Source organism: Ambystoma mexicanum, chromosome 12 (genome assembly GCF_040938575.1).
Source record: "Ambystoma mexicanum isolate Mex_15411 chromosome 12, UKY_AmexF1_1, whole genome shotgun sequence".
Lineage (NCBI taxonomy): Eukaryota > Metazoa > Chordata > Amphibia > Caudata > Ambystomatidae > Ambystoma > Ambystoma mexicanum.
The window spans coordinates 342,946,773-343,018,861 of record NC_090936.1 but is presented as its reverse complement, the minus strand read 5'-3'; positions in this window follow the sequence as shown (position 1 = coordinate 343,018,861).

The following is a 72,089-nucleotide window of genomic DNA, read 5'->3' as shown; positions in this document are numbered from 1 at the left end:
GAGATGTGATATCCAACTCCTTGCCATTCACATCCTGAGACCCTTCCTATAGCATGAGGTGTGATATCTCTATGCTTCTAATACCAAACCTGAGACCCTTCCTATAACATGAGATGGGATATCCAACTCCTTCCCATTCCAATCCTGAGACCCTTCCGATAGCAGAGATGTGATATCTCAATGCTTATACCAAACCTGAGAACCTTCCTATTGCCTGAGATGTCATATACAACTCCTTCCCATTCCAATCCTGAGACCCTTCCTTTAGCATGAGATGTGATATCTCAATGCTTATACCAAATCTGAGACCCTTCCTATAGCATGAGATGTGATATCTCAATGCTTATACCAAACCTGAGACCCTTCCTATAACATGAGATGTGATATCCAACTCCTTCCCGTTCCAAACCTGAGACACTAACTATAGCATATGTGATATCCAACTCCTTCCCATTCCAAACATGAGACCCTTCCTATAGCAAGAAAGTAATATCCAACTCCTACCCATTCCAATCCTGAGACCCTTCCTATAGCAAGAGATGTGATATCCAAATCCTTCCCATTCCAATCCTGAGACCCTTTCTATAACATGAGATGTGATATCCAACTCCTTCCCATTCCAACCTGAGACACTTCCTATAGCATGAGAAGGGATATCCAACTCCTTCCCAATCCAATCCTGAGACCCTTCCGATAGCAGAGATGTGATATCTCAATGCTTATACCAAACCTGAGACCCTTCCTATGGCATGAGATGTGATATCCAACTCCTTCCCAATCCAATCCTGAGACCCTTCCGATAGCAGAGACGTGATATCTCAATGCTTCTACCAAACCTGAGACCCTTCCTTTAGCATGAGATGTGATATCCAAATCCTTCACATTCCAATCCTGAGACCCTTCCTATAGCATGAGATGTGATAGCTCAATGCTTCTAATACCAAACCTGAGATCCTTCCTATAACATGAGATGTGATATCCAATTCCTTCCCATTCCAAACCTGAGACCCTTCCTATTGGATGAGATGTGATATCCAACTCCTTCCCATTCCAACCCTGAGACCCTTCCTATAGCATGAGATGTGATGTCTCAATGCTTCTAATACCAAACCTGAGATCCTTCCTATAACATGAGATGTGATATCCAACTCCTTCCATTCCAATCCTGAGACCCGTCCTATAGCATTAGATGTGATATCTCAATGCTTATACCAAACCTGAGACCCTTCCTATAGCATGAGATGTGATATCCAACTGCTTCCCATTCCAATCCTGAGACCCTTCCTATAGCATGAGATGTGATATCTCAATGCTTCTAATACCAAACCTGAGATCCTTCCTCTAACATGAAATGTGATATCCAACTCCTTCCCTTTCCAAACCTAAGAGCCTATCTATAGCATGAGATCTGATATCCAAGTCCTTCCCATTCCAACCCTTAGACCCTTCCTACAGCATGCAATATGATATCTCAATGATTCTAATAACAAACCTGAGACCCGTCCTATAACATGAGATGGGATATCCAACTCCTTCCCATTCCAATCCTGAGACACTTCCGATAGCAGAGATGTGATATCTCAATGCTTATACCAAACCTGAGACCTTTCCTATAACATGAGATGTGATATCCAAATCCTTCCCGTTCCAAACCTGAGACCCTTCCTTTAGCATGAGATGTGATATCCAGCACCTTCCCATTCCAATCCTGAGACACTTCCTATAGCATGAGATGTGATATCTCAATGCTTCTAATATCAAAACTGAGACCCTCCCTATAGCATGATATGTGATATCTAAGTCCTTCCCATTCCAATCCTGAGACCCTCCCTATAGCATGAGATGTGATATCCAACTCCTTCCCATTCCAATCCTGAGACCCTTCCTATAGCATGAGATATGATATCTCAATACTTCTAATACCAAACGTGAGATCCTTCCGATAACATGAGATGTGATATCCAAATCCTTCCCCTTCAAATCCTGAGACCCTCCCTTTAGCATGAGATGTGATATCCAACTCCTTCCTATTCCAATCCTGAGACTCTTCTGATAGCATGAGATGTGATATCTCAATGCTTCTAATACCAAACCTGAGATCCTTCCTATAACATGAGATGTGATATCCAAATCCTTCCCCTTCCAAACCTGAGACCCTCCCTTTAGCATGAGATGTGATATCCAACTCCTTCCCATTCCATTCCTGAGACCCTTCTGATAGCATGAGATGTGATATCTCAATGCCTCTAATACCAAACCTGAGATCCTACCTCTAACATGAAAGGTGATATCCAACTCTTTCCCCTTCCAAACCTGAGAGCCTTCCTATAGCATGAGATGTGATATCCAAGTCCTTCCCATTCCAATCCTGAGACCCTTCCTTTATCATGAGATGTGATATCCAACTCCTTCCCATTCCAATCCTGAGACCCTTCCTATAGCATGAGATGTGATATCTCAATGCTTCTAATACCAAACCTGAGACCCTTCCTATAACATGAGATGGGAATATCCAACTCCTTCCCATTCCAATCCTGAGACCCTTCCGATAGCAGAGATGTGATATCTCAATGCTTATACCAAACCTGAGATCCTTCCTATAGCATGAGATGTGATATCCAACTCCTTCCCATTCCAATCCTCAGACCCTTCCTATAGCATGAGATGTGATATCTCAATGCTTCTAATATCAAACTTGAGACCCTACCTATAGCATGAGATGTGATATCCAAGTCCTTCCCATTACAATCCTGAGACACTTCCTATAGCATGAGATGTGATATCCAACTCCTTCCCATTCCAATCCTGAGACCCTTCCTATAGCATGAGGTATGATATCTCAATACTTCTAATACCAAACGTGAGATCCTTCTGATAACATGAGATGTGATATCCAAATCCTTCCCCTTCCAAACCTGAGACCCTCCCTTTAGCATGAGATGTGATATCCAACTCCTTCCCATTCCAATCCTGAGACCCTTCTGATAGCATGAGATGTGATATCTCAATGCTTCTAATACCAAACCTGAGATCCTTCCGATAGCATGAGATGTGATATCTCAATTCTTCTAATACCAAACCTGAGATCCTTCCTATAACATGAGATGTGATATCCAAATCCTTCCCCTTCCAAACCTGAGACCCTCCCTTTAGCATGAGATGTGATATCCAACTCCTTCCCATTCCATTCCTGAGACCCTTCTGATAGCATGAGATGTGATATCTCAATGCCTCTAATACCAAACCTGAGATCCTACCTCTAACATGAAATGTGATATCCAACTCTTTCCCCTTCCAAACCTGAGAGCCTTCCTATAGCATGAGATGTGATATCCAAGTCCTTCCCATTCCAATTCTGAGACCCTTCCTATAGCTTGAGATGTGATATCCAACTCCTTCCCATTCCAATTCTGAGACCCTTCCTATACTCTGAGACTTGATATCTCAATGCTTCTAATACCAAACCTGAGACCCGTAATATAACATGAGATGTGATATCCAAATCCTTCCCCTTCCAAACCTTAGACCCTTCCTTTATCATGAGATGTGATATCCAACTCCTTCCCATTCCAATCCTGAGACCCTTCCGATATCATGAGATGTGATATCTCAAAGCTTCTAATATCAAACTTGAGACCCTCCCTATAGCATGAGATGTGATATCCAAGTCCTTCCCATTCCAATCCTGAGACCCTTCCTATAGCATGAGATGTGATATCTCTATGCTTCTAATACCAAACCTGAGACCCTTCCTATAACATGAGATGGGAATATCCAACTCCTTCCCATTCCAATCCTGAGACCCTTCCGATAGCAGAGATGTGATATCTCAATGCTTATACCAAACCTGAGACCCTTCGTATGGCATGAGATGTGATATCCAACTCCTTGCCATTCAAATCCTGAGACCCTTCCTATAGCATGAGAAGGGATATCCAACTCCTTCCCAATCCAATCCTGAGACCCTTCCGATAGCAGAGATGTGATATCTCAATGCTTCTACCAAACCTGAGACCCTTCCTTTAGCATGAGATGTGATATCCAAATCCTTCACATTCCAATCCTGAAACCCTTCCTATAGCATGAGATGTGATATCTCAATGCTTCTAATACCAAACCTGAGATCCTTCCTATAACATGAGATGTGATATCCAATTCCTTCCCATTCCAAACCTGAGACCCTTCCTATTGGATGAGTTGTGATATCCAACTCCTTCCCATTCCAACCCTGAGACCCTTCCTATAGCATGAGATGTGATGTCTCAATGATTCTAATACCAAACCTGAGATCCTTCCTATAACATGAGATGTGATATCCAACTCCTTCCATTCCAATCCTGAGACCCGTCCTATAGCATGAGATGTGATATCTCAATGCTTATACCAAACCTGAGACCCTTCCTATAGCATGAGATGTGATATCCAACTACTTCCCATTCCAATCCTGAGACCCTTCCTATAGCATGAGATGTGATATCTCAATGCTTCTAATACCAAACCTGAGATCCTTCCTCTAACATGAAATGTGATATCCAACTCCTTCCCTTTCCAAACCTAAGAGCCTATCTATAGCATGAGATGTGATATCCAGGTCCTTCCTATTCCAATCCTTAGACCCTTCCTACAGCATGCAATATGATATCTCAATGATTCTAATAACAAACCTGAGACCCGTCCTATAGCATGAGATATGATATCCAAGTCCTTCCCATTCCAATCCTGAGACCCTTCCTATAACATGAAATGTGATATCCAACTCCTTCCCATTCCAACCTGAGACCCTTCCTATAGCATGAGATGGGATATCCATCTTCTTCAAAATCCAATACTGATACCCTTCCGATAGCATGAGATGTGATATCCCAATGCTTCTACCAAACCTGAGACCCATACTATGGCATGAGATGTGATATCAAACTCCTTCCCATTCCAATCCTGAGACCCTTCCTATAGCTTGAGGTGTGATATCCAACTCCTTCCCATTCCAATTCTGAGACCCTTCTTATACCATGAGACTTGATATCTCAATGCTTCTAATACCAAACCTGAGACCCGTCCTATAACATGAGATGTGATATCCAAATCCTTCCCCTTCCAAACCTTAGACCCTTCCTTTATCATGAGATGTGACATCCAAGTCCTTCCCATTCCAATCCTGAGACCCTTCCTATAGCATGAGATGTGATATCTCTATGCTTCTAATACCAAACCTGAGACCCTTCCTATAACATGAGATGGGATATCCAACTCCTTCCCATTCCAATCCTGAGACCTTTCCGATAGCAGAGATGTGATATCTCAATGCTTATACCAAACCTGAGAACCTTCCTATGGCCTGAGATGTCATATACAACTCCTTCCCATTCCAATCCTGAGACCCTTCCTTTAGCATGAGATGTGATATCTCAATGCTTATACCAAATCTGAGACCCTTCCTATAGCATGAGATGTGATATCCAATTCCTTCCCATTCCAATCCTGAGACCCTTCCTATAGCATGAGATGTGATATCTCAATGCTTATACCAAACCTGAGAGCCTACCTATAGCATGAGATGTTATATCCAAGTCCATCCCATTCCAATCCTTAGACCCTTCCTACAGCATGCGATGTGATATCTCAATGATTCTAATACCAAACCAGAGACTCTTCCTATAACATGAGATGGGATATCCAACTCCTTCCCATTCCAATCCTGAGCCGCTTCCGATAGCAGAGATGTGATATCTCAATGCTTATACCAAACCTGAGACCCTTCCTATAACATGAGATGTGATATCCAACTCCTTCCCGTTCCAAACCTGAGACACTAACTATAGCATATGTGATATCCAACTCCTTCCCATTCCAAACATGAGACCCTTCCTATAGCAAGAAAGTAATATCCAACTCCTACCCATTCCAATCCTGAGACCCTTCCTATAGCAAGAGATGTGATATCCAAATCCTTCCCATTCCAATCCTGAGACCCTTTCTATAACATGAGATGTGATATCCAACTCCTTCCCATTCCAACCTGAGACACTTCCTATAGCATGAGAAGGGATATCCAACTCCTTCCCAATCCAATCCTGAGACCCTTCCGATAGCAGAGATGTGATATCTCAATGCTTATACCAAACCTGAGACCCTTCCTATGGCATGAGATGTGATATCCAACTCCTTCCCAATCCAATCCTGAGACCCTTCCGATAGCAGAGACGTGATATCTCAATGCTTCTACCAAACCTGAGACCCTTCCTTTAGCATGAGATGTGATATCCAAATCCTTCACATTCCAATCCTGAGACCCTTCCTATAGCATGAGATGTTATAGCTCAATGCTTCTAATACCAAACCTGAGATCCTTCCTATAACATGAGATGTGATATCCAATTCCTTCCCATTCCAAACCTGAGACCCTTCCTATTGGATGAGATGTGATATCCAACTCCTTCCCATTCCAACCCTGAGACCCTTCCTATAGCATGAGATGTGATGTCTCAATGCTTCTAATACCAAACCTGAGATCCTTCCTATAACATGAGATGTGATATCCAACTCCTTCCATTCCAATCCTGAGACCCGTCCTATAGCATGAGATGTGATATCTCAATGCTTATACCAAACCTGAGACCCTTCCTATAGCATGAGATGTGATATCCAACTGCTTCCCATTCCAATCCTGAGACCCTTCCTATAGCATGAGATGTGATATCTCAATGCTTCTAATACCAAACCTGAGATCCTTCCTCTAACATGAAATGTGATATCCAACTCCTTCCCTTTCCAAACCTAAGAGCCTATCTATAGCATGAGATCTGATATCCAAGTCCTTCCCATCCCAACCCTTAGACCCTTCCTACAGCATGCAATATGATATCTCAATGATTCTAATAACAAACCTGAGACCCGTCCTATAACATGAGATGGGATATCCAACTCCTTCCCATTCCAATCCTGAGACACTTCCGATAGCAGAGATGTGATATCTCAATGCTTATACCAAACCTGAGACCCTTCCTATAACATGAGATGTGATATCCAAATCCTTCCCGTTCCAAACCTGAGACCCTTCCTTTAGCATGAGATGTGATATCCAGCACCTTCCCATTCCAATCCTGAGACACTTCCTATAGCATGAGATGTGATATCTCAATGCTTCTAATATCAAAACTGAGACCCTCCCTATAGCATGATATGTGATATCTAAGTCCTTCCCATTCCAATCCTGAGACCCTCCCTATAGCATGAGATGTGATATCCAACTCCTTCCCATTCCAATCCTGAGACCCTTCCTATAGCATGAGATATGATATCTCAATACTTCTAATACCAAACGTGAGATCCTTCCGATAACATGAGATGTGATATCCAAATCCTTCCCCTTCAAATCCTGAGACCCTCCCTTTAGCATGAGATGTGATATCCAACTCCTTCCTATTCCAATCCTGAGACTCTTCTGATAGCATGAGATGTGATATCTCAATGCTTCTAATACCAAACCTGAGATCCTTCCTATAACATGAGATGTGATATCCAAATCCTTCCCCTTCCAAACCTGAGACCCTCCCTTTAGCATGAGATGTGATATCCAACTCCTTCCCATTCCATTCCTGAGACCCTTCTGATAGCATGAGATGTGATATCTCAATGCCTCTAATACCAAACCTGAGATCCTACCTCTAACATGAAATGTGATATCCAACTCTTTCCCCTTCCAAACCTGAGAGCCTTCCTATAGCATGAGATGTGATATCCAAGTCCTTCCCATTCCAATCCTGAGACCCTTCCTTTATCATGAGATGTGATATCCAACTCCTTCCCATTCCAATCCTGAGACCCTTCCTATAGCATGAGATGTGATATCTCAATGCTTCTAATACCAAACCTGAGACCCTTCCTATAACATGAGATGGGAATATCCAACTCCTTCCCATTCCAATCCTGAGACCCTTCCGATAGCAGAGATGTGATATCTCAATGCTTATACCAAACCTGAGATCCTTCCTATAACATGAGATGTGATATCCAACTCCTTCCCATTCCAATCCTGAGACACTTACTATAGCATGAGATGTGATATCTCACTGCTTATACCAAACCTGAGACCCTTCCCATAGCATGAGATGTGATATCCAACTCCTTCCCATTCCAATCCTCAGACCCTTCCTATAGCATGAGATGTGATATCTCAATGCTTCTAATATCAAACTTGAGACCCTACCTATAGCATGAGATGTGATATCCAAGTCCTTCCCATTACAATCCTGAGACACTTCCTATAGCATGAGATGTGATATCCAACTCCTTCCCATTCCAATCCTGAGACCCTTCCTATAGCATGAGGTATGATATCTCAATACTTCTAATACCAAACGTGAGATCCTTCTGATAACATGAGATGTGATATCCAAATCCTTCCCCTTCCAAACCTGAGACCCTCCCTTTAGCATGAGATGTGATATCCAACTCCTTCCCATTCCAATCCTGAGACCCTTCTGATAGCATGAGATGTGATATCTCAATGCTTCTAATACCAAACCTGAGATCCTTCCGATAGCATGAGATGTGATATCTCAATGCTTCTAATACCAAACCTGAGATCCTTCCTATAACATGAGATGTGATATCCAAATCCTTCCCCTTCCAAACCTGAGACCCTCCCTTTAGCATGAGATGTGATATCCAACTCCTTCCCATTCCATTCCTGAGACCCTTCTGATAGCATGAGATGTGATATCTCAATGCCTCTAATACCAAACCTGAGATCCTACCTCTAACATGAAATGTGATATCCAACTATTTCCCCTTCCAAACCTGAGAGCCTTCCTATAGCATGTGATGTGATATCCAAGTCCTTCCCATTCCAATTCTGAGACCCTTCCTATAGCTTGAGATGTGATATCCAACTCCTTCCCATTCCAATTCTGAGACCCTTCCTATACTCTGAGACTTGATATCTCAATGCTTCTAATACCAAACCTGAGACCCGTAATATAACATGAGATGTGATATCCAAATCCTTCCCCTTCCAAACCTTAGACCCTTCCTTTATCATGAGATGTGATATCCAACTCCTTCCCATTCCAATCCTGAGACCCTTCCGATATCATGAGATGTGATATCTCAAAGCTTCTAATATCAAACTTGAGACCCTCCCTATAGCATGAGATGTGATATCCAAGTCCTTCCCATTCCAATCCTGAGACCCTTCCTATAGCATGAGATGTGATATCTCTATGCTTCTAATACCAAACCTGAGACCCTTCCTATAACATGAGATGGGAATATCCAACTCCTTCCCATTCCAATCCTGAGACCCTTCCGATAGCAGAGATGTGATATCTCAATGCTTATACCAAACCTGAGACCCTTCGTATGGCATGAGATGTGATATCCAACTCCTTGCCATTCAAATCCTGAGACCCTTCCTATAGCATGAGAAGGGATATCCAACTCCTTCCCAATCCAATCCTGAGACCCTTCCGATAGCAGAGATGTGATATCTCAATGCTTCTACCAAACCTGAGACCCTTCCTTTAGCATGAGATGTGATATCCAAATCCTTCACATTCCAATCCTGAAACCCTTCCTATAGCATGAGATGTGATATCTCAATGCTTCTAATACCAAACCTGAGATCCTTCCTATAACATGAGATGTGATATCCAATTCCTTCCCATTCCAAACCTGAGACCCTTCCTATTGGATGAGTTGTGATATCCAACTCCTTCCCATTCCAACCCTGAGACCCTTCCTATAGCATGAGATGTGATGTCTCAATGATTCTAATACCAAACCTGAGATCCTTCCTATAACATGAGATGTGATATCCAACTCCTTCCATTCCAATCCTGAGACCCGTCCTATAGCATGAGATGTGATATCTCAATGCTTATACCAAACCTGAGACCCTTCCTATAGCATGAGATGTGATATCCAACTACTTCCCATTCCAATCCTGAGACCCTTCCTATAGCATGAGATGTGATATCTCAATGCTTCTAATACCAAACCTGAGATCCTTCCTCTAACATGAAATGTGATATCCAACTCCTTCCCTTTCCAAACCTAAGAGCCTATCTATAGCATGAGATGTGATATCCAGGTCCTTCCTATTCCAATCCTTAGACCCTTCCTACAGCATGCAATATGATATCTCAATGATTCTAATAACAAACCTGAGACCCGTCCTATAGCATGAGATATGATATCCAAGTCCTTCCCATTCCAATCCTGAGACCCTTCCTATAACATGAAATGTGATATCCAACTCCTTCCCATTCCAACCTGAGACCCTTCCTATAGCATGAGATGGGATATCCATCTTCTTCAAAATCCAATACTGATACCCTTCCGATAGCATGAGATGTGATATCCCAATGCTTCTACCAAACCTGAGACCCATACTATGGCATGAGATGTGATATCAAACTCCTTCCCATTCCAATCCTGAGACCCTTCCTATAGCTTGAGGTGTGATATCCAACTCCTTCCCATTCCAATTCTGAGACCCTTCTTACACCATGAGACTTGATATCTCAATGCTTCTAATACCAAACCTGAGACCCGTCCTATAACATGAGATGTGATATCCAAATCCTTCCCCTTCCAAACCTTAGACCCTTCCTTTATCATGAGATGTGACATCCAAGTGCTTCCCATTCCAATCCTGAGACCCTTCCTATAGCATGAGATGTGATATCTCTATGCTTCTAATACCAAACCTGAGACCCTTCCTATAACATGAGATGGGATATCCAACTCCTTCCCATTCCAATCCTGAGACCTTTCCGATAGCAGAGATGTGATATCTCAATGCTTATACCAAACCTGAGAACCTTCCTATGGCCTGAGATGTCATATACAACTCCTTCCCATTCCAATCCTGAGACCCTTCCTTTAGCATGAGATGTGATATCTCAATGCTTATACCAAATCTGAGACCCTTCCTATAGCATGAGATGTGATATCCAATTCCTTCCCATTCCAATCCTGAGACCCTTCCTATAGCATGAGATGTGATATCTCAATGCTTATACCAAACCTGAGAGCCTACCTATAGCATGAGATGTGATATCCAAGTCCATCCCATTCCAATCCTTAGACCCTTCCTACAGCATGCGATGTGATATCTCAATGATTCTAATACCAAACCAGAGACTCTTCCTATAACATGAGATGGGATATCCAACTCCTTCCCATTCCAATCCTGAGCCGCTTCCGATAGCAGAGATGTGATATCTCAATGCTTATACCAAACCTGAGACCCTTCCAATAACATGAGATGTGATATCCAACTCCTTCCCGTTCCAAACCTGAGACACTAACTATAGCATATGTGATATCCAACTCCTTCCCATTCCAAACATGAGACCCTTCCTATAGCAAGAAAGTAATATCCAACTCCTACCCATTCCAATCCTGAGACCCTTCCTATAGCAAGAGATGTGATATCCAAATCCTTCCCATTCCAATCCTGAGACACTTCCTATAGCATGAGAAGGGATATCCAACTCCTTCCCAATCCAATCCTGAGACCCTTCCGATAGCAGAGATGTGATATCTCAATGCTTATACCAAACCTGAGACCCTTCCTATAGCATGAAAAGGGATATCCAACTCCTTCCCAATCCAATCCTGAGACCCTTCCGATAGCAGAGACGTGATATCTCAATGCTTCTACCAAACCTGAGACCCTTCCTTTAGCATGAGATGTGATATCCAAATCCTTCACATTCCAATCCTGAGACCCTTCCTATAGCATGAGATTTGATATCTCAATGCTTCTAATACCAAACCTGAGATCCTTCCTATAACATGAGATGTGATATCCAATTCCTTCCCATTCCAAACCTGAGACCCTTCCTATTGGATGAGATGTGATATCCAACTCCTTCCCATTTCAACCCTGAAACCCTTCCTATTGCATGAGATGTGATGTCTCAATGCTTCTAATACCAAACCTGAGATCCTTCCTATAACATGAGATGTGATATCCAACTCCTTCCATTCCAATCCTGAGACCCGTCCTATAGCATGAGATGTGATATCTCAATGCTTATACCAAACCTGAGACCCTTCCTATAGCATGAGATGTGATATCCAACTCCTTCCCATTCCAATCCTGAGACCCTTCCTATAGCATGAGATGTGATATCTCAATGCTTCTAATACCAAACCTGGGATCCTTCCTCTAACATGAAATGTGATATCCAACTCCTTCCCTTTCCAAACCTAAGAGCCTATCTATAGCATGAGATGTGATATCCAAGTCCTTCTCATTCCAACCCTTAGACCCTTCCTACAGCATGCAATATGATATCTCAATGATTCTAATAACAAACCTGAGACCCGTCCTATAACATGAGATGGGATATCCAACTCCTTCCCATTCCAATCCTGAGACACTTCCGATAGCAGAGATGTGATATCTCAATGTTTATACCAAACCTGAGACCCTTCCTATAACATGAGATGTGAAATTTAACTCCTTCCCGTTCCCAACCTGAGACCCTTCCTTTAGCATGAGATGTGATATCCAGCTCCTTCCCATTCCAATCCTGAGACACTTCCGATAGCATGAGATGTGATATCTCAATGCTTCTAATATCAAAACTGAGACCCTCCCTATAGCATGATATGTGATATCTAAGTCCTTCCCATTCCAATCCTGAGACCCTTCCTATAGCATGAGATGTGATATCTCAATGCTTCTACCAAACCTGAGACCCTTCCTTTAGCATGAGATGTGATATCCAACTCCTTCCCATTCCAATCCTGAGACCCTTCCTATAGCATGAGATGTGATATCTCAATACTTCTAATACCAAACCTGAGATCCTTCCGATAACATGAGATGTGATATCTCAATACTTCTAATACCAAACCTGAGATCCATCCTATAACATGAGATGTGATATCCAACTCCTTCCCTTTCCAAACCTAAGAGCCTATTTATAGCATGAGATGTGATATCCAGGTCCTTCCCATTCCAATCCTTAGACCCTTCCTACAGCATGCAATATGATATCTCAATGATTCTAATAACAAACCTGAGACCCGTCCTATAGCATGAGATATGATATCCAAGTCCTTCCCATTCCAATCCTGAGACCCTTCCTATAACATGAAATGTGATATCCAACTCCTTCCCATTCCACCCTGAGACCCTTCCTATAGCATGAGATGGGATATCCAACTTCTTCCAAATCCAATACTGATACCCTTCCGATAGCATGAGATGTGATATCCCAATGGTTCTACCAAACCTGAGACCCATACTATGGCATGAGATGTGATATCAAACTCCTTCCCATTCCAATCCTGAGACCCTTCCTATAGCTTGAGGTGTGATATCCAACTCCTTCCCATTCCAATTCTGAGACCCTTCTTATACCATGAGACTTGATATCTCAATGCTTCTAATACCAAACCTGAGACCCGTCCTATAACATGAGATGTGATAACCAAATCCTTCCCCTTCCAAACCTTAGACCCTTCCTTTATCATGAGATGTGATATCCAACTCCTTCCCATTCCAATCCTGAGACCCTTCCGATATCATGAGATTTGTTATCTCAATGCTTCTAATATCAAACTTGAGACCCTCCCTATAGCATGAGATGTGACATCCAAGTCCTTCCCATTCCAATCCTGAGACCCTTCCTATAGCATGAGATGTGATATCTCTATGCTTCTAATACCAAACCTGAGACCCTTCCTATAACATGAGATGGGATATCCAACTCCTTCCCATTCCAATCCTGAGACCTTTCCGATAGCAGAGATGTGATATCTCAATGCTTATACCAAACCTGAGAACCTTCCTATGGCCTGAGATGTCATATACAACTCCTTCCCATTCCAATCCTGAGACCCTTCCTTTACCATGAGATGTGATATCTCAATGCTTATACCAAATCTGAGACCCTTCCTATAGCATAAGATGTGATATCCAATTCCTTCCCATTCCAATCCTGAGACCCTTCCTATAGCATGAGATGTGATATCTCAATGCTTATACCAAACCTGAGAGCCTACCTATAGCATGAGATGTGATATCCAAGTCCACCCCATTCCAATCCTTAGACCCTTCCTACAGCATGCGATGTGATATCTCAATGATTCTAATACCAAACCAGAGACTCTTCCTATAACATGAGATGGGATATCCAACTCCTTCCCATTCCAATCCTGAGCCGCTTCCGATAGCAGAGATGTGATATCTCAATGCTTATACCAAACCTGAGACCCTTCCTATAACATGAGATGTGATATCCAACTCCTTCCCGTTCCAAACCTGAGACACTAACTATAGCATCTGTGATATCCAACTCCTTCCCATTCCAAACATGAGACCCTTCCTATAGCAAGAAAGTAATATCCAACTCCTACCCATTCCAATCCTGAGACCCTTCGTATAGCAAGAGATGTGATATCCAAATCCTTCCCATTCCAATCCTGAGACCCTTCCTATAACATGAGATGTGATATCCAACTCCTTCCCATTTCAACCTGAGACACTTCCTATAGCATGAGAAGGGATATCCAACTCCTTCCCAATCCAATCCTGAGACCCTTCCGATAGCAGAGATGTGATATCTCAATGCTTATACCAAACCTGAGACGCTTCCTATGGCATGAGATGTGATATCCAACTCCTTGCCATTCAAATCCTGAGACCCTTCCTATAGCATGAAAAGGGATATCCAACTCCTTCCCAATCCAATCCTGAGACCCTTCCGATAGCAGAGACGTGATATCTCAATGCTTCTACCAAACCTGAGACCCTTCCTTTAGCATGAGATGTGATATCCAAATCCTTCACATTCCAATCCTGAGACCCTTCCTATAGCATGAGATTTGATATCTCAATGCTTCTAATACCAAACCTGAGATCCTTCCTATAACATGAGATGTGATATCCAATTCCTTCCCATTCCAAACCTGAGACCCTTCCTATTGGATGAGATGTGATATCCAACTCCTTCCCATTCCAACCCTGAGACCCTTCCTATAGCATGAGATGTGATGTCTCAATGCTTCTAATGACAAACCTGAGATCCTTCCTATAACATGAGATGTGATATCCAACTCCTTCCATTCCAATCCTGAGACCCGTCCTATAGCATGAGATGTGATATCTCAATGCTTATACCAAACCTGAGACCCTTCCTATAGCATGAGATGTGATATCCAACTCCTTCCCATTCCAATCCTGAGACCCTTCCTATAGCATGAGATGTGATATCTCAATGCTTCTAATACCAAACCTGAGATCCTTCCTCTAACATGAAATGTGATATCCAACTCCTTCCCTTTCCAAACCTAAGAGCCTATCTATAGCATGAGATGTGATATCCAAGTCCTTCACATTCCAACCCTTAGACCCTTCCTACAGCATGCAATATGATATCTCAATGATTCTAATAACAAACCTGAGACCCGTCCTATAGCATGAGATATGATATCCAAGTCCTTCCCATTCCAATCCTGAGACCCTTCCTATAACATGAAATGTGATATCCAACTCCTTCCCATTCCAACCTGAGACCCTTCCTATAGCATGAGATGGGATATCCAACTTCTTCAAAATCCAATACTGATACCCTTCCGATAGCATGAGATGTGATATCCCAATGCTTCTACCAAACCTGAGGCCCATACTATGGCATGAGATGTGATATCAAACTCCTTCCCATTCCAATCCTGAGACCCTTCCTATAGCTTGAGGTGTGATATCCAACTCCTTCCCATTCCAATTCTGAGACCCTTCTTATACCATGAGACTTGATATCTCAATGCTTCTAATACCAAACCTGAGACCCGTCCTATAACATGAGATGTGATATCCAAATCCTTCCCCTTCCAAACCTTAGACCCTTCCTTTATCATGAGATGTGACATCCAAGTCCTTCCCATTCCAATCCTGAGACCCTTCCTATAGCATGAGATGTGATATCTCTATGCTTCTAATACCAAACCTGAGACCCTTCCTATAACATGAGATGGGATATCCAACTCCTTCCCATTCCAATCCTGAGACCTTTCCGATAGCAGAGATGTGATATCTCAATGCTTATACCAAACCTGAGAACCTTCCTATGGCCTGAGATGTCATATACAACTCCTTCCCATTCCAATCCTGAGACCCTTCCTTTAGCATGAGATGTGATATCTCAATGCTTATACCAAATCTGAGACCCTTCCTATAGCATGAGATGTGATATCCAATTCCTTCCCATTCCAATCCTGAGACCCTTCCTATAGCATGAGATGTGATATCTCAATGCTTATACCAAACCTGAGAGCCTACCTATAGCATGAGATGTGATATCCAAGTCCATCCCATTCCAATCCTTAGACCCTTCCTACAGCATGCGATGTGATATCTCAATGATTCTAATACCAAACCAGAGACTCTTCCTATAACATGAGATGGGATATCCAACTCCTTCCCATTCCAATCCTGAGCCGCTTCCGATAGCAGAGATGTGATATCTCAATGCTTATACCAAACCTGAGACCCTTCCTATAACATGAGATGTGATATCCAACTCCTTCCCGTTCCAAACCTGAGACACTAACTATAGCATATGTGATATCCAACTCCTTCCCATTCCAAACATGAGACCCTTCCTATAGCAAGAAAGTAATATCCAACTCCTACCCATTCCAATCCTGAGACCCTTCCTATAGCAAGAGATGTGATATCCAAATCCTTCCCATTCCAATCCTGAGACCCTTCCTATAACATGAGATGTGATATCCAACTCCTTCCCATTCCAACCTGAGACACTTCCTATAGCATGAGAAGGGATATCCAACTCCTTCCCAATCCAATCCTGAGACCCTTCCGATAGCAGAGATGTGATATCTCAATGCTTATACCAAACCTGAGACCCTTCCTATAGCATGAAAAGGGATATCCAACTCCTTCCCAATCCAATCCTGAGACCCTTCCGATAGCAGAGACGTGATATCTCAATGCTTCTACCAAACCTGAGACCCTTCCTTTAGCATGAGATGTGATATCCAAATCCTTCACATTCCAATCCTGAGACCCTTCCTATAGCATGAGATTTGATATCTCAATGCTTCTAATACCAAACCTGAGATCCTTCCTATAACATGAGATGTGATATCCAATTCCTTCCCATTCCAAACCTGAGACCCTTCCTATTGGATGAGATGTGATATCCAACTCCTTCCCATTTCAACCCTGAGACCCTTCCTATAGCATGAGATGTGATGTCTCAATGCTTCTAATACCAAACCTGAGATCCTTCCTATAACATGAGATGTGATATCCAACTCCTTCCATTCCAATCCTGAGACCTGTCCTATAGCATGAGATGTGATATCTCAATGCTTATACCAAACCTGAGACCCTTCCTATAGCATGAGATGTGATATCCAACTCCTTCCTATTCCAATCCTGAGACCCTTCCTATAACATGAGATGTGATATCTCAATGCTTCTAATACCAAACCTGAGATCCTTCCTCTAACATGAAATGTGATATCCAACTCCTTCCCTTTCCAAACATAAGAGCCTATCTATAGCATGAGATGTGATATCCAAGTCCTTCACATTCCAACCCTTAGACCCTTCCTACAGCATGCAATATGATATCTCAATGATTCTAATAACAAACCTGAGACCCGTCCTATAACATGAGATGGGATATCCAACTCCTTCCCATTCCAATCCTGAGACACTTCCGATAGAAGAGATGTGATATCTCAATGTTTATACCAAACCTGAGACCCTTCCTATAACATGAGATGTGAAATTTAACTCCTTCCCGTTCCCAACCTGAGACCCTTCCTTTAGCATGAGATGTGATATCCAGCTCCTTCCCATTCCAATCCTGAGACACTTCCGATAGCATGAGATGTGATATCTCAATGCTTCTAATATCAAAACTGAGACCCTCCCTATAGCATGATATGTGATATCTAAGTCCTTCCCATTCCAATCCTGAGACCCTTCCTATAGCATGAGATGTGATATCTCAATGCTTCTACCAAACCTGAGACCCTTCCTTTAGCATGAGATGTGATATCCAACTCCTTCCCATTCCAATCCTGAGACCCTTCCTATAGCATGAGATGTGATATCTCAATACTTCTAATACCAAACCTGAGATCCTTCCGATAACATGAGATGTGATATCTCAATACTTCTAATACCAAACCTGAGATCCATCCTATAACATGAGATGTGATATCCAACTCCTTCCCTTTCCAAACCTAAGAGCCTATCTATAGCATGAGATGTGATATCCAGGTCCTTCCCATTCCAATCCTTAGACCCTTCCTACAGCATGCAATATGATATCTCAATGATTCTAATAACAAACCTGAGACCCGTCCTATAGCATGAGATATGATATCCAAGTCCTTCCCATTCCAATCCTGAGACCCTTCCTATAACATGAAATGTGATATCCAACTCCTTCCCATTCCAACCTGAGACCCTTCCTATAGCATGAGATGGGATATCCAACTTCTTCCAAATCCAATACTGATACCCTTCCGATAGCATGAGATGTGATATCCCAATGCTTCTACCAAACCTGAGACCCATACTATGGCATGAGATGTGATATCAAACTCCTTCCCATTCCAATCCTGAGACCCTTCCTATAGCTTGAGGTGTGATATCCAATTCCTTCCCATTCCAATTCTGAGACCCTTCTTATACCATGAGACTTGATATCTCAATGCTTCTAATACCAAACCTGAGACCCGTCCTATAACATGAGATGTGATAACCAAATCCTTCCCCTTCCAAACCTTAGACCCTTCCTTTATCATGAGATGTGATATCCAACTCCTTCCCATTCCAATCCTGAGACCCTTCCGATATCATGAGATTTGTTATCTCAATGCTTCTAATATCAAACTTGAGACCCTCCCTATAGCATGAGATGTGACATCCAAGTCCTTCCCATTCCAATCCTGAGACCCTTCCTATAGCATGAGATGTGATATCTCTATGCTTCTAATACCAAACCTGAGACCCTTCCTATAACATGAGATGGGATATCCAACTCCTTCCCATTCCAATCCTGAGACCTTTCCGATAGCAGAGATGTGATATCTCAATGCTTATACCAAACCTGAGAACCTTCCTATGGCCTGAGATGTCATATACAACTCCTTCCCATTCCAATACTGAGACCCTTGCTTTACCATGAGATGTGATATCTCAATGCTTATACCAAATCTGAGACCCTTCCTATAGCATGAGATGTGATATCCAATTCCTTCCCATTCCAATCCTGAGACCCTTCCTATAGCATGAGATGTGATATCTCTATGCTTCTAATACCAAACCTGAGACCCTTCCTATAACATGAGATGGGATATCCAACTCCTTCCCATTCCAATCCTGAGACCTTTCCGATAGCAGAGATGTGATATCTCAATGCTTATACCAAACCTGAGAACCTTCCTATGGCCTGAGATGTCATATACAACTCCTTCCCATTCCAATCCTGAGACCCTTCCTTTAGCATGAGATGTGATATCTCAATGCTTATACCAAATCTGAGACCCTTCCTATAGCATGAGATGTGATATCCAATTCCTTCCCATTCCAATCCTGAGACCCTTCCTATAGCATGAGATGTGATATCTCAATGCTTATACCAAACCTGAGAGCCTACCTATAGCATGAGATGTGATATCCAAGTCCATCCCATTCCAATCCTTAGACCCTTCCTACAGCATGCGATGTGATATCTCAATGATTCTAATACCAAACCAGAGACTCTTCCTATAACATGAGATGGGATATCCAACTCCTTCCCATTCCAATCCTGAGCCGCTTCCGATAGCAGAGATGTGATATCTCAATGCTTATACCAAACCTGAGACCCTTCCAATAACATGAGATGTGATATCCAACTCCTTCCCGTTCCAAACCTGAGACACTAACTATAGCATATGTGATATCCAACTCCTTCCCATTCCAAACATGAGACCCTTCCTATAGCAAGAAAGTAATATCCAACTCCTACCCATTCCAATCCTGAGACCCTTCCTATAGCAAGAGATGTGATATCCAAATCCTTCCCATTCCAATCCTGAGACCCTTCCTATAACATGAGATGTGATATCCAACTCCTTCCCATTCCAACCTGAGACACTTCCTATAGCATGAGAAGGGATATCCAACTCCTTCCCAATCCAATCCTGAGACCCTTCCGATAGCAGAGATGTGATATCTCAATGCTTATACCAAACCTGAGACCCTTCCTATAGCATGAAAAGGGATATCCAACTCCTTCCCAATCCAATCCTGAGACCCTTCCGATAGCAGAGACGTGATATCTCAATGCTTCTACCAAACCTGAGACCCTTCCTTTAGCATGAGATGTGATATCCAAATCCTTCACATTCCAATCCTGAGACCCTTCCTATAGCATGAGATTTGATATCTCAATGCTTCTAATACCAAACCTGAGATCCTTCCTATAACATGAGATGTGATATCCAATTCCTTCCCATTCCAAACCTGAGACCCTTCCTATTGGATGAGATGTGATATCCAACTCCTTCCCATTTCAACCCTGAAACCCTTCCTATTGCATGAGATGTGATGTCTCAATGCTTCTAATACCAAACCTGAGATCCTTCCTATAACATGAGATGTGATATCCAACTCCTTCCATTCCAATCCTGAGACCCGTCCTATAGCATGAGATGTGATATCTCAATGCTTATACCAAACCTGAGACCCTTCCTATAGCATGAGATGTGATATCCAACTCCTTCCCATTCCAATCCTGAGACCCTTCCTATAGCATGAGATGTGATATCTCAATGCTTCTAATACCAAACCTGGGATCCTTCCTCTAACATGAAATGTGATATCCAACTCCTTCCCTTTCCAAACCTAAGAGCCTATCTATAGCATGAGATGTGATATCCAAGTCCTTCTCATTCCAACCCTTAGACCCTTCCTACAGCATGCAATATGATATCTCAATGATTCTAATAACAAACCTGAGACCCGTCCTATAACATGAGATGGGATATCCAACTCCTTCCCATTCCAATCCTGAGACACTTCCGATAGCAGAGATGTGATATCTCAATGTTTATACCAAACCTGAGACCCTTCCTATAACATGAGATGTGAAATTTAACTCCTTCCCGTTCCCAACCTGAGACCCTTCCTTTAGCATGAGATGTGATATCCAGCTCCTTCCCATTCCAATCCTGAGACACTTCCGATAGCATGAGATGTGATATCTCAATGCTTCTAATATCAAAACTGAGACCCTCCCTATAGCATGATATGTGATATCTAAGTCCTTCCCATTCCAATCCTGAGACCCTTCCTATAGCATGAGATGTGATATCTCAATGCTTCTACCAAACCTGAGACCCTTCCTTTAGCATGAGATGTGATATCCAACTCCTTCCCATTCCAATCCTGAGACCCTTCCTATAGCATGAGATGTGATATCTCAATACTTCTAATACCAAACCTGAGATCCTTCCGATAACATGAGATGTGATATCTCAATACTTCTAATACCAAACCTGAGATCCATCCTATAACATGAGATGTGATATCCAACTCCTTCCCTTTCCAAACCTAAGAGCCTATTTATAGCATGAGATGTGATATCCAGGTCCTTCCCATTCCAATCCTTAGACCCTTCCTACAGCATGCAATATGATATCTCAATGATTCTAATAACAAACCTGAGACCCGTCCTATAGCATGAGATATGATATCCAAGTCCTTCCCATTCCAATCCTGAGACCCTTCCTATAACATGAAATGTGATATCCAACTCCTTCCCATTCCACCCTGAGACCCTTCCTATAGCATGAGATGGGATATCCAACTTCTTCCAAATCCAATACTGATACCCTTCCGATAGCATGCGATGTGATATCCCAATGGTTCTACCAAACCTGAGACCCATACTATGGCATGAGATGTGATATCAAACTCCTTCCCATTCCAATCCTGAGACCCTTCCTATAGCTTGAGGTGTGATATCCAACTCCTTCCCATTCCAATTCTGAGACCCTTCTTATACCATGAGACTTGATATCTCAATGCTTCTAATACCAAACCTGAGACCCGTCCTATAACATGAGATGTGATAACCAAATCCTTCCCCTTCCAAACCTTAGACCCTTCCTTTATCATGAGATGTGATATCCAACTCCTTCCCATTCCAATCCTGAGACCCTTCCGATATCATGAGATTTGTTATCTCAATGCTTCTAATATCAAACTTGAGACCCTCCCTATAGCATGAGATGTGACATCCAAGTCCTTCCCATTCCAATCCTGAGACCCTTCCTATAGCATGAGATGTGATATCTCTATGCTTCTAATACCAAACCTGAGACCCTTCCTATAACATGAGATGGGATATCCAACTCCTTCCCATTCCAATCCTGAGACCTTTCCGATAGCAGAGATGTGATATCTCAATGCTTATACCAAACCTGAGAACCTTCCTATGGCCTGAGATGTCATATACAACTCCTTCCCATTCCAATCCTGAGACCCTTCCTTTACCATGAGATGTGATATCTCAATGCTTATACCAAATCTGAGACCCTTCCTATAGCATAAGATGTGATATCCAATTCCTTCCCATTCCAATCCTGAGACCCTTCCTATAGCATGAGATGTGATATCTCAATGCTTATACCAAACCTGAGAGCCTACCTATAGCATGAGATGTGATATCCAAGTCCACCCCATTCCAATCCTTAGACCCTTCCTACAGCATGCGATGTGATATCTCAATGATTCTAATACCAAACCAGAGACTCTTCCTATAACATGAGATGGGATATCCAACTCCTTCCCATTCCAATCCTGAGCCGCTTCCGATAGCAGAGATGTGATATCTCAATGCTTATACCAAACCTGAGACCCTTCCTATAACATGAGATGTGATATCCAACTCCTTCCCGTTCCAAACCTGAGACACTAACTATAGCATCTGTGATATCCAACTCCTTCCCATTCCAAACATGAGACCCTTCCTATAGCAAGAAAGTAATATCCAACTCCTACCCATTCCAATCCTGAGACCCTTCGTATAGCAAGAGATGTGATATCCAAATCCTTCCCATTCCAATCCTGAGACCCTTCCTATAACATGAGATGTGATATCCAACTCCTTCCCATTTCAACCTGAGACACTTCCTATAGCATGAGAAGGGATATCCAACTCCTTCCCAATCCAATCCTGAGACCCTTCCGATAGCAGAGATGTGATATCTCAATGCTTATACCAAACCTGAGACGCTTCCTATGGCATGAGATGTGATATCCAACTCCTTGCCATTCAAATCCTGAGACCCTTCCTATAGCATGAAAAGGGATATCCAACTCCTTCCCAATCCAATCCTGAGACCCTTCCGATAGCAGAGACGTGATATCTCAATGCTTCTACCAAACCTGAGACCCTTCCTTTAGCATGAGATGTGATATCCAAATCCTTCACATTCCAATCCTGAGACCCTTCCTATAGCATGAGATTTGATATCTCAATGCTTCTAATACCAAACCTGAGATCCTTCCTATAACATGAGATGTGATATCCAATTCCTTCCCATTCCAAACCTGAGACCCTTCCTATTGGATGAGATGTGATATCCAACTCCTTCCCATTCCAACCCTGAGACCCTTCCTATAGCATGAGATGTGATGTCTCAATGCTTCTAATGACAAACCTGAGATCCTTCCTATAACATGAGATGTGATATCCAACTCCTTCCATTCCAATCCTGAGACCCGTCCTATAGCATGAGATGTGATATCTCAATGCTTATACCAAACCTGAGACCCTTCCTATAGCATGAGATGTGATATCCAACTCCTTCCCATTCCAATCCTGAGACCCTTCCTATAGCATGAGATGTGATATCTCAATGCTTCTAATACCAAACCTGAGATCCTTCCTCTAACATGAAATGTGATATCCAACTCCTTCCCTTTCCAAACCTAAGAGCCTATCTATAGCATGAGATGTGATATCCAAGTCCTTCACATTCCAACCCTTAGACCCTTCCTACAGCATGCAATATGATATCTCAATGATTCTAATAACAAACCTGAGACCCGTCCTATAGCATGAGATATGATATCCAAGTCCTTCCCATTCCAATCCTGAGACCCTTCCTATAACATGAAATGTGATATCCAACTCCTTCCCATTCCAACCTGAGACCCTTCCTATAGCATGAGATGGGATATCCAACTTCTTCAAAATCCAATACTGATACCCTTCCGATAGCATGAGATGTGATATCCCAATGCTTCTACCAAACCTGAGGCCCATACTATGGCATGAGATGTGATATCAAACTCCTTCCCATTCCAATCCTGAGACCCTTCCTATAGCTTGAGGTGTGATATCCAACTCCTTCCCATTCCAATTCTGAGACCCTTCTTATACCATGAGACTTGATATCTCAATGCTTCTAATACCAAACCTGAGACCCGTCCTATAACATGAGATGTGATATCCAAATCCTTCCCCTTCCAAACCTTAGACCCTTCCTTTATCATGAGATGTGACATCCAAGTCCTTCCCATTCCAATCCTGAGACCCTTCCTATAGCATGAGATGTGATATCTCTATGCTTCTAATACCAAACCTGAGACCCTTCCTATAACATGAGATGGGATATCCAACTCCTTCCCATTCCAATCCTGAGACCTTTCCGATAGCAGAGATGTGATATCTCAATGCTTATACCAAACCTGAGAACCTTCCTATGGCCTGAGATGTCATATACAACTCCTTCCCATTCCAATCCTGAGACCCTTCCTTTAGCATGAGATGTGATATCTCAATGCTTATACCAAATCTGAGACCCTTCCTATAGCATGAGATGTGATATCCAATTCCTTCCCATTCCAATCCTGAGACCCTTCCTATAGCATGAGATGTGATATCTCAATGCTTATACCAAACCTGAGAGCCTACCTATAGCATGAGATGTGATATCCAAGTCCATCCCATTCCAATCCTTAGACCCTTCCTACAGCATGCGATGTGATATCTCAATGATTCTAATACCAAACCAGAGACTCTTCCTATAACATGAGATGGGATATCCAACTCCTTCCCATTCCAATCCTGAGCCGCTTCCGATAGCAGAGATGTGATATCTCAATGCTTATACCAAACCTGAGACCCTTCCTATAACATGAGATGTGATATCCAACTCCTTCCCGTTCCAAACCTGAGACACTAACTATAGCATATGTGATATCCAACTCCTTCCCATTCCAAACATGAGACCCTTCCTATAGCAAGAAAGTAATATCCAACTCCTACCCATTCCAATCCTGAGACCCTTCCTATAGCAAGAGATGTGATATCCAAATCCTTCCCATTCCAATCCTGAGACCCTTCCTATAACATGAGATGTGATATCCAACTCCTTCCCATTCCAACCTGAGACACTTCCTATAGCATGAGAAGGGATATCCAACTCCTTCCCAATCCAATCCTGAGACCCTTCCGATAGCAGAGATGTGATATCTCAATGCTTATACCAAACCTGAGACCCTTCCTATAGCATGAAAAGGGATATCCAACTCCTTCCCAATCCAATCCTGAGACCCTTCCGATAGCAGAGACGTGATATCTCAATGCTTCTACCAAACCTGAGACCCTTCCTTTAGCATGAGATGTGATATCCAAATCCTTCACATTCCAATCCTGAGACCCTTCCTATAGCATGAGATTTGATATCTCAATGCTTCTAATACCAAACCTGAGATCCTTCCTATAACATGAGATGTGATATCCAATTCCTTCCCATTCCAAACCTGAGACCCTTCCTATTGGATGAGATGTGATATCCAACTCCTTCCCATTTCAACCCTGAGACCCTTCCTATAGCATGAGATGTGATGTCTCAATGCTTCTAATACCAAACCTGAGATCCTTCCTATAACATGAGATGTGATATCCAACTCCTTCCATTCCAATCCTGAGACCTGTCCTATAGCATGAGATGTGATATCTCAATGCTTATACCAAACCTGAGACCCTTCCTATAGCATGAGATGTGATATCCAACTCCTTCCTATTCCAATCCTGAGACCCTTCCTATAACATGAGATGTGATATCTCAATGCTTCTAATACCAAACCTGAGATCCTTCCTCTAACATGAAATGTGATATCCAACTCCTTCCCTTTCCAAACATAAGAGCCTATCTATAGCATGAGATGTGATATCCAAGTCCTTCACATTCCAACCCTTAGACCCTTCCTACAGCATGCAATATGATATCTCAATGATTCTAATAACAAACCTGAGACCCGTCCTATAACATGAGATGGGATATCCAACTCCTTCCCATTCCAATCCTGAGACACTTCCGATAGAAGAGATGTGATATCTCAATGTTTATACCAAACCTGAGACCCTTCCTATAACATGAGATGTGAAATTTAACTCCTTCCCGTTCCCAACCTGAGACCCTTCCTTTAGCATGAGATGTGATATCCAGCTCCTTCCCATTCCAATCCTGAGACACTTCCGATAGCATGAGATGTGATATCTCAATGCTTCTAATATCAAAACTGAGACCCTCCCTATAGCATGATATGTGATATCTAAGTCCTTCCCATTCCAATCCTGAGACCCTTCCTATAGCATGAGATGTGATATCTCAATGCTTCTACCAAACCTGAGACCCTTCCTTTAGCATGAGATGTGATATCCAACTCCTTCCCATTCCAATCCTGAGACCCTTCCTATAGCATGAGATGTGATATCTCAATACTTCTAATACCAAACCTGAGATCCTTCCGATAACATGAGATGTGATATCTCAATACTTCTAATACCAAACCTGAGATCCATCCTATAACATGAGATGTGATATCCAACTCCTTCCCTTTCCAAACCTAAGAGCCTATCTATAGCATGAGATGTGATATCCAGGTCCTTCCCATTCCAATCCTTAGACCCTTCCTACAGCATGCAATATGATATCTCAATGATTCTAATAACAAACCTGAGACCCGTCCTATAGCATGAGATATGATATCCAAGTCCTTCCCATTCCAATCCTGAGACCCTTCCTATAACATGAAATGTGATATCCAACTCCTTCCCATTCCAACCTGAGACCCTTCCTATAGCATGAGATGGGATATCCAACTTCTTCCAAATCCAATACTGATACCCTTCCGATAGCATGAGATGTGATATCCCAATGCTTCTACCAAACCTGAGACCCATACTATGGCATGAGATGTGATATCAAACTCCTTCCCATTCCAATCCTGAGACCCTTCCTATAGCTTGAGGTGTGATATCCAATTCCTTCCCATTCCAATTCTGAGACCCTTCTTATACCATGAGACTTGATATCTCAATGCTTCTAATACCAAACCTGAGACCCGTCCTATAACATGAGATGTGATAACCAAATCCTTCCCCTTCCAAACCTTAGACCCTTCCTTTATCATGAGATGTGATATCCAACTCCTTCCCATTCCAATCCTGAGACCCTTCCGATATCATGAGATTTGTTATCTCAATGCTTCTAATATCAAACTTGAGACCCTCCCTATAGCATGAGATGTGACATCCAAGTCCTTCCCATTCCAATCCTGAGACCCTTCCTATAGCATGAGATGTGATATCTCTATGCTTCTAATACCAAACCTGAGACCCTTCCTATAACATGAGATGGCTTATCCAACTCCTTCCCATTCCAATCCTGAGACCTTTCCGATAGCAGAGATGTGATATCTCAATGCTTATACCAAACCTGAGAACCTTCCTATGGCCTGAGATGTCATATACAACTCCTTCCCATTCCAATACTGAGACCCTTGCTTTACCATGAGATGTGATATCTCAATGCTTATACCAAATCTGAGACCCTTCCTATAGCATGAGATGTGATATCCAATTCCTTCCCATTCCAATCCTGAGACCCTTCCTATAGCATGAGATGTGATATCTCAATGCTTATACCAAACCTGAGAGCCTACCTATAGCATGAGATGTGATATCCAACTCCTTCCCATTCCAATCCTGAGCCGCTTCCGATAGCAGAGATGTGATATCTCAATGCTTATACCAAACCTGAGACCCTTCCTATAACATGAGATGTGATATCCAACTCCTTCCCGTTCCAAACCTGAGACACTAACTATAGCATATGTGATATCCAACTCCTTCCCATTCCAAACATGAGACCCTTCCTATAGCAAGAAAGTAATATCCAACTCCTACCCATTCCAATCCTGAGACCCTTCGTGTAGCAAGAGATGTGATATCCAAATCCTTCCCATTCCAATCCTGAGACCCTTCCTATAACATGAGATGTGATATCCAACTCCTTCCCATTCCAACCTGAGACACTTCCTATAGCATGAGAAGGGATATCCAACTCCTTCCCAATCCAGTCCTGAGACCCTTCCGATAGCAGAGATGTGATATCTCAATGCTTATACCAAACCTGAGACCCTTCCTATGGCATGAGATGTGATATCCAACTCCTTGCCATTCAAATCCTGAGACCCTTCCTATAGCATGAAAAGGGATATCCAACTCCTTCCCAATCCAATCCTGAGACCCTTCCGATAGCAGAGACGTGATATCTCAATGCTTCTACCAAACCTGAGACCCTTCCTTTAGCATGAGATGTGATATCCAAATCCTTCACATTCCAATCCTGAGACCCTTCATATAGCATGAGATTTGATATCTCAATGCTTCTAATACCAAACCTGAGATCCTTCCTATAACATGAGATGTGATATCCAATTCCTTCCCATTCCAAACCTGAGACCCTTCCTATTGGATGAGATGTGATATCCAACTCCTTCCCATTCCAACCCTGAGACCCTTCCTATAGCATGAGATGTGATGTCTCAATGCTTCTAATACCAAACCTGAGATCCTTCCTATAACATGAGATGTGATATCCAACTCCTTCCATTCCAATCCTGAGACCCGTCCTATAGCATGAGATGTGATATCTCAATGCTTATACCAAACCTGAGACCCTTCCTATAGCATGAGATGTGATATCCAACTCCTTCCCATTCCAATCCTGAGACCCTTCCTATAGCATGAGATGTGATATCTCAATGCTTCTAATACCAACCCTGAGATCCTTCCTCTAACATGAAATGTGATATCCAACTCCTTCCCTTTCCAAACCTAAGAGCCTATCAATAGCATGAGATGTGATATCCAAGTCCTTCACATTCCAACCCTTAGACCCTTCCTACAGCATGCAATATGATATCTCAATGATTCTAATACCAAACCTGAGACCCTTCCTTTAGCATGAGATGTGATATCCAAATCCTTCACATTCCAATCCTGAGACCCTTCCTATAGCATGAGATTTGATATCTCAATGCTTCTAATACCAAACCTGAGATCCTTCCTATAACATGAGATGTGATATCCAATTCCTTCCCATTCCAAACCTGAGACCCTTCCTATTGGATAAGATGTGATATCCAACTCCTTCCCATTCCAACCCTGAGACCCTTCCTATAGCATGAGATGTGATATCTCAATGCTTATACCAAACCTGAGACCCTTCCTATAGCATGAGATGTGATATCCAACTCCTTCCCATTCCAATCCTGAGACCCTTCCTATAGCATGAGATGTGATATCTCAATGCTTCTAATACCAAACCTGAGATCCTTCCTCTAACATGAAATGTGATATCCAACTCCTTCCCTTTCCAAACCTAAGAGCCTATCTATAGCATGAGATGTGATATCCAAGTCCTTCACATTCCAACCCTTAGACCCTTCCTACAGCATGCAATATGATATCTCAATGATTCTAATAACAAACCTGAGACCCGTCCTATAACATGAGATGTGATATCCAACTCCTTCCCGTTCCAAACCTGAGACCCTTCCTTTAGCATGAGATGTGATATCCAGCTCCTTCCCATTCCAATCCTGAGACACTTCCGATAGCATGAGATGTGATATCTCAATGCTTCTAATATCAAAACTGAGACCCTCCCTATAGCATGATATGTGATATCTAAGTCCTTCCCATTCCAATCCTGAGACCCTTCCTATAGCATGAGATGTGATATCTCAATGCTTCTACCAAACCTGAGACCCTTCCTTTAGCATGAGATTTGATATCCAACTCCTTCCCATTCCAACCTGAGACCCTTCCTATAGCATGAGATGGGATATCCAACTTCTTCCAAATCCAATACTGATACCCTTACGATAGCATGAGATGTGATAACCCAATGCTTCTACCAAACCTGAGACCCATACTCTGGCATGAGATGTGATATCAAACTCCTTCCCATTCCAATCCTGAGACCCTTCCTAAAGCTTGAGGTGTGATATCCAACTCCTTCCCATTCCAATTCTGAGACCCTTCTTATACCATGAGACTTGATATCCAAATCCTTCCCCCTCCAAACTTTAGACCCTTCCTTTATCATGAGATGTGATATCCAACTCCTTCCCATTCCAATCCTGAGACCCTTCCGGTATCATGAGATTTGTTATCTCAATGCTTCTAATATCAAACTTGAGACCCTCCCTATAGCATGAGATGTGACATCCAAGTCCTTCCCATTCCAATCCTGAGACCCTTCCTATAGCATGAGATGTGATATCTCTATGCTTCTAATACCAAACCTGAGACCCTTCCTATAACATGAGATGGGATATCCAACTCCTTCCCATTCCAATCCTGAGACCTTTCCGATAGCAGAGATGTGATATCTCAATGCTTATACCAAACCTGAGAACCTTCCTATGGCCTGAGATGTCATATACAACTCCTTCCCATTCCAATCCTGAGACCCTTCCTTTAGCATGAGATGTGATATCTCAATGCTTATACCAAATCTTAGACCCTTCCTATAGCATGAGATGTGATATCTCAATGCTTCTAATACCAAACCTGAGAGCCTACCTATAACATGAGATGTGATATCCAATTCCTTCCCATTCCAAACCTGAGACCCTTCCTATTGGATGAGATGTGATATCCAACTCCTTCCCATTCCAACACTGAGACACTTCCTATAGCATGAGATGTGATGTCTCAATGATTCTAATACCAAACCTGAGATCCTTCCTATAACATGAGATGTGATATCCAACTCCTTCCCATTCCAATCCTGAGACCCTTCCGATAGCAGAGATGTGATATCTCAATGCTTATACCAAACCTGAGACCCTTCGTATGGCATGAGATGTGATATCCAACTCCTTGCCATTCAAATCCTGAGACCCTTCCTATAGCATGAGAAGGGATATCCAACTCCTTCCCAATCCAATCCTGAGACCCTTCCGATAGCAGAGACGTGATATCTCAATGCTTCTACCAAACCTGTGACCCTTCCTTTAGCATGAGATGTGATATCCAAATCCTTCACATTCCAATCCTGAAACCCTTCCTATAGCATGAGATGTGATATCTCAATGCTTCTAATACCAAACCTGAGATCCTTCCTATAACATGAGATGTGATATCCAATTCCTTCCCATTCCAAACCTGAGACCCTTCCTTTATCATGAGATGTGACATCCAAATCCTTCCCATTCCAATCCTGAGACCCTTCCTATAGCATGAGATGTGATATCTCTATGCTTCTAATACCAAACCTTTGACCCTTCCTATAACATGAGATGGGATATCCAACTCCTTCCCATTCCAATCCTGAGACCTTTCCGATAGCAGAGATGTGATATCTCAATGCTTATACCAAACCTGAGAACCTTCCTATGGCCTGAGATGTCATATACAACTCCTTCCCATTCCAATCCTGAGACCCTTCCTTTAGCATGAGATGTGATATCTCAATGCTTATACCAAATCTGAGACCCTTCCTATAGCATGAGATGTGATATCCAATTCCTTCCCATTCCAATCCTGAGACCCTTCCTATAGCATGAGATGTGATATCTCAATGCTTATACCAAACCTGAGACCCTTCCTATAGCAAGAGATGTGATATCCAACTACTTCCCATTCCAATCATGAGACCCTTTCTATAGCATGAGATGTGATATCTCAATGCTTCTAATACCAAACCTGAGATCCTTCCTCTAACATGAAATGTGATATCCAACTCCTTCCCTTTCCAAACCTAAGAGCATATCTATAGCATGAGATGTGATATCCAGGTCCTTCCTATTCCAATCCTTAGACCCTTCCTACAGCATGCAATATGATATCTCAATGATTCTAATAACAAACCTGAGACCCGTCCTATAGCATGAGATATGATATCCAAGTCCTTCCCATTCCAATCCTGAGACCCTTCCTATAACATGAAATGTGATATCCAACTCCTTCCCATTCCAACCTGAGACCCTTCCTCTAGCATGAGATGGGATATCCAACTTCTTCAAAATCCAATACTGATACCCTTCCGATAGCATGAGATTTGATATCCCAATGCTTCTACCAAACCTGAGACCCATACCATGGCATGAGATGTGATATCAAACTCCTTCCCATTCCAATCCTGAGACCCTTCCTATAGCTTGAGGTGTGATATCCAACTCCTTCCCATTCCAATTCTGAGACCCTTCTTATACCATGAGACTTGATATCTCAATGCTTCTAATACCAAACCTGAGACCCGTCCTATAACATGAGATGTGATATCCAAATCCTTCCCCTTCCAAACCTTAGACCCTTCCTTTATCATGAGATGTGACATCCAAGTCCTTCCCATTCCAATCCTGAGACCCTTTCCGATAGCAGAGATGTGATATCTCAATGCTTATACCAAACCTGAGAACCTTCCTATGGCCTGAGATGTCATATACAACTCCTTCCCATTCCAATCCTGAGACCCTTCCTTTAGCATGAGATGTGATATCTCAATGCTTATACCAAATCTGAGACCCTTCCTATAGCATGAGATGTGATATCTCTATGCTTCTAATACCAAACCTGAGACCCTTCCTATAACATGAGATGGGATATCCAACTCCTTCCCATTCCAATCCTGAGACCTTTCCGATAGCAGAGATGTGATATCTCAATGCTTATACCAAACCTGAGAACCTTCCTATGGCCTGAGATGTCATATACAACTCCTTCCCATTCCAATCCTGAGACCCTTCCTTTAGCATGAGATGTGATATCTCAATGCTTATACCAAATCTGAGACCCTTCCTATAGCATGAGATGTGATATCCAATTCCTTCCCATTCCAATCCTGAGACCCTTCCTATAGCATGAGATGTGATATCTCAATGCTTATACCAAACCTGAGAGCCTACCTATAGCATGAGATGTGATATCCAAGTCCATCCCATTCCAATCCTTAGACCCTTCCTACAGCATGCGATGTGATATCTCAATGATTCTAATACCAAACCAGAGACTCTTCCTATAACATGAGATGGGATATCCAACTCCTTCCAATTCCAATCCTGAGCCGCTTCCGATAGCAGAGATGTGATATCTCAATGCTTATACCAAACCTGAGACCCTTCCTATAACATGAGATGTGATATCCAACTCCTTCCCGTTCCAAACCTGAGACACTAACTATAGCATATGTGATATCCAACTCCTTCCCATTCCAAACATGAGACCCTTCCTATAGCAAGAAAGTAATATCCAACTCCTACCCATTCCAATCCTGAGACCCTTCCTATAGCAAGAGATGTGATATCCAAATCCTTCCCATTCCAATCCTGAGACCCTTCCTATAACATGAGATGTGATATCCAACTCCTTCCCATTCCAACCTGAGACACTTCCTATAGCATGAGAAGGGATATCCAACTCCTTCACAATCCAATCCTGAGACCCTTCCGATAGCAGAGATGTGATATCTCAATGCTTATACCAAACCTGAGACCCTTCCTATAGCATGAAAAGGGATATCCAACTCCTTCCCAATCCAATCCTGAGACCCTTCCGATAGCAGAGACGTGATATCTCAATGCTTCTACCAAACCTGAGACCCTTCCTTTAGCATGAGATGTGATATCCAAATCCTTCACATTCCAATCCTGAGACCCTTCCTATAGCATGAGATTTGATATCTCAATGCTTCTAATACCAAACCTGAGATCCTTCCTATAACATGAGATGTGATATCCAATTCCTTCCCATTCCAAACCTGAGACCCTTCCTATTGGATGAGATGTGATATCCAACTCCTTCCCATTTCAACCCTGAGACCCTTCCTATAGCATGAGATGTGATGTCTCAATGCTTCTAATACCAAACCTGAGATCCTTCCTATAACATGAGATGTGATATCCAACTCCTTCCATTCCAATCCTGAGACCCGTCCTATAGCATGAGATGTGATATCTCAATGCTTATACCAAACCTGAGACCCTTCCTATAGCATGAGATGTGATATCTCAATGCTTCTAATACCAAACCTGAGATCCTTCCTCTAACATGAAATGTGATATCCAACTCCTTCCCTTTCCAAACCTAAGAGCCTATCTATAGCATGAGATGTGATATCCAACTCCTTCCATTCCAATCCTGAGACCCGTCCTATAGCATGAGATGTGATATCTCAATGCTTATACCAAACCTGAGACCCTTCCTATAGCATGAGATGTGATATCCAACTACTTCCCATTCCAATCATGAGACCCTTCCTATAGCATGAGATGTGATATCTCAATGCTTCTAATACCAAACCTGAGATCCTTCCTCTAACATGAAATGTGATATCCAACTCCTTCCCTTTCCAAACCTAAGAGCCTATCTATAGCATGAGATGTGATATCCAGGTCCTTCCCATTCCAATCCTTAGAGCCTTCCTACAGCATGCAATATGATATCTCAATGATTCTAATAACAAACCTGAGACCCGTCCTATAGCATGAGATATGATATCCAAGTCCTTCCCATTCCAATCCTGAGACCCTTCCTATAACATGAAATGTGATATCCAACTCCTTCCCATTCCAACCTGAGACCCTTCCTATAGCATGAGATGGGATATCCAACTTCTTCCAAATCCAATACTGATACCCTTCCAATAGCATGAGATGTGATATCCCAATGCTTCTACCAAACCTGAGACCCATACTATGGCATGAGATGTGATATCAAACTCCTTCCCATTCCAATCCTGAGACCCTTCCTATAGCTTGAGGTGTGATATCCAACTCCTTCCCATTCCAATTCTGAGACCCTTCTTATACCATGAGACTTGATATCTCAATGCTTCTAATACCAAACCTGAGACCCGTCCTATAACATGAGATGTGATAACCAAATCCTTCCCCTTCCAAACCTTAGACCCTTCCTTTATCATGAGATGTGATATCCAACTCCTTCCCATTCCAATCCTGAGACCCTTCCGATATCATGAGATTTGTTATCTCAATGCTTCTAATATCAAACTTGAGACCCTCCCTATAGCATGAGATGTGACATCCAAGTCCTTCCCATTCCAATCCTGAGACCCTTCCTAAAGCATGAGATGTGATATCTCTATGCTTCTAATACCAAACCTGAGACCCTTCCTATAACATGAGATGGGATATCCAACTCCTTCCCATTCCAATCCTGAGACCTTTCCGATAGCAGAGATGTGATATCTCAATGCTTATACCAAACCTGAGAACCTTCCTATGGCCTGAGATGTCATATACAACTCCTTCCCATTCCAATCCTGAGACCCTTCCTTTACCATGAGATGTGATATCTCAATGCTTATACCAAATCTGAGACCCTTCCTATAGCATGAGATGTGATATCCAATTCCTTCCCATTCCAATCCTGAGACCCTTCCTATAGCATGAGATGTGATATCTCAATGCTTATACCAAACCTGAGACCCTTCCTATAGCATGAGATGTGATATCCAAGTCCACCCCATTCCAATCCTTAGACCCTTCCTACAGCATGCGATGTGATATCTCAATGATTCTAATACCAAACCAGAGACTCTTCCTATAACATGAGATGGGATATCCAACTCCTTCCCATTCCAATCCTGAGCCGCTTCCGATAGCAGAGATGTGATATCTCAATGCTTATACCAAACCTGAGACCCTTCCTATAACATGAGATGTGATATCCAACTCCTTCCCGTTCCAAACCTGAGACACTAACTATAGCATATGTGATATCCAACTCCTTCCCATTCCAAACATGAGACCCTTCCTATAGCAGGAAAGTAATATCCAACTCCTACCCATTCCAATCCTGAGACCCTTCGTATAGCAAGAGATGTGATATCCAAATCCTTCCCATTCCAATCCTGAGACCCTTCCTATAACATGAGATGTGATATCCAACTCCTTCCCATTCCAACCTGAGACACTTCCTATAGCATGAGAAGGGATATCCAACTCCTTCCCAATCCAATCCTGAGATCCTTCGATAGCAGAGATGTGATATCTCAATGCTTATACCAAACCTGAGACCCTTCCTATGGCATGAGATGTGATATCCAACTCCTTGCCATTCAAATCCTGAGACCCTTCCTATAGCATGAAAAGGGATATCCAACTCCTTCCCAATCCAATCCTGAGACCCTTCCGATAGCAGAGACGTGATATCTCAATGCTTCTACCAAACCTGAGACCCTTCCTTTAGCATGAGATGTGATATCCAAATCCTTCACATTCCAACCCTGAGACCCTTCCTATAGCATGAGATTTGATATCTCAATGCTTCTAATACCAAACCTGAGATCCTTCCTATAACATGAGATGTGATATCCAATTCCTTCCCATTCCAAACCTGAGACCCTTCCTATTGGATGAGATGTGATATCCAACTCCTTCCCATTCCAACCCTGAGACCCTTCCTATAGCATGAGATGTGATGTCTCAATGCTTCTAATACCAAACCTGAGATCCTTCCTATAACATGAGATGTGATATCCAACTCCTTCCATTCCAATCCTGAGACCCGTCCTATAGCATGAGATGTGATATCTCAATGCTTATACCAAACCTGAGACCCTTCCTATAGCATGAGATGTGATATCCAACTCCTTCCCATTCCAATCCTGAGACCCTTCCTATAGCATGAGATGTGATATCTCAATGCTTCTAATACCAAACCTGAGATCCTTCCTCTAACATGAAATGTGATATCCAACTCCTTCCCTTTCCAAACCTAAGAGCCTATCTATAGCATGAGATGTGATATCCAAGTCCTTCACATTCCAACCCTTAGACCCTTCCTACAGCATGCAATATGATATCTCAATGATTCTAATACCAAACCTGAGACCCGTCCTTTAGCATGAGATGTGATATCCAAATCCTTCACATTCCAATCCTGAGACCCTTCCTATAGCATGAGATTTGATATCTCAATGCTTCTAATACCAAACCTGAGATCCTTCCTATAACATGAGATGTGATATCCAATTCCTTCCCATTCCAAACCTGAGACCCTTCCTATTGGATGAGATGTGATATCCAACTCCTTCCCATTCCAACCCTGAGACCCTTCCTATAGCATGAGATGTGATGTCTCAATGCTTCTAATACCAAACCTGAGATCCTTCCTATAACATGAGATGTGATATCCAACTCCTTCCATTCCAATCCTGAGACCCGTCCTATAGCATGAGATGTGATATCTCAATGCTTATACCAAACCTGAGACCCTTCCTATAGCATGAGATGTGATATCCAAGTCCTTCCCATTCCAACCTGAGACCCTTCCTATAGCATGAGATGGGATATCCAACTCCTTCCAAATCCAATCCCGATACCCTTCCGATAGCATGAGATGTGATATCCCAATGCTTCTACCAAACCTGAGACCCATACTATGGCATGAGATGTGATATCAAACTCCTTCCCATTCTAATCCTGAGACCCTTCCTATAGCTTGAGATGTGATATCCAACTCCTTCCCATTCCAATTCTGAGACCCTTCCTATAGCATGAGATGTGATATCCAACTCCTTTCCATTCCAATCCTGAGACCCTTCCTATAGCATGAGATGTGATGTCTCAATGCTTCTAATACCAAACCTGATATCCTTCCTATAACATGAGATGTGATATCCAACTCCTTCCATTCCAATCCTGAGACCCTTCCTATAGCATGAGATGTGATATCTCAATGCTTCTACCAAACCTGAGACCCTTCCTATAGCATGAGATGTGATATCCAACTCCTTCCCATTCCAATCCTGAGACCCTTCCTATAGACTGAGATGTGATATCTCAATGCCCCTAATACCAAACCTGAGATCCTTCCTCTAACATGAAATGTGATATCCAACTCCTTCACTTTCCAAACCTGAGAACCTATCTATAGCATGAGATGTGATATCTAAGTCCTTCCCATTCCAATCCTTAGACCCTTCCTACAGCATGCAATATGATATCTCAATGATTCTAATAAAAAAACCTGAGACCCGTCCTATAACATGAGATGGGATATTCAACTCCTTCCCATTCCAATCCTGAGACACTTCCGATAGCAGAGCTGTGATATCTCAATGTTTATACCAAACCTGAGACCCTTCCTATAACATGAGATGTGATATCCAACTCCTTCCCGTTCCAAACCTGAGACCCTTCCTTTAGCATATGTGATATCCAGCTCCTTCCCATTCCAATCCTGAGACACTTCCGATAGCATGAGATGTGATATCTCAATGCTTCTAATATCTAAACTGAGACCCTCCCTATAGCATATGTGATATCTAAGTCCTTCCCATTCCAATCCTGAGACCCTTCCTATAGCATGAGATGTGATATCTCAATGCTTATCCTTGATTCCTGTAGTAAATTGATTTCCTTTGCAGGCCGACTCCTGTCACGAATGCCTTGTCTGCATGCATTCTCTCCTGGCCATTCGCTCACCGTGGCTATTTGCCTACCCCCTCAGTGGATGGACTTCTCCATCCTAGCCTCCTACCACTCAACTCCGCCTACTTGGAGAATTCAACATGAACCTGTATGCTTCCTGACCTGGACTTTTACGAGATCTGCAACTCTTCATGTCGCTGGCCGTACACACTGCAGGGAATACTCGGGATTTTCTGATCTCAGACCTCCCCCTCTGTAACCCTCTCAACAATCCTCTCCCGTGGTGATCAAGTTCTCATCTTCAAAGAAGGCTAACTGCCAGCTGTTCCTCCTCAGAGGAGTTCTCCCTTTCTGTCCCTGCTCCCTGCGCCGTTTCGCGTTGCAAACACTCGCTTCCCTGCTCTCTTATTTAGACGCTTTTCCTTCTCAGAGGCCTTCTTGCTTTCTGCCCTTTTCGCGTTGCAAGTACTCGCTTCCCAGCTCTCTGGTTTAGACGCGTGTTCCCTGCCTTCTCTCCTCTTCCCGCTGCCTTCAAATCAAAAAATGAGCTCCAAAAGATACACAGTGCTCAGAATGCTCTATAACACCCATTATTCAACATATAGCCGTAACCCGCTAGACGTATTGATACGTGCTGTAAACTAGCAAAAACAGCCAGAAAATGTACTTTCCTCGCGTTTTTGTAAATGCTAATTCTGATGGGTTCCCATGTATACTGTCCGTGCGTTTGTTGTCGAATCCTGAAGTTTTTAACCACTGTTCTCCCATACAAGGGGGGGTCAACGTCTACTGCTGTTCACAGGCTGAATGTATACGGCTGAAATCTTCAAGGCATTATCAGCTTTCCTGACTGTTTTGGAACGTGTATTTGTCATCTGTTAATGCAGTCGCCCTGTGTTCATCGTCCCTTCTACTTTACAGGCTGCACTCCCCTGGTGATCACATTCTCCTCTCCAGAGCAGGCTGACTACCAGCTGCTGCTCCTCATAGGCGTTCATCCTTTCTGTCCCTGCTCCCTGCACCGTTTCGCGTTGCATGTACTCGCTTCCCAGCTCTCTGGTTTAGATGCGTGTTCCCTGCCTTCTCTCCTCTTCCTACAGCCTTCCAATGAGCTCCACAAGATACAGTGTTCAGAATGCTTTATAACACCCATTATTCAACATATTGCTGTAACCCGCTAGACTTATTGAAACGTGCTAAAAACGAGCAGAAACAGCTAGAAAATGTACTTTCCTCGCGTTTTGGTAAATGCGAATTCTGGTGGATTCCCATTTTGTACTCTGTTCGTGCGTTTGTTCAGTCGAATCCTGGCCTTTTGAACCACTCTTCTCCCATACAAGGGAGGGTCAAAATGTGTTGTTCACAGGCTGAATTTATACTGCTGAAATGCTCGCTTCCCTGCTTTCTGGTTTAGACGCGTGTACCCTGCATTTACCAAAACGCGAGGGAAGTACATTTTCTAGCTGTTTTTGCTAGTTTTTAGCACGTTTCAATACGTCTAGCGGGTTACAGCTATATGTTGAATAATGGGTGTTATAAAACATTCTGAACACTGTATCTTGTGGAGCAAATTGGAAGGCTGTAGCAAGAGGAGAGAAGGCAGGGAACACGCATCTCAACCAGAGAGCTGGGAAGCGAGTACATGCAACGCGAAACGGTGCAGGGAGCAGGGACAGAAAGGATGAACACCTATGAGGAGGAGCAGCTGGTAGTTAGCCTGCATAGGAGAGAAGAATGTGATCACTAGGGGAGTGCAGCCTGTAAACTAGAAGGAACGACGAACAAAGGGCGACTGCATTAACAGATGGCAAATAAACGTTCCAAAACAGTCAGGAAAGCTGATAATGCCTTGAAGATTTCAGCCGTATACATTTAGCCTGTGAACAGCAGATGTTGACCCCCACTCCCTAGTATGGGAGAACAGTGATTAAAAACTTCAGGATTCGACACAAACGCACGGACACAGTACATACAACATGGGAACCCACCAGAATTCGCATTTACAAAAACGCGAGGGAAGTACATTTTCTAGCTATTTTTGCTAGTTTTTTAGCACGTTTCAATACGTCTAGCGGGTTACAGCTATATGTTGAATAATGGGGTTATAAAGCATTCTGAACACTATCTTGTGGAGCTCATTGGAAGGCTGTAGGAAGAGAGAAGGCAGGGAACACGCATCTAAACCAGAGAGCAGGGAAGCGAGCATTTCAGCAGTATAAATTCAGCCTGTGAACAAAACATTTTGACCCTCCCTTGTATGGGAGAACAGTGATTAAAAACTTCAGGATTCGACACAAACGCACGGACACAGTACATACAACATGGGAACCCACCAGAATTCGCATTTACAAAAACGCGAGGAAAGTACATTTTCTAGCTGTTTTTGCTAGTTTACAGCACGTTTCAATACGTCTAGCGGGTTACGGCTATATGTTGAATAATGGGTGTTATAGAGCATTCTGAGCACTGTGTATCTTTTGGAGCTCATTTTTTGATTTGAAGGCAGCGGGAAGAGAGAAGGCAGGGAACACACGTCTAAACCAGAGAGCTGGGAAGCGAGTGTTTGCAACGCGAAACGGTGGAGGGAGCAGGGACAGAAAGGGAGAACTCCTCTGAGGAGGAACAGCTGGCAGTTAGCCTTCTTTGGAGATGAGAACTTGATCACCACGGGAGAGGATTGTTGAGAGGGTTACAGAGGGGGAGGTCTGAGATCACAAAATCCTGAGTATTCCCTGCAGTGTGTAGGGCCAGCGACATGAAGAGTTGCAGATCTCGTAAAAGTCCAGGTCAGGAAGCATACAGGTTCATGTTGAATTCTCCAAGTAGGCGGAGTTGAGTGGTAGGAGGCTAGGATGGAGAAGTCCATCCACTGAGAGAGGAAGGGGGTAGGCAAATAGCCACGGTGAGCGAATGGCCAGGAGAGAATGCATGCAGACAAGGCATTCGTGACAGGAGTCGGCCTGCAAAGGAAATCAATTTACGACAGGAATCAAGGATAAGCATTGAGATATCACATCTCATGCTATAGGAAGGGTCTCAGGATTGGAATGGGAAGGACTTAGATATCACATATCATGCTATAGGGAGGGTCTCAGTTTTGATATTAGAAGCATTGAGATATCAAATCTCATGCTATCGGAAGTGTCTCAGGATTGGAATGGGAAGGAGCTGGATATCACATCTCATGCTAAAGGAAGGGTCTCAGGTTTGGAACGGGAAGGAGTTGAATATCACATCTCATGCTAAAGGAAGGGTCTCAGGTTTGGAACGGGAAGGACTTGGATATCACATCTCATGTTATAGGAAGGATCTCAGGTTTGGTATTAGAAGTATTGAGATATCACATCTCATGCTATCGGAAGGATCTCAGGTTTGGTATAGAAGCATTGAGATATCATATCTTATGCTATCAGAAGGGTCTCAGGATTGGAATGGGAAGGAGTTGTATATCACATCTCATGCTAAAGGGAGGGTCTCAGGTTTGGAAGGGGAAGGATTTGGATATCACATCTCATGTTATAGGATGGATCTCAGGTTTGGTATTAGAAGTATTGAGATATCACATCTCATGTTATCGGAAGGATCTCAGGTTTGGTATAAGAGGCATTGAGATATCACATCTCATGCTATAGGAAGGGTCTCAGGATTGGAATGGGTAGGACTTAGATATCACATATGCTATAGGGAGGGTCTCAGTTTTGATATTAGAAGCATTGAGATATCACATCTCATGCTATCGGAAGTGTCTCAGGATTGGAATGGGAAGGAGCTGGATATCACATCTCATGCTAAAGGAAGTGTCTCAGGATTGGAATGGGAAGGAGTTGGATATCCCATCTCATGTTATAGGACGGGTCTCAGGTTTTTTATTAGAATCATTGAGATATCATATTGCATGCTGTAGGAAGGGTCTAAGGATTGGAATGGGAAGGACTTGGATATCACATCTCATGCTATAGATAGGCTCTCAGGTTTGGAAAGTGAAGGAGTTGGATATCACATTTCATGTTAGAGGAAGGATCTCAGGTTTGGTATTAGAGGCATTGTGATATCACATCTCAGGCTATAGGAAGGGTCTCAGGATTGGAATGGGAAGGAGTTGGATATCACATCTCATGCTATAGGAAGGGTCTCAGGTTTGGTATAAGCATTGAGATATCACATCTCATGCTATAGGAAGGGTCTCAGGATTGGAGTGGAAGGAGTTGGATATCACATCTCATGTTATAGGAAGGATCTCAGGTTTGGTATTAGAAGCATTGAGACATCACATCTCATGCTATAGGAAGGGTCTGAGGATTGGAATGGGAAGGAGTTGGATATCACATCTGCTATGGGAAGGGTCTCAGGTTTGGTATAAGCAGTGAGATATCACATCTCATGCTATAGGAAGTGTCTCAGGATTGGAATGGGAAGGAGTTGGATATCACATCTCATGTTATAGGAAGGATCTCAGGTTTGGTATAAGCATTGAGATATCACATCTCTGCTATCGGAAGGGTCTCAGGATTGGAATGGGAAGGAGTTGGATATTCCCATCTCATGTTATAGGAAGGGTCTCAGGTTTGGTATTAGAAGCATTGAGATATCACATCTCATGCTATAGGAAGGGTCTCAGGATTGGAATGGGAAGGACTTGGATATCACATCTCATGCTATAGGGAGGGTCTCAAGTTTGATATTAGAAGCTTTGAGATATCACATCTCATGATATCGGAAGGGTCTCAGGATTGGAATGGGAAGGAGTTGGATATCACATCTCATGATAAAGGAAGGGTCTAAGGTTTGGAAGGGGAAGGATTTGGATATCACATCTCATGTTATATTACGGGTCTCAGGTTTGGTATTAGAAGCATTGAGATATCAAGTCTCATAGTATAGGAAGGGTCTCAGAATTGGAATGGGAAGGAGTTGGATATCACATCTCAAGCTATAGGAAGGGTCTCAGGATTGGAATGGGAAGGACTTGGATATCACATCTCATGCTATAGGAAGGCTCTCAGGTTTGGAAGGGGAAAGAGTTGGATATCACATTTCATGTTAGAGGTAGGATCTCAGGTTTGGTATTAGAGGCATTGAGATATCACATCTCATGCTATCAGAAGTGTCTCAGGAATGGAATGGGAAGGAGTTGGATATCACATCTCGTGCTAAAGGGAGGGTCTCAGGTTTGGAAGGGGAAGGATTTGGATATCACATCTCATGTTATAGGAAGGATCTCAGGTTTGGTATTAGAAGCATTGAGATATCACATCTCATGCTATCAGAAGGGTCTCAGGATTGGAATAGGAAGGGGTTGGATATCACATCTCATGCTAAAGGGAGGGCCTCAGGTTTGGAAGGGGAAGGATTTGGATATCACATCTCATGTTATCGGAAGGATCTCACGTTTGGTATTGAAGTATTGAGATATATCTCATGCTATAGGAAGGGTCTCAGGATTGGATTGGGAAGGAGTTGGATATCCCTTCTCATGCTATAGGAAGGGTCTCAGGATTTGAATGGCAAGGAGTTGGATATCACATCTCATGCCATAGGAAGGGTCTCAGGTTTGGTATAAGCATTGAGATATCACATCTCTGCTATCGGAAGGGTCTCAGGATTGGATTGGGAAGGAGTTTGATATCCCTTCTCATGCTATAGGAAGTGTCTCAGGTTGGAATGGGAAGGAGTTGGATATCACATCTCATGTTATAGGAAGGGTCTCAGGATTGGAATGGGAAGGATTTGGATATCACATCTCTTGCTATAGGAAGGGTCTCAGGATTGGAATGGGTAGGAGTTGGATATTACTTTCTTGCTATAGGAAGGGTCTCATGTTTGGAATGGGAAGGAGTTGGATATCACATATGCTATAGTTAGTGTCTCAGGTTTGGAACGGGAAGGAGTTGGATATCACATCTCATGTTATAGGAAGGGTCTCAGGTTTGGTGTAAGCATTGAGATATCACATCTCTGCTATCGGAAGCGGCTCAGGATTGGAATGGGAAGGAGTTGGATATCCCATCTCATGTTATAGGAAGAGTCTCTGGTTTGGTATTAGAATCAATTGAGATATCACATTGCATGCTGTAGGAAGGGTCTAAGGATTGGAATGGGATGGACTTGGATATCACATCTCATGTTATAGGTAGGCTCTCAGGTTTGGTATAAGCATTGAGATATCACATCTCATGCTATAGGAATGGTCTCAGGTTTGGAAGGGGAAAGAGTTGGATATCACATCTCAAGCTATAGGAAGGGTCTCAGGTTTGGTATTAGAGGCATTGAGATATCACATCTCATGCTATCAGAAGGGTCTCAGGAATGGAATGGGAAGGAGTTGGATATCACATCTCATGCTAAAGGGAGGGTCTCAGGTTTGGAAGGGGAAGGATTTGGATATCGCATCTCATGTTATAGGAAGGATCTCAGGTTTGGTATTAGAAGCATTGAGATATCACATCTCATGCTATAGGAAGGGTCTCAGGATTGGAATGGGACGCAGTTGGATATCACATCTCATGCTATAGGAAGGGTCTCAGGTTTGGTATAAGCATTGAGATATCACATCTCTGCTATCGGAAGCGGCTCAGGATTGGTATGGGAAGGAGTTGGATATCCCATCTCATGTTATAGGAAGAGTCTCTGGTTTGGTATTAGAATCATTGAGATATCACATCGCATGCTGTAGGAAGGGTCTAGGGATTGGAATGGGATGGACTTGGATATCACATCTCATGTTATAGGTAGGCTCTCAGGTTTGGTATAAGCATTGAGATATCACATCTCATGCTATAGGAAGGGTCTCAGGATTGGATTGGGAAGGAATTGGATATCCCTTTTCATGCTATAGGAAGGGTCTCAGGTTTGGTATAAGCATTGAGATATCACATCTCTGCTATCGGAAGGGTCTCAGGATTGGATTGGGAAGGAGTTGGATATCCCTTCTCATGCTATAGGAAGTGTCTCAGGTTGGAATGGGAAGGAGTTGGATATCACATCTCATGTTATAGGAAGGGTCTCAGGATTGGAATGGGAAGGATTTGGATATCACATCTCTTGCTATAGGAAGGGTCTCAGGATTGGAATGGGTAGGAGTTGGATATTACTTTCTTGCTATAGGAAGGGTCTCATGTTTGGAATGGGAAGGAGTTGGATATCACATATGCTATAGTTAGTGTCTCAGGTTTGGAACGGGAAGGAGTTGGATATCACATCTCATGCTATAGGAAGGGTCTCAGATTTGGTATAAGCATTGAGATAATCACATCTCATGCTAAAGGAAGGGTCTCAGGATTGGAATGGGAAGGAGTTGTATATGACATCTCAGGCCATAGGAAGGTTCTCAGGTTTGGCATGAGCATTGAGATATCACATCTCTGCTATCGGAAAGGTCTCAGGATTGGAATGGGAAGGAGTTGGATATCCCATCTCATGTTATAGGAAGGGTCTCAGGTTTGGTATTAGAAGCATAGAGATATCACATCTCATGCTATAGGAAGGGTCTCAGGATTGGAATGGGAAGGACTTGGATGTCACATCTCATGCTATAGGGAGGGTATCAAGTTTGATATTAGAAGCATTGAGATAACAAATCTCATGATATCGGAAGGGTCTCAGGATTGGAATGGGAAGGAGTTGGATATCACATCTCATGATAAAGGAAGGGTCTAAGGTTTGGAAGGGGAAGGATTTGGATATCACATCTCATGTTATAGGACGGGTCTCAGGTTTGGTATTAGAAGCATTGAGATATCAAGTCTCATGGTATAAGAAGGGTCTCAGAATTGGAATGGGAAGGAGTTGGATATCACACCTCAAGCTATAGGAAGGTTCTCAGGATTGGAATGGGAAGGAGTTTGATATCACATCTCATGCCATAGTATGGGTCTCAGGTTTGGTAGAAGCATTGGGATATCACATCTCATGCTATCGGAAGGGTATCAGTATTGGATTTGGAAGAAGTTGGATATCCCATCTCATGCTATAGGAAGGGTCTCAGGTTGGAATGGGAAGGAGTAGGATATCACATTTCATGTTATAGGAAGGGTCTCAGGATTGGAATGGGAAGGACTTGGATATCATATCTCATGCTATAGGACGGGTCTCAGGTTTGTTATTAGAATCATTGAGATATCATATTGCATGCTGTAGGAAGGGTCTAAGGATTGGAATGGGAAGGACCTGGATATCACATCTCATGCTATAGAACGGCTCTCAGGTTTGGAAAGGGAAGGAGTTGGATATTGTTAAGACGGATTTCTGAACTCTGTCCTGGTGGCGCAGAAGTTCAGAAGGCCAACCTAATTACTTGGAACAGGGTAACCTCTGGACAAGCCAGACCAATCAAGGTAGCGATCGCGGCGGTCAAGACTAGGTCTCAAGAGGGGTGAGGGTGACTGAAATCCCGCAGTGAGCACACCAAGCAAGAGCGCTTACAAACTACTCCAAACAGTTGTTTATATCAAAAATAGATACACATTTATTATAAGGCCTTGAAACTAATAACCACAGTAAAAGCAGCAATATACAACGATATTAAACCAACACATACACTATCCACCCAATATATATACAGAATACACAGTTTCACAGCATTAGCAGCACGAAATATGTTATCCACCTGCAGGGGAAGGAAAACAGGCAGTGCGAACCAATGCGTGTGATATGTCCGCCTTCTGAGGCCCCTAACTGGATGGTAGTCCAATCCCTACGAAGAGTGGAGCCTAGCGCTCAAAAGTACCTGCACACGCCGGTGCCAATGGGCAGAAGGTGAAGCTCTTCGGAGGACGTTGGACAGCTCTGTAGGGTGCCCCAATGAAGGAGAACACGGTCCGCGACTCTAGCGCAGCCTCCACTGTGAGGCAGAAGTAGGGCGCGAGTACGGACAAGGGTTGCTGTATTTACAGCGGGGAAAAGCAAGGGGCACTGCAGGAGGGCGACCAGATCCTAGCTAATCTACTCACCGGTCCCCGAAGCAAGCAGGCCCGAGCTTCTCCTCGATAGATGCAGCTTCTGGCAGGTTCTGAAGAGCAGGGAACGTCTCGTCGTCGTGCAGAGTAAAAAGACGTCCCGATCGAAGAATCCTGCACAGTTTTGTCGCCACGGCAGGGCAACGGAACGGCCGGGTGTCTTCAAGCCAAACGAGCACCGTTCACCTCTAGCTTAGGGTTGCTAAGCAAACGAAGCGTGTGAGCGTGCCCCGGACTCAGAATACCACCCAACCTGTCGGCGATTACAGAGCAGGACTCCTTAGTAAGCTGGTCAGTCAACTGGATGGCCCAGAGACACTTCCGAAGGCTTACGGCAGGAGTTGATGAAGGTGCCGGGAATAGCTGGTCCTGCTATTCCAATAGGTCGAAGCGCCAGTACAGGCCTTCTTGTTCGATCTTAGGTGGAAAGGGCTTCACCGGACGACAGCAATGAGGAGCAGAAGTTCTTCAGGGGGTCACCAGCGATTCCTCGGTCCAGCCTCGTGTTCGCAGGATACTTGGCTCCTGTATCCCTGGGTTCGTAAGAACTCAGGAGATCGACCTGGTAGTGGTGTTTCCAGCTCCCTCTTATCCACGGTTCCCTTCGCGCCAAAACGGAGGGGAGCCAATGGGAGATCCGCTCATCAACACACATACCATACGTGGACCAATCACGGACCACAGTGGTCCCAGGCATTCACACCACCCTAGACTCTCTGGCACCCAGGATGTGTATTGGGACCAGACAGCCCAGCCCACATCCTGGGGGCACTCAAACGACATGTAGAAGCCCGCGAAAGCAACCGTGTTTCGCGGGAAACTACATGCCCAAATAAGGAAGGCCCCGGGTCGCCTGACCCGGGGGAAGGTAAAGGGAGCAAGACGGACAGTGGACGAGACAAAGGAGCCTCGTGGTCCGGCCATTTTGGGTAGCCGGGCCACCCTTTTGTGTTCGCGGCAAAAAGGTGCTCAGAACGGCAAAAGGAGCTCAAAACAAACCAAATGATCGCTGCCACCAGCCCAGTCCCTGAATGACTTGCACCGATCCAAAAACCATCCTACAAGAGTGTCTAGGGTCTGTAGAAGGCTAGAGACCCAAGAGAGCTGTAACTTAGCTTACAGTGCCCTCTTGTGTCGTGTTGCACTAAAATGGCGACACGATAAAAGAAACTACGGGAAACAGCGTTCCCCGGTACTGACTGTCTTAAGGGCATGTCAGTTTCCCCGTAAGAAAGGAGCGAAAGCCCAGAGAAGTGCGGCCGAAGGCTGTACTTCTCTGGCAAAGTCAACATCAAGGTTAAAAACAATAGCAAAAAGTTTAGGGGTTGCCACATGGAAGGAAAGTTCCCTACAATAACGAAATCTTTCCTAACAGATATCACATCTCATGTTATAGGATGGATCTCAGGTTTGGTATTAGAAGTATTGAGATATCACATCTCATGTTATCGGAAGGATCTCAGGTTTGGTATTTGAAGTATTGAGATATCACATCTCATGCTATAGGAAGGGTCTCAGGATTGGAATGGGAAGGAGTTGGATATCACATCTCATGCTAAAGGAAGGAATGTGCACTCCTCCCTTCAGACCTGGGGACGCCAAGCGTACGAAGCGTGGGAGAGTGACCAGGACTCGAAATACAACACAACCTGGCGGCAGTTACAGAGCAGGACTCCCTTGTAAGCTGGTCAGTCAACTGGATGGCCCAGAGACACTTCCGAAGGCTTACTTGGCAGGAGATGATGAAGTCGCCGGGAATAGCTGTTCCTGCTATTCCAAAGGTCGAAGCACCAGTACAGGCCTTCTGGTTCGATCCAAGGAGGAAAGGGTTTCAAAGGACGACAGCAGTGCAAAGGAGGATTCCTTCAGCGGGTCACCAGCGATTCCTCGGTCCAGCCTCGTAGTTGCAGGATACTTGGCTCCTGTATTCCTTCGTTCGTGAGAACTCAGGAGATCGACATGGTAGTGGTGTTTCCAGCCCCCTCTTATCCACGGTTCCCTTCGCGCCAAAACGGAGGGGAGCCAATGGGAGATCCGCTCATCAACACACATACCATACGTGGACCAATCACGGACTACGGTGGTCCCAGGCATTCATACCACCCTAGACTCTCTGGCACCCAGGATGTGTATTGGGACCAGACATCCCAGCCCACACCCTGGAGGCACACAAACAACATGTAGAAGCCCGCGAAAGCAACCACGTTTCGCGGGAAAGTACATGCCCAATTAAGGAAGGCCCCGGGTCGCCCGACCTGGGGAAGGTGAAGGGAGCAAGACGGTCAGTGGACAGGACAAAGGAGCCTCGTGGACTAGCCATTTTGGGAGCCAGGCCACCATTTTGGGTTCAGTGCGAAAAACGTGCTCAGAACACCAAAAGGAGCTCAAAATAAACAAAACGATCGCTGCCACCATTCGAGTCCCTGAATGACTTGCACCGATCAAATACCATCCTAAAAGAGTATCTAGGGTCTGTAGAAGGCTAGAGACCCAAGAGAGCTGTAACTTAGCTTACAGTGCCCTCTTGTGTCATGTTGCACTAAAGCCGCAACATGATAAAAGAAACTACGGGAAACAGCGTTCCCCGGTACTGACTGTTTTAAGGGCATGTCAGTTTCCCCGTAAGAAAGGAGCGAAAGCCCAGAGGAGTGCGGCAGAAGGCTGCACTTCTCTGGCAAAGTCAAGAACAAGGTGAGAAACAACAGCAAAAAGTTTAGGGGTTGCCACATGGAAGAAAAATTCCCTACAATTATGAAATCTTTCCTAACACATATGCTATAGGGAGGGTCTCAGTTTTGATATTAGAAGCATTGAGATATCACATCTCATGCTATCGGAAGTGTCTCAGGATTGGAATGGGAAGGAGCTGGATATCACATCTCATGTTATAGGACGGGTCTCAGGTTTGGTATAAACATTGAGATATCACATCTCTGCTATCGGAAGTGTCTCAGGATTGGAATGGGAAGGAGTTGGATATCCCATCTCATGTTATAGGACGGGTCTCAGGTTTGTTATTAGAATCATTGAGATATCATATTGCATGCTGTAGGAAGGGTCTAAGGGTTGGAATGTGTTAGGAAAGATTTCGTAATTGTAGGTAATTTTCCTTCCATGTGGCAACCCCTAAACTTTTTGCTGTTCTTTTACACCTTGTTCTTGACTTTGCCAGAGAAGTGCAGCCTTCTGCCGCACTCCTCTGCGCTTTCGCTCCTTTCTTACGGGGAAACTGACATGCCCTTAAGACAGTCAGTACCGGGGAACGCTGTTTCCCGTAGTTTCTTTTATCGTGTTGCGGCTTTAGTGCAACATGACACAAGAGGGCACTGTAAGCTAAGTTAGAGCTCTCTTTGGGTCTCTAGCCTTCTACAGGCCCTAGATACTCTTTTAGGATGGTATTTTGATCGGTGCAAGTCATTCAGGGACTGGAATGGTGGCAGCGATCGTTTTGTTTATTTTGAGCTCCTTTTGGCGTTCTGAGCACGTTTTTCGCACTGAACCCAAAATGGTGGCCTGGCTCCCAAAATGGCCAGACCACGAGGCTCCTTTGTCCTGTCCACTGACCGTCTTGCTCCCTTCACCTTCCCCAGGTCGGGCGACCCGGGGCCTTACTTATTTGGGCATGTACTTTCCCGCGAAACGTGGTTGCTTTCGCGGGCTTCTACATGTCCTTTGTGTGCCTCCAGGGTGTGGGCTGGGATGTCTGGTCCCAATACACATCCTGGGTGCCAGAGAGTCTAGGGTGGTGTGAATGCCTGGGACCACCGTGGTCCGTGATTGGTCCACGTATGGTATGTGTGTTGATGAGCGGATCTCCCATTGGCTCCCCTCCGTTTTGGCGCGAAGGGAACCGTGGATAAGAGGGAGCTGGAAACACCACTACCATGTCGATCTCCTGAGTTCTCACGAACGAAGGAATACAGGAGCCAAGTATCCTGCAACTACGAGGCTGGACCGAGGAATCGCTGGTGACCCGCTGAAGGAATCCTCCTTTGCACTGCTGTCGTCCTTTGAAACCCTTTCCTCCTTGGATCGAACCAGAAGGCCTGTACTGGTGCTTCGACCTTTGGAATAGCAGGAACAGCTATTCCCGGCGACTTCATCAACTCCTGCCAAGTAAGCCTTCGGAAGTGTCTCTGGGCCATCCAGTTGACTGACCAGCTTACAAGGGAGTCCTTCTCTGTAACTGCCGCCAGGTTGTGTTGTATTTCGAGTCCTTGTCACTCTCCCACGCTTCGTACGCTTGGCGTCCCCAGGTCTGAAGGGAGGAGTGTACAAGCATTTGGTATAAGCATTGAGATATCACATCTCATGCTATAGGAAGGGTCTCAGGATTGGAATGGGAAGGAATTGGATATCACATCTCATGCTATAGGAAGGGTCTCGGATTTGGTATAAGCATTGAGATATCACATCTCATGCTAAAGGGAGGGTCTCAGGATTGGAATGGGAAGGAGTTGTATATGACATCTCAGGCCATAGGAAGGTTCTCAGGTTTGGTATAAGCATTGAGATATCACATCTCTGCTATCGGAAAGGTCTCAGGATTGGAATGGGAAGGAGTTGAATATCCCATCTCATGTTATAGGAAGGGTCTCAGGTTTGGTATTAGAAGCATAGAGATATCACATCTCATGCTATAGGAAGGGTCTCAGGATTGGAATGGGAAGGACTTGGATCTCACATCTCATGCTATAGGGAGGGTCTCAAGTTTGATATTAGAAGCATTGAGATAACAAATCTCATGATATCGGAAGGGTCTCAGGATTGGAATGGGAAAGAGTTGGATATCACATCTCATGATAAAGGAAGGGTCTAAGGTTTGGAAGGGGAAGGATTTGGATATCACATCTCATGTTATATTACGGGTCTCAGGTTTGGTATTAGAAGCATTGAGATATCAAGTCTCAGAGTATAGGAAGGGTCTCAGAATTGGAATGGGAAGGAGTTGGATATCACATCTCAAGCTATAGGAAGGGTCTCAGGATTGGAATGGGAAGGACTTGGATATCACATCTCATGCTATAGAAAGGCTCTCAGGTTTGGAAGGGGAAAGAGTTGGATATCACATTTCATGTTAGAGGTAGGATCTCAGGTTTGGTATTAGAGGCATTGAGATATCACATCTCATGCTATCAGAAGGGTCTCAAGAATGGAATGGGAAGGAGTTGGATATCACATCTCATGCTAAAGGGACGGTCTCAGGTTTGGAAGGGGAAGGATTTGGATATCACATCTCATGTTATAGGAAGGATCTCAGGTTTGGTATTAGAAGCATTGAGATATCACATCTCATGCTATCGGAAGGATCTCAGGTTTGGTATTAGAAGCATTGAGATATCACATCTCATGCTATCAGAAGGGTCTCAGGATTGGAATGGGAAGGAGTTGGATATCACATCTCATGCTAAAGGGAGGGTCTCAGGTTTGGAAGGGGAAGGATTTGGATATCACATCTCATGTTATCGGAAGGATCTCACGTTTGGTATTAGAAGTATTGAGATATCATATCTCATGCTATAGGAAGGGTCTCAGGATTGGAATGGGAAGGAGTTGGATATCACATCTCATGCTATGGGAAGGGTCTCAGGTTTGGTATAAGCAGTGAGATATCACATCTCATGCTATAGGAAGTGTCTCAGGATTAGAATGGGAAGGAGTTGGATATCACATCTCTTGTTATAGGAAGGATCTCAGGTTTGGTATAAGCATTGAGATATCACATCTCTGCTATCGGAAGGGTCTCAGGATTGGAATGGGAAGGAGTTGGATATTCCCATCTCATGTTATAGGAAGGGTCTCAGGTTTGGTATTAGAAGCATTGAGATATCACATCTCATGCTATAGGAAGGGTCTCAGGATTGGAATGGGAAGGACTTGGATATCACATCTCATGCTATAGGGAGGGTCTCAAGTTTGATATTAGAAGCTTTGAGATATCACATCTCATGATATCGGAAGGGTCTCAGGATTAGAATGGGAAGGAGTTGGATATCACATCTCATGATAAAGGAAGGGTCTAAGGTTTGGAAGGGGAAGGATTTGGATATCACATCTCATGTTCTAGGATGGATCTCAGGTTTGGTATTAGAAGTATTGAGATATCACATCTCATGTTATCGGAAGGATCTCAGGTTTGGTATTAGAAGTATTGAGATATCACATCTCATGCTATAAGAAGGGTCTCAGGATTGGAATGGGAAGGAGTTGGATATCACATCTCATGCTAAAGGAAGGGTCTCAGCTTTGGTAGAAGCATTGAGATATCACATCTCATGCTATAGGAAGGGTCTCAGGATTGGAATGGGTAGGACTTAGATATCACATATGCTATAGGGAGGGTCTCAGTTTTGATATTAGAAGCATTGAGATATCACATCTCATGCTATCGGAAGTGTCTCAGGATTGGAATGGGAAGGAGCTGGATATCACATCTCATGCTAAAGGAAGTGTCTCAGGATTGGAATGGGAAGGAGTTGGATATCCCATCTCATGTTATAGGACGGGTCTCAGGTTTTTTATTAGAATCATTGAGATATCATATTGCATGCTGTAGGAAGGGTCTAAGGATTGGAATGGGAAGGACTTGGATATCACATCTCATGCTATAGATAGGCTCTCAGGTTTGGAAAGTGAAGGAGTTGGATATCACATTTCATGTTAGAGGAAGGATCTCAGGTTTGGTATTAGAGGCATTGTGATATCACATCTCAGGCTATAGGAAGGGTCTCAGGATTGGAATGGGAAGGAGTTGGATATCACATCTCATGCTATAGGAAGGGTCTCAGGTTTGGTATAAGCAGTGAGATATCACATCTCATGCTATAGGAAGTGTCTCAGGATTGGAATGGGAAGGAGTTGGATATCACATCTCATGTTATAGGAAGGATCTCAGGTTTGGTATAAGCATTGAGATATCACATCTCTGCTATCGGAAGGGTCTCAGGATTGGAATGGGAAGGAGTTGGATATTCCCATCTCATGTTATAGGAAGGGTCTCAGGTTTGGTATTAGAAGCATTGAGATATCACATCTCATGCTATAGGAAGGGTCTCAGGATTGGAATGGGAAGGACTTGGATATCACATCTCATGCTATAGGGAGGGTCTCAAGTTTGATATTAGAAGCTTTGAGATATCACATCTCATGATATCGGAAGGGTCTCAGGATTGGAATGGGAAGGAGTTGGATATCACATCTCATGATAAAGGAAGGGTCTAAGGTTTGGAAGGGGAAGGATTTGGATATCACATCTCATGTTATATTACGGGTCTCAGGTTTGGTATTAGAAGCATTGAGATATCAAGTCTCATAGTATAGGAAGGGTCTCAGAATTGGAATGGGAAGGAGTTGGATATCACATCTCAAGCTATAGGAAGGGTCTCAGGATTGGAATGGGAAGGACTTGGATATCACATCTCATGCTATAGGAAGGCTCTCAGGTTTGGAAGGGGAAAGAGTTGGATATCACATTTCATGTTAGAGGTAGGATCTCAGGTTTGGTATTAGAGGCATTGAGATATCACATCTCATGCTATCAGAAGTGTCTCAGGAATGGAATGGGAAGGAGTTGGATATCACATCTCGTGCTAAAGGGAGGGTCTCAGGTTTGGAAGGGGAAGGATTTGGATATCACATCTCATGTTATAGGAAGGATCTCAGGTTTGGTATTAGAAGCATTGAGATATCACATCTCATGCTATCAGAAGGGTCTCAGGATTGGAATAGGAAGGGGTTGGATATCACATCTCATGCTAAAGGGAGGGCCTCAGGTTTGGAAGGGGAAGGATTTGGATATCACATCTCATGTTATCGGAAGGATCTCACGTTTGGTATTGAAGTATTGAGATATATCTCATGCTATAGGAAGGGTCTCAGGATTGGATTGGGAAGGAGTTGGATATCCCTTCTCATGCTATAGGAAGGGTCTCAGGATTTGAATGGCAAGGAGTTGGATATCACATCTCATGCCATAGGAAGGGTCTCAGGTTTGGTATAAGCATTGAGATATCACATCTCTGCTATCGGAAGGGTCTCAGGATTGGATTGGGAAGGAGTTTGATATCCCTTCTCATGCTATAGGAAGTGTCTCAGGTTGGAATGGGAAGGAGTTGGATATCACATCTCATGTTATAGGAAGGGTCTCAGGATTGGAATGGGAAGGATTTGGATATCACATCTCTTGCTATAGGAAGGGTCTCAGGATTGGAATGGGTAGGAGTTGGATATTACTTTCTTGCTATAGGAAGGGTCTCATGTTTGGAATGGGAAGGAGTTGGATATCACATATGCTATAGTTAGTGTCTCAGGTTTGGAACGGGAAGGAGTTGGATATCACATCTCATGTTATAGGAAGGGTCTCAGGTTTGGTGTAAGCATTGAGATATCACATCTCTGCTATCGGAAGCGGCTCAGGATTGGAATGGGAAGGAGTTGGATATCCCATCTCATGTTATAGGAAGAGTCTCGGGTTTGGTATTAGAATCAATTGAGATATCACATTGCATGCTGTAGGAAGGGTCTAAGGATTGGAATGGGATGGACTTGGATATCACATCTCATGTTATAGGTAGGCTCTCAGGTTTGGTATAAGCATTGAGATATCACATCTCATGCTATAGGAATGGTCTCAGGTTTGGAAGGGGAAAGAGTTGGATATCACATCTCAAGCTATAGGAAGGGTCTCAGGTTTGGTATTAGAGGCATTGAGATATCACATCTCATGCTATCAGAAGGGTCTCAGGAATGGAATGGGAAGGAGTTGGATATCACATCTCATGCTAAAGGGAGGGTCTCAGGTTTGGAAGGGGAAGGATTTGGATATCGCATCTCATGTTATAGGAAGGATCTCAGGTTTGGTATTAGAAGCATTGAGATATCACATCTCATGCTATAGGAAGGGTCTCAGGATTGGAATGGGACGCAGTTGGATATCACATCTCATGCTATAGGAAGGGTCTCAGGTTTGGTATAAGCATTGAGATATCACATCTCTGCTATCGGAAGCGGCTCAGGATTGGTATGGGAAGGAGTTGGATATCCCATCTCATGTTATAGGAAGAGTCTCTGGTTTGGTATTAGAATCATTGAGATATCACATCGCATGCTGTAGGAAGGGTCTAGGGATTGGAATGGGATGGACTTGGATATCACATCTCATGTTATAGGTAGGCTCTCAGGTTTGGTATAAGCATTGAGATATCACATCTCATGCTATAGGAAGGGTCTCAGGATTGGATTGGGAAGGAATTGGATATCCCTTTTCATGCTATAGGAAGGGTCTCAGGTTTGGTATAAGCATTGAGATATCACATCTCTGCTATCGGAAGGGTCTCAGGATTGGATTGGGAAGGAGTTGGATATCCCTTCTCATGCTATAGGAAGTGTCTCAGGTTGGAATGGGAAGGAGTTGGATATCACATCTCATGTTATAGGAAGGGTCTCAGGATTGGAATGGGAAGGATTTGGATATCACATCTCTTGCTATAGGAAGGGTCTCAGGATTGGAATGGGTAGGAGTTGGATATTACTTTCTTGCTATAGGAAGGGTCTCATGTTTGGAATGGGAAGGAGTTGGATATCACATATGCTATAGTTAGTGTCTCAGGTTTGGAACGGGAAGGAGTTGGATATCACATCTCATGCTATAGGAAGGGTCTCAGATTTGGTATAAGCATTGAGATAATCACATCTCATGCTAAAGGAAGGGTCTCAGGATTGGAATGGGAAGGAGTTGTATATGACATCTCAGGCCATAGGAAGGTTCTCAGGTTTGGCATGAGCATTGAGATATCACATCTCTGCTATCGGAAAGGTCTCAGGATTGGAATGGGAAGGAGTTGGATATCCCATCTCATGTTATAGGAAGGGTCTCAGGTTTGGTATTAGAAGCATAGAGATATCACATCTCATGCTATAGGAAGGGTCTCAGGATTGGAATGGGAAGGACTTGGATGTCACATCTCATGCTATAGGGAGGGTATCAAGTTTGATATTAGAAGCATTGAGATAACAAATCTCATGATATCGGAAGGGTCTCAGGATTGGAATGGGAAGGAGTTGGATATCACATCTCATGATAAAGGAAGGGTCTAAGGTTTGGAAGGGGAAGGATTTGGATATCACATCTCATGTTATAGGACGGGTCTCAGGTTTGGTATTAGAAGCATTGAGATATCAAGTCTCATGGTATAAGAAGGGTCTCAGAATTGGAATGGGAAGGAGTTGGATATCACACCTCAAGCTATAGGAAGGTTCTCAGGATTGGAATGGGAAGGAGTTTGATATCACATCTCATGCCATAGTATGGGTCTCAGGTTTGGTAGAAGCATTGGGATATCACATCTCATGCTATCGGAAGGGTATCAGTATTGGATTTGGAAGAAGTTGGATATCCCATCTCATGCTATAGGAAGGGTCTCAGGTTGGAATGGGAAGGAGTTGGATATCACATTTCATGTTATAGGAAGGGTCTCAGGATTGGAATGGGAAGGACTTGGATATCATATCTCATGCTATAGGACGGGTCTCAGGTTTGTTATTAGAATCATTGAGATATCATATTGCATGCTGTAGGAAGGGTCTAAGGATTGGAATGGGAAGGACCTGGATATCACATCTCATGCTATAGAACGGCTCTCAGGTTTGGAAAGGGAAGGAGTTGGATATTGTTAAGACGGATTTCTGAACTCTGTCCTGGTGGCGCAGAAGTTCAGAAGGCCAACCTAATTACTTGGAACAGGGTAACCTCTGGACAAGCCAGACCAATCAAGGTAGCGATCGCGGCGGTCAAGACTAGGTCTCAAGAGGGGTGAGGGTGACTGAAATCCCGCAGTGAGCACACCAAGCAAGAGCGCTTACAAACTACTCCAAACAGTTGTTTATATCAAAAATAGATACACATTTATTATAAGGCCTTGAAACTAATAACCACAGTAAAAGCAGCAATATACAACGATATTAAACCAACACATACACTATCCACCCAATATATATACAGAATACACAGTTTCACAGCATTAGCAGCACGAAATATGTTATCCACCTGCAGGGGAAGGAAAACAGGCAGTGCGAACCAATGCGTGTGATATGTCCGCCTTCTGAGGCCCCTAACTGGATGGTAGTCCAATCCCTACGAAGAGTGGAGCCTAGCGCTCAAAAGTACCTGCACACGCCGGTGCCAATGGGCAGAAGGTGAAGCTCTTCGGAGGACGTTGGACAGCTCTGTAGGGTGCCCCAATGAAGGAGAACACGGTCCGCGACTCTAGCGCAGCCTCCACTGTGAGGCAGAAGTAGGGCGCGAGTACGGACAAGGGTTGCTGTATTTACAGCGGGGAAAAGCAAGGGGCACTGCAGGAGGGCGACCAGATCCTAGCTAATCTACTCACCGGTCCCCGAAGCAAGCAGGCCCGAGCTTCTCCTCGATAGATGCAGCTTCTGGCAGGTTCTGAAGAGCAGGGAACGTCTCGTCGTCGTGCAGAGTAAAAAGACGTCCCGATCGAAGAATCCTGCACAGTTTTGTCGCCACGGCAGGGCAACGGAACGGCCGGGTGTCTTCAAGCCAAACGAGCACCGTTCACCTCTAGCTTAGGGTTGCTAAGCAAACGAAGCGTGTGAGCGTGCCCCGGACTCAGAATACCACCCAACCTGTCGGCGATTACAGAGCAGGACTCCTTAGTAAGCTGGTCAGTCAACTGGATGGCCCAGAGACACTTCCGAAGGCTTACGGCAGGAGTTGATGAAGGTGCCGGGAATAGCTGGTCCTGCTATTCCAATAGGTCGAAGCGCCAGTACAGGCCTTCTTGTTCGATCTTAGGTGGAAAGGGCTTCACCGGACGACAGCAATGAGGAGCAGAAGTTCTTCAGGGGGTCACCAGCGATTCCTCGGTCCAGCCTCGTGTTCGCAGGATACTTGGCTCCTGTATCCCTGGGTTCGTAAGAACTCAGGAGATCGACCTGGTAGTGGTGTTTCCAGCTCCCTCTTATCCACGGTTCCCTTCGCGCCAAAACGGAGGGGAGCCAATGGGAGATCCGCTCATCAACACACATACCATACGTGGACCAATCACGGACCACAGTGGTCCCAGGCATTCACACCACCCTAGACTCTCTGGCACCCAGGATGTGTATTGGGACCAGACAGCCCAGCCCACATCCTGGGGGCACTCAAACGACATGTAGAAGCCCGCGAAAGCAACCGTGTTTCGCGGGAAACTACATGCCCAAATAAGGAAGGCCCCGGGTCGCCTGACCCGGGGGAAGGTAAAGGGAGCAAGACGGACAGTGGACGAGACAAAGGAGCCTCGTGGTCCGGCCATTTTGGGTAGCCGGGCCACCCTTTTGTGTTCGCGGCAAAAAGGTGCTCAGAACGGCAAAAGGAGCTCAAAACAAACCAAATGATCGCTGCCACCAGCCCAGTCCCTGAATGACTTGCACCGATCCAAAAACCATCCTACAAGAGTGTCTAGGGTCTGTAGAAGGCTAGAGACCCAAGAGAGCTGTAACTTAGCTTACAGTGCCCTCTTGTGTCGTGTTGCACTAAAATGGCGACACGATAAAAGAAACTACGGGAAACAGCGTTCCCCGGTACTGACTGTCTTAAGGGCATGTCAGTTTCCCCGTAAGAAAGGAGCGAAAGCCCAGAGAAGTGCGGCCGAAGGCTGTACTTCTCTGGCAAAGTCAACATCAAGGTTAAAAACAATAGCAAAAAGTTTAGGGGTTGCCACATGGAAGGAAAGTTCCCTACAATAACGAAATCTTTCCTAACAGATATCACATCTCATGTTATAGGATGGATCTCAGGTTTGGTATTAGAAGTATTGAGATATCACATCTCATGTTATCGGAAGGATCTCAGGTTTGGTATTAGAAGTATTGAGATATCACATCTCATGCTATAGGAAGGGTCTCAGGATTGGAATGGGAAGGAGTTGGATATCACATCTCATGCTAAAGGAAGGAATGTGCACTCCTCCCTTCAGACCTGGGGACGCCAAGCGTACGAAGCGTGGGAGAGTGACCAGGACTCGAAATACAACACAACCTGGCGGCAGTTACAGAGCAGGACTCCCTTGTAAGCTGGTCAGTCAACTGGATGGCCCAGAGACACTTCCGAAGGCTTACTTGGCAGGAGATGATGAAGTCGCCGGGAATAGCTGTTCCTGCTATTCCAAAGGTCGAAGCACCAGTACAGGCCTTCTGGTTCGATCCAAGGAGGAAAGGGTTTCAAAGGACGACAGCAGTGCAAAGGAGGATTCCTTCAGCGGGTCACCAGCGATTCCTCGGTCCAGCCTCGTAGTTGCAGGATACTTGGCTCCTGTATTCCTTCGTTCGTGAGAACTCAGGAGATCGACATGGTAGTGGTGTTTCCAGCCCCCTCTTATCCACGGTTCCCTTCGCGCCAAAACGGAGGGGAGCCAATGGGAGATCCGCTCATCAACACACATACCATACGTGGACCAATCACGGACTACGGTGGTCCCAGGCATTCATACCACCCTAGACTCTCTGGCACCCAGGATGTGTATTGGGACCAGACATCCCAGCCCACACCCTGGAGGCACACAAACAACATGTAGAAGCCCGCGAAAGCAACCACGTTTCGCGGGAAAGTACATGCCCAATTAAGGAAGGCCCCGGGTCGCCCGACCTGGGGAAGGTGAAGGGAGCAAGACGGTCAGTGGACAGGACAAAGGAGCCTCGTGGACTAGCCATTTTGGGAGCCAGGCCACCATTTTGGGTTCAGTGCGAAAAACGTGCTCAGAACACCAAAAGGAGCTCAAAATAAACAAAACGATCGCTGCCACCATTCGAGTCCCTGAATGACTTGCACCGATCAAATACCATCCTAAAAGAGTATCTAGGGTCTGTAGAAGGCTAGAGACCCAAGAGAGCTGTAACTTAGCTTACAGTGCCCTCTTGTGTCATGTTGCACTAAAGCCGCAACATGATAAAAGAAACTACGGGAAACAGCGTTCCCCGGTACTGACTGTTTTAAGGGCATGTCAGTTTCCCCGTAAGAAAGGAGCGAAAGCCCAGAGGAGTGCGGCAGAAGGCTGCACTTCTCTGGCAAAGTCAAGAACAAGGTGAGAAACAACAGCAAAAAGTTTAGGGGTTGCCACATGGAAGAAAAATTCCCTACAATTATGAAATCTTTCCTAACACATATGCTATAGGGAGGGTCTCAGTTTTGATATTAGAAGCATTGAGATATCACATCTCATGCTATCGGAAGTGTCTCAGGATTGGAATGGGAAGGAGCTGGATATCACATCTCATGTTATAGGACGGGTCTCAGGTTTGGTATAAACATTGAGATATCACATCTCTGCTATCGGAAGTGTCTCAGGATTGGAATGGGAAGGAGTTGGATATCCCATCTCATGTTATAGGACGGGTCTCAGGTTTGTTATTAGAATCATTGAGATATCATATTGCATGCTGTAGGAAGGGTCTAAGGGTTGGAATGTGTTAGGAAAGATTTCGTAATTGTAGGTAATTTTCCTTCCATGTGGCAACCCCTAAACTTTTTGCTGTTCTTTTACACCTTGTTCTTGACTTTGCCAGAGAAGTGCAGCCTTCTGCCGCACTCCTCTGCGCTTTCGCTCCTTTCTTACGGGGAAACTGACATGCCCTTAAGACAGTCAGTACCGGGGAACGCTGTTTCCCGTAGTTTCTTTTATCGTGTTGCGGCTTTAGTGCAACATGACACAAGAGGGCACTGTAAGCTAAGTTAGAGCTCTCTTTGGGTCTCTAGCCTTCTACAGGCCCTAGATACTCTTTTAGGATGGTATTTTGATCGGTGCAAGTCATTCAGGGACTGGAATGGTGGCAGCGATCGTTTTGTTTATTTTGAGCTCCTTTTGGCGTTCTGAGCACGTTTTTCGCACTGAACCCAAAATGGTGGCCTGGCTCCCAAAATGGCCAGACCACGAGGCTCCTTTGTCCTGTCCACTGACCGTCTTGCTCCCTTCACCTTCCCCAGGTCGGGCGACCCGGGGCCTTACTTATTTGGGCATGTACTTTCCCGCGAAACGTGGTTGCTTTCGCGGGCTTCTACATGTCCTTTGTGTGCCTCCAGGGTGTGGGCTGGGATGTCTGGTCCCAATACACATCCTGGGTGCCAGAGAGTCTAGGGTGGTGTGAATGCCTGGGACCACCGTGGTCCGTGATTGGTCCACGTATGGTATGTGTGTTGATGAGCGGATCTCCCATTGGCTCCCCTCCGTTTTGGCGCGAAGGGAACCGTGGATAAGAGGGAGCTGGAAACACCACTACCATGTCGATCTCCTGAGTTCTCACGAACGAAGGAATACAGGAGCCAAGTATCCTGCAACTACGAGGCTGGACCGAGGAATCGCTGGTGACCCGCTGAAGGAATCCTCCTTTGCACTGCTGTCGTCCTTTGAAACCCTTTCCTCCTTGGATCGAACCAGAAGGCCTGTACTGGTGCTTCGACCTTTGGAATAGCAGGAACAGCTATTCCCGGCGACTTCATCAACTCCTGCCAAGTAAGCCTTCGGAAGTGTCTCTGGGCCATCCAGTTGACTGACCAGCTTACAAGGGAGTCCTTCTCTGTAACTGCCGCCAGGTTGTGTTGTATTTCGAGTCCTTGTCACTCTCCCACGCTTCGTACGCTTGGCGTCCCCAGGTCTGAAGGGAGGAGTGTACAAGCATTTGGTATAAGCATTGAGATATCACATCTCATGCTATAGGAAGGGTCTCAGGATTGGAATGGGAAGGAATTGGATATCACATCTCATGCTATAGGAAGGGTCTCGGATTTGGTATAAGCATTGAGATATCACATCTCATGCTAAAGGGAGGGTCTCAGGATTGGAATGGGAAGGAGTTGTATATGACATCTCAGGCCATAGGAAGGTTCTCAGGTTTGGTATAAGCATTGAGATATCACATCTCTGCTATCGGAAAGGTCTCAGGATTGGAATGGGAAGGAGTTGAATATCCCATCTCATGTTATAGGAAGGGTCTCAGGTTTGGTATTAGAAGCATAGAGATATCACATCTCATGCTATAGGAAGGGTCTCAGGATTGGAATGGGAAGGACTTGGATCTCACATCTCATGCTATAGGGAGGGTCTCAAGTTTGATATTAGAAGCATTGAGATAACAAATCTCATGATATCGGAAGGGTCTCAGGATTGGAATGGGAAAGAGTTGGATATCACATCTCATGATAAAGGAAGGGTCTAAGGTTTGGAAGGGGAAGGATTTGGATATCACATCTCATGTTATATTACGGGTCTCAGGTTTGGTATTAGAAGCATTGAGATATCAAGTCTCAGAGTATAGGAAGGGTCTCAGAATTGGAATGGGAAGGAGTTGGATATCACATCTCAAGCTATAGGAAGGGTCTCAGGATTGGAATGGGAAGGACTTGGATATCACATCTCATGCTATAGAAAGGCTCTCAGGTTTGGAAGGGGAAAGAGTTGGATATCACATTTCATGTTAGAGGTAGGATCTCAGGTTTGGTATTAGAGGCATTGAGATATCACATCTCATGCTATCAGAAGGGTCTCAAGAATGGAATGGGAAGGAGTTGGATATCACATCTCATGCTAAAGGGACGGTCTCAGGTTTGGAAGGGGAAGGATTTGGATATCACATCTCATGTTATAGGAAGGATCTCAGGTTTGGTATTAGAAGCATTGAGATATCACATCTCATGCTATCGGAAGGATCTCAGGTTTGGTATTAGAAGCATTGAGATATCACATCTCATGCTATCAGAAGGGTCTCAGGATTGGAATGGGAAGGAGTTGGATATCACATCTCATGCTAAAGGGAGGGTCTCAGGTTTGGAAGGGGAAGGATTTGGATATCACATCTCATGTTATCGGAAGGATCTCACGTTTGGTATTAGAAGTATTGAGATATCATATCTCATGCTATAGGAAGGGTCTCAGGATTGGAATGGGAAGGAGTTGGATATCACATCTCATGCTATGGGAAGGGTCTCAGGTTTGGTATAAGCAGTGAGATATCACATCTCATGCTATAGGAAGTGTCTCAGGATTAGAATGGGAAGGAGTTGGATATCACATCTCTTGTTATAGGAAGGATCTCAGGTTTGGTATAAGCATTGAGATATCACATCTCTGCTATCGGAAGGGTCTCAGGATTGGAATGGGAAGGAGTTGGATATTCCCATCTCATGTTATAGGAAGGGTCTCAGGTTTGGTATTAGAAGCATTGAGATATCACATCTCATGCTATAGGAAGGGTCTCAGGATTGGAATGGGAAGGACTTGGATATCACATCTCATGCTATAGGGAGGGTCTCAAGTTTGATATTAGAAGCTTTGAGATATCACATCTCATGATATCGGAAGGGTCTCAGGATTAGAATGGGAAGGAGTTGGATATCACATCTCATGATAAAGGAAGGGTCTAAGGTTTGGAAGGGGAAGGATTTGGATATCACATCTCATGTTCTAGGATGGATCTCAGGTTTGGTATTAGAAGTATTGAGATATCACATCTCATGTTATCGGAAGGATCTCAGGTTTGGTATTAGAAGTATTGAGATATCACATCTCATGCTATAAGAAGGGTCTCAGGATTGGAATGGGAAGGAGTTGGATATCACATCTCATGCTAAAGGAAGGGTCTCAGCTTTGGTAGAAGCATTGAGATATCACATCTCATGCTATAGGAAGGGTCTCAGGATTGGAATGGGTAGGACTTAGATATCACATATGCTATAGGGAGGGTCTCAGTTTTGATATTAGAAGCATTGAGATATCACATCTCATGCTATCGGAAGTGTCTCAGGATTGGAATGGGAAGGAGCTGGATATCACATCTCATGCTAAAGGAAGTGTCTCAGGATTGGAATGGGAAGGAGTTGGATATCCCATCTCATGTTATAGGACGGGTCTCAGGTTTTTTATTAGAATCATTGAGATATCATATTGCATGCTGTAGGAAGGGTCTAAGGATTGGAATGGGAAGGACTTGGATATCACATCTCATGCTATAGATAGGCTCTCAGGTTTGGAAAGTGAAGGAGTTGGATATCACATTTCATGTTAGAGGAAGGATCTCAGGTTTGGTATTAGAGGCATTGTGATATCACATCTCAGGCTATAGGAAGGGTCTCAGGATTGGAATGGGAAGGAGTTGGATATCACATCTCATGCTATAGGAAGGGTCTCAGGTTTGGTATAAGCATTGAGATATCACATCTCATGCTATAGGAAGGGTCTCAGGATTGGAGTGGAAGGAGTTGGATATCACATCTCATGTTATAGGAAGGATCTCAGGTTTGGTATTAGAAGCATTGAGACATCACATCTCATGCTATAGGAAGGGTCTGAGGATTGGAATGGGAAGGAGTTGGATATCACATCTGCTATGGGAAGGGTCTCAGGTTTGGTATAAGCAGTGAGATATCACATCTCATGCTATAGGAAGTGTCTCAGGATTGGAATGGGAAGGAGTTGGATATCACATCTCATGTTATAGGAAGGATCTCAGGTTTGGTATAAGCATTGAGATATCACATCTCTGCTATCGGAAGGGTCTCAGGATTGGAATGGGAAGGAGTTGGATATTCCCATCTCATGTTATAGGAAGGGTCTCAGGTTTGGTATTAGAAGCATTGAGATATCACATCTCATGCTATAGGAAGGGTCTCAGGATTGGAATGGGAAGGACTTGGATATCACATCTCATGCTATAGGGAGGGTCTCAAGTTTGATATTAGAAGCTTTGAGATATCACATCTCATGATATCGGAAGGGTCTCAGGATTGGAATGGGAAGGAGTTGGATATCACATCTCATGATAAAGGAAGGGTCTAAGGTTTGGAAGGGGAAGGATTTGGATATCACATCTCATGTTATATTACGGGTCTCAGGTTTGGTATTAGAAGCATTGAGATATCAAGTCTCATAGTATAGGAAGGGTCTCAGAATTGGAATGGGAAGGAGTTGGATATCACATCTCAAGCTATAGGAAGGGTCTCAGGATTGGAATGGGAAGGACTTGGATATCACATCTCATGCTATAGGAAGGCTCTCAGGTTTGGAAGGGGAAAGAGTTGGATATCACATTTCATGTTAGAGGTAGGATCTCAGGTTTGGTATTAGAGGCATTGAGATATCACATCTCATGCTATCAGAAGTGTCTCAGGAATGGAATGGGAAGGAGTTGGATATCACATCTCGTGCTAAAGGGAGGGTCTCAGGTTTGGAAGGGGAAGGATTTGGATATCACATCTCATGTTATAGGAAGGATCTCAGGTTTGGTATTAGAAGCATTGAGATATCACATCTCATGCTATCAGAAGGGTCTCAGGATTGGAATAGGAAGGAGTTGGATATCACATCTCATGCTAAAGGGAGGGCCTCAGGTTTGGAAGGGGAAGGATTTGGATATCACATCTCATGTTATCGGAAGGATCTCACGTTTGGTATTGAAGTATTGAGATATATCTCATGCTATAGGAAGGGTCTCAGGATTGGATTGGGAAGGAGTTGGATATCACATTTCATGTTATAGGAAGGGTCTCAGGATTGGAATGGGAAGGACTTGGATATCATATCTCATGCTATAGGACGGGTCTCAGGTTTGTTATTAGAATCATTGAGATATCATATTGCATGCTGTAGGAAGGGTCTAAGGATTGGAATGGGAAGGACCTGGATATCACATCTCATGCTATAGATAGGCTCTTAGGTTTGGAAAGGGAAGGAGTTGGATATCACATTTCATGTTAGAGGAAGGATCTCAGGTTTGGTATTAGAAGCATTGAGATATCACATCTCATGCTATAGGAAGGGTCTGAGGATTGGAATGGGAAGTAGTTGGATATCACATCTCATGCTATAGGAAGGGTCTCAGGTTTGGTATAAGCATTGAGATATCACATCTCATGCTATAGGACCGGTCTCAGGATTGGAATGGAAGGAGTTGGATATCACATCTCATGTTATAGGAAGGATCTCAGGTTTGGTATTAGAAGCATTGAGATATCACATCTCATGCTATAGGAAGGGTCTCAGGATTGGAATGTGAAGGATTTGGATATCACATCTCATGCTAAAGGAAGGGTCTCAGGTTTGGTAGAAGCATTGAGATATCACGTCTCTGCTATCGGAAGGGTCTCAGGATTGGATTGGGAAGGAGTTGGATATCCCTTCTCATGCTATAGGAAGGGTCTCAGGATTTGAATGGCAAGGAGTTGGATATCACATCTCATGCCATACGAAGGGTCTCAGGTTTGGTATAAGCATTGAGATATCACATCTCTGCTATCGGAAGGGTCTCAGGATTGGAATGGGAAGGAGTTGGATATTCCCATCTCATGTTATAGGAAGGGTCTCAGGTTTGGTATTAGAAGCATTGAGATATCACATCTCATGCTATAGGAAGGGTCTCAGGATTGGAATGGGAAGGACTTGGATATCACATCTCATGCTATAGGGAGGGTCTCAAGTTTGATATTAGAAGCTTTGAGATATCACATCTCATGATATCGGAAGGGTCTCAGGATTGGAATGGGAAGGTGTTGGATATCACATCTCATGATAAAGGAAGGGTCTAAGGTTTGGAAGGGGAAGGATTTGGATATCACATCTCATGTTATATTACGGGTCTCAGGTTTGGTATTAGAAGCATTGAGATATCAAGTCTCAGAGTATAGGAAGGGTCTCAGAATTGGAATGGGAAGGAGTTGGATATCACATCTCAAGCTATAGGAAGGGTCTCAGGATTGGAATGGGAAGGACTTGGATATCACATCTCATGCTATAGAAAGGCTCTCAGGTTTGAAAGGGGAAAGAGTTGGATATCACATTTCATGTTAGAGGTAGGATCTCAGGTTTGGTATTAGAGGCATTGAGATATCACATCTCATGCTATCAGAAGGGTCTCAGGAATGGAATGGGAAGGAGTTGGATATCACATCTCATGCTAAAGGGACGGTCTCAGGTTTGGAAGGGGAAGGATTTGGATATCACATCTCATGTTATAGGAAGGATCTCAGGTTTGGTATTAGAAGCATTGAGATATCACATCTCATGCTATCGGAAGGATCTCAGGTTTGGTATTAGAAGCATTGAGATATCACATCTCATGCTATCAGAAGGGTCTCAGGATTGGAATGGGAAGGAGTTGGATATCACATCTCATGCTAAAGGGAGGGTCTCAGGTTTGGAAGGGGAAGGATTTGGATATCACATCTCATGTTATCGGAAGGATCTCACGTTTGGTATTAGAAGTATTGAGATATCATATCTCATGCTATAGGAAGGGTCTCAGGATTGGAATGGGAAGGAGTTGGATATCACATCTCATGCTATGGGAAGGGTCTCAGGTTTGGTATAAGCAGTGAGATATCACATCTCATGCTATAGGAAGTGTCTCAGGATTGGAATGGGAAGGAGTTGGATATCACATCTCTTGTTATAGGAAGGATCTCAGGTTTGGTATAAGCATTGAGATATCACATCTCTGCTATCGGAAGGGTCTCAGGATTGGAATGGGAAGGAGTTGGATATTCCCATCTCATGTTATAGGAAGGGTCTCAGGTTTGGTATTAGAAGCATTGAGATATCACATCTCATGCTATAGGAAGGGTCTCAGGATTGGAATGGGAAGGACTTGGATATCACATCTCATGCTATAGGGAGGGTCTCAAGTTTGATATTAGAAGCTTTGAGATATCACATCTCATGATATCGGAAGGGTCTCAGGATTAGAATGGGAAGGAGTTGGATATCACATCTCATGATAAAGGAAGGGTCTAAGGTTTGGAAGGGGAAGGATTTGGATATCACATCTCATGTTCTAGGATGGATCTCAGGTTTGGTATTAGAAGTATTGAGATATCACATCTCATGTTATCGGAAGGATCTCAGGTTTGGTATTAGAAGTATTGACATATCACATCTCATGCTATAGGAAGGGTCTCAGGATTGGAATGGGAAGGAGTTAGATATCACATCTCATGCTAAAGGAAGGGTCTCAGCTTTGGTAGAAGCATTGAGATATCACATCTCATGCTATAGGAAGGGTCTCAGGATTGGAATGGGTAGGACTTAGATATCACATATGCTATAGGGAGGGTCTCAGTTTTGATATTAGAAGCATTGAGATATCACATCTCATGCTATCGGAAGTGTCTCAGGATTGGAATGGGAAGGAGCTGGATATCACATCTCATGCTAAAGGAAGTGTCTCAGGATTGGAATGGGAAGGAGTTGGATATCCCATCTCATGTTATAGGACGGGTCTCAGGTTTTTTATTAGAATCATTGAGATATCATATTGCATGCTGTAGGAAGGGTCTAAGGATTGGAATGGGAAGGACTTGGATATCACATCTCATGCTATAGATAGGCTCTCAGGTTTGGAAAGTGAAGGAGTTGGATATCACATTTCATGTTAGAGGAAGGATCTCAGGTTTGGTATTAGAGGCATTGTGATATCACATCTCAGGCTATAGGAAGGGTCTCAGGATTGGAATGGGAAGGAGTTGGATATCACATCTCATGCTATAGGAAGGGTCTCAGGTTTGGTATAAGCATTGAGATATCACATCTCATGCTATAGGAAGGGTCTCAGGATTGGAGTGGAAGGAGTTGGATATCACATCTCATGTTATAGGAAGGATCTCAGGTTTGGTATTAGAAGCATTGAGACATCACATCTCATGCTATAGGAAGGGTCTGAGGATTGGAATGGGAAGGAGTTGGATATCACATCTGCTATGGGAAGGGTCTCAGGTTTGGTATAAGCAGTGAGATATCACATCTCATGCTATAGGAAGTGTCTCAGGATTGGAATGGGAAGGAGTTGGATATCACATCTCATGTTATAGGAAGGATCTCAGGTTTGGTATAAGCATTGAGATATCACATCTCTGCTATCGGAAGGGTCTCAGGATTGGAATGGGAAGGAGTTGGATATTCCCATCTCATGTTATAGGAAGGGTCTCAGGTTTGGTATTAGAAGCATTGAGATATCACATCTCATGCTATAGGAAGGGTCTCAGGATTGGAATGGGAAGGACTTGGATATCACATCTCATGCTATAGGGAGGGTCTCAAGTTTGATATTAGAAGCTTTGAGATATCACATCTCATGATATCGGAAGGGTCTCAGGATTGGAATGGGAAGGAGTTGGATATCACATCTCATGATAAAGGAAGGGTCTAAGGTTTGGAATGGGAAGGATTTGGATATCACATCTCATGTTATATTACGGGTCTCATGTTTGGTATTAGAAGCATTGAGATATCAAGTCTCATAGTATAGGAAGGGTCTCAGAATTGGAATGGGAAGGAGTTGGATATCACATCTCAAGCTATGGAAGGGTCTCAGGATTGGAATGGGAAGGACTTGGATATCACATCTCATGCTATAGGAAGGCTCTCAGGTTTGGAAGGGGAAAGAGTTGGATATCACATTTCATGTTAGAGGTAGGATCTCAGGTTTGGTATTAGAGGCATTGAGATATCACATCTCATGCTATCAGAAGTGTCTCAGGAATGGAATGGGAAGGAGTTGGATATCACATCTCGTGCTAAAGGGAGGGTCTCAGGTTTGGAAGGGGAAGGATTTGGATATCACATCTCATGTTATAGGAAGGATCTCAGGTTTGGTATTAGAAGCATTGAGATATCACATCTCATGCTATCAGAAGGGTCTCAGGATTGGAATAGGAAGGAGTTGGATATCACATCTCATGCTAAAGGGAGGGCCTCAGGTTTGGAAGGGGAAGGATGTGGATATCACATCTCATGTTATCGGAAGGATCTCACGTTTGGTATTGAAGTATTGAGATATATCTCATGCTATAGGAAGGGTCTCAGGATTGGATTGGGAAGGAGTTGGATATCACATTTCATGTTATAGGAAGGGTCTCAGGATTGGAATGGGAAGGACTTGGATATCATATCTCATGCTATAGGACGGGTCTCAGGTTTGTTATTAGAATCATTGAGATATCATATTGCATGCTGTAGGAAGGGTCTAAGGATTGGAATGGGAAGGACCTGGATATCACATCTCATGCTATAGATAGGCTCTTAGGTTTGGAAAGGGAAGGAGTTGGATATCACATTTCATGTTAGAGGAAGGATCTCAGGTTTGGTATTAGAAGCATTGAGATATCACATCTCATGCTATAGGAAGGGTCTGAGGATTGGAATGGGAAGTAGTTGGATATCACATCTCATGCTATAGGAAGGGTCTCAGGTTTGGTATAAGCATTGAGATATCACATCTCATGCTATAGGACCGGTCTCAGGATTGGAATGGAAGGAGTTGGATATCACATCTCATGTTATAGGAAGGATCTCAGGTTTGGTATTAGAAGCATTGAGATATCACATCTCATGCTA